Genomic DNA, 72089 nt, shown 5'->3' with positions numbered 1-72089 from the left:
CCAGAGTTCGCCTTAATAATCAGTCTCTTATTCTCTGCATACGTAGAATTTTAGAAAATATATGGTGGGTATCGCGTTTTATGCACACAAATGATTGGGTAACAGTTTCTATTACGTTGTTTATCCGTAAACTGTCTATCTTGTCTTGAATGTGCTATAAGAACGACTGCCAAGTCCTACTATATGATCAAATAGCCTAAGAGTTGGTGGTTAATGTTGTTAACTAGCTACTTTCCTTCTACTGTATCATTTGACAATTAAGGACGACTACGTTACATTAATTCTTGCGTTTCTTTGCGCGAAATTCAGGAACATACGTAAAAATGTATTTGTTACTTTTTGTTTAGTTTCCTTTAAATATAACCTTATATTGGCTGTCTCTAATATTTGTTGGACAGAGATAATACACAAAAAAAAAGAGTTAATATTTGCCTTGTTTCGGGTACACATGTATTCGAAAATCAATATTTTGGTTTTTTACAAGTTTCGTAACAGTAATGTACTTTCACTTGAAAACTCACAGTGAAATTGAAAGTTATATATTTAACTTAGGTGAACGCTAAAAAGGTACTTTCTTAAAATATGTAATAGAATACTATTTTTATCGTAGCTCAATACACCACCACGTGATTTGTTACGATAAAACTCCTGCAGAAGCCGTAAGGAGGATTCTCGGGTTATCATAAAAATAGTATAATATTTATTTTCGAAAAAAAACATTGAACTAGTTCCACGCACCAGTGGGAAACAGGGAGAATAAATTGGTGTGTATCATAGTGCTATCTTTAACAAAGCGTAACAAAAGAGAGAAAGATGACGTATCTAGTACATGATGTTTTGGTTTGTTTTTTTAATTTCGCGCAAAGCTACACGAGGGCTATCTACGCTAGTCGTCCCTAATTTAGCAGTGTAAGACTAGAGGGAAAGCAGCTAGTCATCACCACCCACTGCCAACCCTTAGCCTACTCTTTTGCCAGCAAATAGTGGGATTGACCGTAACACTATAACGCCCCCACGGCTGAAAGGGTGAGCATGTTTGGTGTGACAGGGATTTTAACCCACTACTATTATATTACGAGTCGAGCGCCCTAACTATCTGGCCGTGCCGGGGCCAGTACTAAGGCCTTAATATAATAACATTTATCCTGCAGTTCTACAAATCGAGGACACTTCAATATCAAATACTGAATAGCATTATTTAAAATTAAAATTATTAATGGTTAAAATGTTAAGTTTTATTTTTAAATGAATTACTTCACATTTCAAATAAATAAAATTCCCTCACTAAGTATTAATGTTCCAACAAATATCATACACAGTATTATACTTCTTAATTTGTTTATTAGTTTTGAATTTCGCGCAAAGCTACACTAGGGCCATTTGTGCTAGCCTTCTTAATTCGGTATTTTAAGACTAGAGGGAAGGCAGCTAGTCATCACCATCAACTTCCAACTCTTGGGCTACTCTTTTACCAATTAATAGTGGGATTGACCGTCCAATTATAACGCCCCCACGGCTGAAAGGGCGAGCATGTTGGGTGTGGCGGGAATTTAAACCCACAATCCATGGATTACGAGTGGAGTGCCTTAACCACCTGGCAATGCCGGGTCCATACAGTACAGTGATTGATAGAATTTCAGTAATTAGTGACGGAAAAATTTAGAAATCGAAAAGTTATACATCTTCGAAAGACAAAAACGTACATGTATCTACACACAAATATAGAAGAATGGGAATTTTATAAATGTATTAGTAACTCAATAAATTCAGAGAATACATTTCATAATCTATAGAGATGTCAGGATACACATCCACAATATCTGTTCGATTTTTATCTTGAGTTTTAAAATCTTTAGTTTATTATTGATTTGTTTGTGTGATCTGACAAATCTCTAATTAACACTAAACCTTTTACTTTTTAATAAACACTCAGAAGCGCTTGTTGAAGTGACAATCTATCTGACTCAGCACAAACTTCACTATTTTATTAATTTCAAGCCTTTCAGTGTGCAGCGTTCCTGATTAAAAAAATTCCAACACTTAAATTAGCTCATTATACGATGGGAAATCCGAGGTTTAACTGATTGGCAGGACATCGAATTTTGTGGAATGGTAAATATTGTCAAATTTTGCCTGAAAAATTTAACTTAAAAGATGAATGTTAAAGAAACAACATAAATACCAAAATTCTATAATTTAACAAAGCAAATACTTAGCTTCTAATATCTAACAGGTATACCTCTTAAACTTGACATTCGATACTCCACAACTGAACGAAAACACAAAGACACAACTACCTTGTTCGGGAATAATATTGAGAAAAATGATAATTAATATTCGCCAAAGTTCTTTCTACACTGTAGGTAAAAATTACATCCATACCTAGTCATCATGCTAAACTTTCATTTCGTTAAATGTACACAGAGTTGGTAATTTTAATCAAACTTGTAACCACCATGTAGCTATGAAACTATACATACTATAAAGTTTAATATAAAAAGTTTCACAACAATTTATAAGCTTGTAGAAACATTACAAATCATTGTACACATAAAGTCAGACTTTTTAATAAAGTATTTTTACTAAAGATTCGTTTCTGAAGTTTAAAAAAACCTTTACCGAATGAGTCCAAAAATAAGAGCTAGCTTTAGTGTACTCGGTAAATTTGACAGACCTTGTAACCACCATGTAAAATAAATATCAGAATAAATCTAAACTACAGATTTTTCTTTTTAGAATAGCTATATAGTATTTATTATACTGTATTATTTTACAGCCAAAGGTGATAGTTTTCCATATATGTTTATTTCATTCTACTTACGCTTACACCATGTAAAAGTAGGACATAGTTATTTATTACGTGGAACAGTTTTACGTAAACAAGAATACACGTTATCAGCACCACTCATGAAATTGCGTAACCATACTCGCGTCAAGTTAAGTAAATTTGAAATTAAGAAGTTAAACCTTATATAATATTAAAATTACAAGCTATGTTTTAAAGTCAAGCTCATTGTTACGGGTTAATAATGAAGTTCTCTAATTACATTTTAAGTGTAAATCTACTAACCCATGTTTGAACAGTTGATGTTTTGCCATAAGATCTAAGGCATAATTAAGGCCAGTACACTGAGGAAAGGCCAATATCAGATCCACAAGAAACTGTACTTGTCATCTGCACATCAAGAAATTTAGAGAACAACCTATCGTCTTCATGATATGCCATCACAACAGATGGTACGTTCTCCTACAATCAGTTTGATCAGAACTAGCAAACATTGGAAGGGTATGCTTGACAGTCTGTACCTTCCATTCAGCCAAACCATGAAATCGGAGATTTTACAAAACACTAAATACAACTCTGCAAAGATGTGGCTGTCGAAGTTAGTCCTTTAACATATCTCAATTTCTTCAGGTTTGTCAAAACATAATATCCAGAGCTCAGCCAACACATTTGTGATGGTCTACACTAACACGTCAGCCAATAGATAATATCAGACCCATACAGATTACCCCACCTAGTTTTGAGCAGAGGATTAGTTATATCCAGAAGGATAAGCAATTATCTCCATAAGGGGACCTGTCACTCTTTTATAGCTTTATATTGTGTGGACATTTTTTTTCCTCTAGCAAGCACGTGTGGTACAATGTTCACATCATTTTTCAATATCTTGATATAAATGCAGCAACAAAAAATGCTTTTACTCTTTTTAATCGTATGTGAGATTCTCCAGTTCTCTCCATTTCTTACATTATTGACAATCTTGAGTATTTGTTACTCTAAAGACTGCTAGCTACATCGTAGACTGGTTACCATGTCTCAGTGATTTATACCGACAATACAACAAGCCATCCTGTTCTCATAACTAACTACATAACTGCCACTTTTGAGCTCTTCAGTACGACAATTTCTAGACTGTGAAGGTTGCATATTACCTTGTTGCATGGTAAGTAAAATCCGTGGTGCCCCTTCAAACTCAGAATTGTTACAATTCTTGTGATTAATTGTTACATATGCTGCAATGGATCTAACTACACCACAGCAAACAAATATCGAATATTCAAAAATGAATATTGTCTTACAAGTTGGTAAAATAATCTGTTGGTATTTTTATGCTATAGATTTGCATAGTGTTGTACAGTTCAACATGCAATCATATCTTCCACATTTTTAAGCTCATTAGCTATTTCAGTGATGCGTTGTCCACTCAAATGGTGAATTCTCTACATACAGGTAGTGGTAATAATGTTTGACAAATACTAAAAGTGAATGTAGACCGTCGTGAATGCTGAAGGCATTCTTGGGTATACCTTTGTCATTCAGTTTCACCTACCAGTAACCAGAAGCCTGATTTATATCACCAAATGATCTTTCTTCCATATCAAGGCATTATTTTTTGTAAGGAAAGGTGCTAATATTTATGGTCACATCCGTCTATCTGAAATAACACATAACCTTTACATTTCCTTCTACTTTCTAACGCTTACCGCTGGAAATGTAAACATAGTTTCTAGTTGTTGTAAGATCTTGTCCCGCAACATTACTCAATTGTCGTGCTGGCAATATCCCTGGTACTCCCAGAAACCTTGTAAAGCAGTTTCTTATTAAACAACTTCACCTCTGATGATTTCTGAGTGTTGCCTGATCTAGTTAAACATCTTTTCCAACAATCATATCAGCAAACTTTTGAATAATTCACTGAGTCGATATCATTGTTGTGAGCTAAGGTTATTTGCATAGTCCTCAACTAGAGACATTAGACGATCTGAAAGTTCTGTATCAATTCTTTGATGCTATAGAGTAGCTATAACACTAGCTTTTAAGCTAGTTGATGTCTCTTCTGCCTCTATTACCAAACCAATGATAATTCCATCTTGAAGTTGTTTATATGGATCTCAATAGTTACAATACTGATACAATACCCATGCTCAGACAGATTTCTATTTGAGCAAGTGCAATCTGTTTTCCACACAGAAAATAGTATGAATTAGTTCTATCTCCACAGCAGATCATGACAATTGATTTCACTGAATCTATAAGACATCAAGTAAAACTGTTTATAAATTTGAGAAGACTACTATATTATTTTCATTGTACATGGATACAGTACATTGCTTATTGTCACAAAACCGCGGGTTACCTTACATACAAGTAAAGAATAGCTTATAATATCTACAGTTGTTCCTGTCTAACATGCCAATGTCTGAATTCATATCAGAGAAAACTACCTATACGCAGTGAATTATATTACCCAGAGTAACTAACATCCCTCTCCTCTGACGTCTAACTTCAAACAATTTGCCAGAATGAAGTTGGTACCAATAGGCTAAAGTGGTAGATTGAAACTGGGCTCCTGATACAGAGGAAGATTGAGCAAGGTTCAACTGCTCTAACGCCCAATAAAAACTCAACCACATGTCTATTATAAGAATTTACCGCATGATACCCAGTAAACAGTTTTTTTATGCTAGTCACTATGATGTTACGTGAAAACTGACTGCTGTTCTCACCTGATCTAACAACCAGATCCAAATCATAGTCTTCTAATTTAGACTAGCAGCTATAGTTTACCATCTAACAACCAGATCCAAATCATAGTCTTCTAATTTAGACTAGCAGCTATAGTTTACCATTGACCTTCCTGTTAAAGTACCATTCTAAATGTTTTTTCCTGGTGGTCCTGCCTAGTAACTATATAGCTACATTACTGAATCCAGTTACCAAGTTGAAGCATGAGCTTTTCCTCCATGTCATTGATACATGTAGTAGTCAGATTCTGGCAGCATTGGTGCTGGTAACTGGAACAAGAAAATCCTCCCAGTTTACTGAGGATCAGTGGCTGTAGCAAAATGAGTTTCAGCATCTGCTACATAGGAGTTAGTCGTCTTTACTTATGCAGTGCCTTTACTACAGCAGATGGTTTGATGTGTCCCTCTCAAATTCGTGTGGTGTCGCATGAGCTCACTCAACAGCCTCTGTATAAACTTGTCAATAAGTATGTACTCATAACATATGGAAAACATGCTAAGGAATGTCTTCACACGCAATATCCTTGTATAAGCACATAAGCTCCACGTTTTCATGGGGCTCTTGTCTCCAAGCTCTGAACTCAGTCTTATGAATTATTGTATTCTTAAAATCAGTTCTTCCATGTAAATTGTTGACAGCTGTATCCTAGTCATCAAGTATTTCCTCCTAAAAATGACCTAAGCCATTGAGTGTTAAATAGTTTTGACACTGCACCAGAAGATACGCTGTATATCCTGGAGTTCATCCATTCTAAGCAAGACTTTGCTTTAAATTATGAGTAAGTAGCCCAAACCCTCTTTTTACGTCTAACTAAACACGTATAGATTTTCCTGTTTGTGATTAACTGGCAACAAAATTCTGCAAGCTTCTATAGCACTGTGCGGCTTAGATATTATGTGAACTTGGAAACAGCTCTAGTCTTCTCCTAAAAATCAAGAGACATACATATACTTATTAACGCTACATTCTCAATTTATAGTGGGGAAACTTTACACTAAGAGATGAACTCTCATGGATCGGTGTATTATATAAGGAACACCATGTCATTACATCCTACTATACTTGATTTTGTAGTGTAACAAATAAGTAAATTCAGACAGTAAGATTTCTAATCCCACTGTATTACACAGCTGCCAAATGCTCTCCTAGTAGCGATAAAATGTTATGCACCACATTTTATCCATAGTATTCATCATGTCACTCTCCCAGGTTCTGTGATATTTGGGCTTGTTAACAAGATCACCTCCTTATAAATCACAGAATTTTATTACTGTTTGAAACCACCATGACTTTTTCTCTTACCTAATGCTTCACATCCACGGAAAGTAACCACCAGAATTTGCATCAAAGTGCTCAGGACTGCTCAGCTAAACATTTAATAACTTCACAGTCCTCAGGACAAAGCTAGAAGAGAAACGTTGTTTATACATTGCTTCCGAAGTCTTTGGTTAGAAAAGATCGCTTCACATAATCCTGGGCACATTCTTAGTTTGAGTTCACACTTTTACCACAGCGTCTTTCTCTCCACTATAAATTCTTCATTACTTCAGAAAGTATCTTTCAATTATACTGATTTAAAAATGATACAGTACCAAAGAAGTACGTTAAACACAATAGCAATAATAAATGTTACATTTTGAATAGTGTGTGGCATTCAGATACATTAACCTCAACTGTGTCAGGTTTGTTTGTTTTTTTTTGGAAGTAAGTTAGAAAAAATTAGTTTTCTTGTTTCGCCCTCTGATAGTCTATTGTAATAAAATAAATATCAACATGCAAATAACTTTGGGAAAATAATGCAAAATACTGTGAGAATGATTTGCTTGAATTAACTCGGGAAAATATTTTTGTAACATGGAGGACGCTCGAGTTGTCTCGGGCAAATCAAGGAATATATTAGTATCTAACAGGTAATAAAAGTTTCCGTGATACAACAGGTTTCATAAACAGAGAATAAATCGAACACAGACATCAAAGGTAAACCAAGTAAACAGAATTGTTCAAGTAAAATAAAATCTTTAGTCACTAAAAAGTACTTATGTATTTACCAAACTGATTCTTTTCTTAAATGTTTTGTGACTATACTTGCTGTCAGGGTGAAAAAAGCTAAAATAGTTACCATATCCACTCAGAACAAGAGCAAGAACAATTATATCATGTTCCACTTTCAAATTTGGCCAAGGTATTCAGGTACACTGTACCATATTACTTAGATTACACGTGCTTGCTGGTCCGCCAATATGTTTAAACCCGGGGTCACGTGAACAACAGTTACCTGTAGTTTCACTTCGATAACAAAAAGTCATAACTGACAATATACAAGGGTGGTCATCACTTTCGCCAACTAGGAAAAGTCATGTTTAAATAGCTGAATACATGTTTTTGTTGTTCGTTCACTAACTAATACACACGAATGACATTTATCAAATACCATATACCATGTATAACTTGATGGATTGAAAGTGAGTCTTCTTCTTAAAACAGTATTGGTTGCGCAGCTCACACTAGTCATGGAAGAATGAAACTAAAGGTTTTCTATCCATCCTATACTCTCCTTGACTCTGGGTGACACCTGGACTAGTTAAAAAGTATTTTGAATCCCATAGATATCAAAAGGGTAGGCTTAGAATCTTTAGACAAAGAAATGTGACGTTGTCCGCGTTAAATGCGCATAGTTGCTTTTAATTGAGCTGGGTGTGGCCCTGTGGCTAGCGTGCCCGGATTATGAATCCAAACATGCCATAAGAATGATGATCAAAGCTCACTATTCGATGACATAAGCGTAGCCTGAGAGCTGGTATTGTATGATATTGGTTAGCTGTCTTCTCCATCAATTCAGACTTAGCAACATCTATGCTCAAATTTAAATAGTTATTTGTGTAACTTTGCGCAAAATTTCTGAAATAAACGAACAAATTCTCTTGATTCATTTCAAAGTTCTGATTGTTAAGTTTGTTTCTTTGTGAACTGAAGTCCTACTTAACTGTTAGAATTACTTCTCTAAGTTGATGTAATGTTGTAGTTGTATTAAAGATTACATTGTAAGGTGCATTTATTTGTTCTCTAATCCCCCATTATTTGATGGAGCAAATTAAAATATTAATGCCATGGTGAAATTACTCACCAAAATAGATGTCACCTCTGAAAAAGTTGTGAAAACAAAACACGACATTGAGTAAATTTAACTCTTTTTGTCTTCAGTTAGCAGTTTTATAATCAAATCAGACGGTTTACAAAACACCATGAATTCCAAAACGACAGAGGAAAAAAAAAAAAGTCGATTCAACCGTTTGTTGTAATTAGGCTTATGAAAAACATAATTACTTTCTATAAATTTCTCTGTAAGATTTTAATATGTTTATTTGTACCACGTTTTCTTACTCAATATTTTGATCGACACAATTTAACTTTACAGGCAAAATAATTCTCATGTAATTAATTTAAATAAAAAAATGGTGAAATCAAAATGATAAGACCAAAATCTTGTTCTTTCTGTTACTTGAAGTAAACTAAAAAAAATGTCCCTTTTTCACACGGTGCAAATTAGGTTTATGTTTTATTTTGCCACATGTAGTCCAGTTGCAGTTTATTGTACTAGAATTCTTTACACTTTGCTATTCTTGTCTTAGTCTACTCCGTTGTGTATAACATTCACCCACTGTATATACAAGATTTGGTAGTATTGCATACTTTCTATATTCTCCAGTAACTTCGAGCACGGGCCCGGCACGGCCAAGCGTGTTAAGGCGTGCGACTCGTAATCTGAGAGTCGTGGGTTCGCGTCCCTGTCGCGTCAAACTTACTCGCCCTTTCAGCCGTGGGGGCGTTATAGTATGACGGTCAATCCCACTATTCGTTGGTAAAAGAGTAGCCCAAGAGTTGGCGGTGGGTGGTGATGACTACCTGCCTTTTCTCTAGACTTACACTGCTAAATTAGGGACGGCTAGCACAGATAGCCCTTGAGTAGCTTTATGCGAAATTCAAAACAAACTAACTTCGAGCACATCCTTTTTTTAAAATAAAGCTTTTGTTTATTCTAGGATGAAAAATTCCCACTATTGACACACGTTATTCTATAATTTCTGTATAATGGTTCTTTATGGATAAGATTTACCTTTTTATTTGAAACTGTTTAAAGCTTCAGAATGACCTGAATGTAATCCGATGAGGAATACCAGCTTTCACTATATTTCCACACATTCTACTAATCAGCCAGAAGTAATTTCCACTAAAAATTAAAAAAAGTTTTCGTTCACTCGTAGAATTTAATAATTCATTTCCTAGTAATACCTAAAATACCTAATTTATTGCAATTTTCAATGTGTAGCAAAATAACGATATTTTCCGTTTCTTAGCATTGCCTTTTTTTCCTGTGTTAGGGGTATTCGAAGTAAAATTTAAATCAGGCAATCATATTTACGTGGCCCGACATGGCCAGGTGGTTAAGGCACTCGACTCGTAATCTCAGAGTCGCGGGCTTGAATCCCCGTTGCACCAAACATGCACGCCCTTTCAGCCGTGGGGGCGTTATAATGTGACAGTCAGTCCCACTATTTGTTGGTAAAAGAGTAGCCCAAGAGTTGGCGGTGAGCGGTGATGACTAGCTTCCTTCCCTCTGGTCTTAAACTGCTAAATTAGGGACAACTAGTGCAAATAGTCCTCAAGTAACTTTGGCGAAATTCAAACCAAACCATAATTACATTTTGTTTTATCAATATTTTATTTTTATCGAGAAAAATATTATTCCCATTTGGCTATTAAACATTACATAAATGTTGTTGTATTTCACATTTAATTATAATCTTTCCTTGTTCTATAATTACTTCAGACAAATTCTCGTTTAAATTACTTTTAATCACATTATATGCGCCTCCTTTAATGTTTTGGTAATTTCATTGCCCAATTTTGTATTCACAATATTTTATCTCTCTTTGGTACTATTTGTGTATTTATTCCTTTTTACATCAATGTAAAAACACTATTAATAAGTCCCCTCAATCCGCAAAAATCAGGGGTTCTTGTCCCCTCGGTGGACACAGAAGATAGTCCGATGTGGCTTTGCTATAAGAAAACATAAAAATCACACTATTAGTAATGTAAATATTCATTTCGTAGTTTGTTTGTTTGTTTTGGAATTTCGCACAAAGCTACTCGAGGGCTATCTGTGCTAGCCGTCCCTAATTTAGCAGTGTAAGACTAGAGGGAAGGCAGCTAGTCATCACCACCCACCGCCAACTCTTGGGCTACTCTTTTACCAACGAAAAGTGGGATTGACCATCACATTATAACGCCCCCACGGCTGGGAGGGCTAGCATGTTTGGCTCGACTCGGGCGCGAACCCGCGACCCTCAGATTACGAAGCGCACGCCTTAACGCGCTAGGCCATGCCAGGCCCTCATTTCGTAGTCAGCTTCAACTTCTTCTCTGGAGTAGGAGATATAAATCAAATAACACGTTCCTGTTTTCCTTTCTTCTTTAGGTCATGGGTTGCCCCTGTTGCGGAACAGTGAATTTCGAAGATTGCTCATTTGTAGTTTAAGTACAAAGCTACACAATGGGCTATCTACGCTCTGCCCACCACGGGTATCGAAATCCGGTTTCTAGTTGTAAGTCTATAGACTTATCGCTGTGCCACTGGGGGTCAGTTTCGGAGATAAAGACCAGCTTTCGAATAAGTGTGATACTACAAAAAAGAAATGCCTCGCACTTTATAAGTGTGATAATACTGGCAGTGAAACCGTTAACATAGATGTTGGGTGGTAGAAAGCCGAAAGTAGCTCCCTACCTCTGGTCAGTAATTTAAAATTAGAGCTCGAGCATGTAGGCTCAGTAGCTTTACTATTATTCTTTCTTTGTTAGAATTCGGTGAGCAGTCCCAAAGCGTTCTTGTTCTATTTCAAATTATTTTAAAATTCTAAGTATTTTGTCTCTACAGTGTTTTCCTTAAGTTTAACCACCAAGTGGTTCATTATATTGCGCTAAGATGTTCGCTGTTATTGTTTTATTTTTGCTCTCTTATTATTAGCATTGTATCAAATTTGAATGCATTCACTGTAACATGTTTAAATTGAGTGAAATTCAAACTATAGTCTTACTATAATAGATTTTCCTTTGAAATTTTTCATTTACACGGAAGATGCTTACCAAACTTTGTTATTGTAATATTTTTTCACATAGTTTTCAAAATATCGTTGTTTAGAAAGCTTCAATCGCCACCAAATTCAATCGTTGTATTTCTGTTCCTTTCTTTATGATGCTCATATTCATCCTGGAATCAAAGTCGTCAAGTCATATCTTAAATACAGTCACTCTCGTAATTTGATTTTCACGTTTTATTTTTACATCTCCTTGACACTCTCAAAGTATCTTCGTAATCCGACGGTCGCAGGTTCGAGTCCCCGTCGCACCAAACATGCTCGCCCTTTCAGCCGTGGAGGCATTATTAAATAAAGGTCAACTTCATTATTCGTTGGTAAAAGAGTTGGCGATAGATGGTAATAACTAGTTGCCTTCCCTCTAGCCTTACACTACTAAATTTGGGGTCCCCCGCTAGTACAGCGGTATGTCTTCGGATTTACAACGCTAAAATCAGGGGTTCGATTCCCCTCGGTGGGCTGAGCAGATAGCCCTTTGTGGCTTTACTATAAGAAAAACACAAACGCACACACTAAATTTGGGATGGCTAGCGCGAAATTCAAAACAAACCAGTCAGAATCATACGTTATTTTAAATTACTGGTAGCCTTGAATAGTCTCTCCCTGTTTCGTTGAGACAAAAAAAATACGATTTACGAAATTCACGCGATACACAACATTAGACTAATTAATAAAAACCTGCAGCGTTCCCGCTGTATACTCTCAAACTCAAATACTAGCTCATATCGTCAGTCATGTTTTCTCCTATGGACTTTCTAAAACTCCCTTCAATGTCTGAAGATCTATGTAAGTGATATATTGTTAACAACGTTGAAGTTTAAGAAGTCTCTTTAGGGTTTAAAAGTATCTATCATCTCTGCAAGCTGCTTCATCCTCCAAAATTACAAACCCAGATTTTTGGGGCTCAATATAACTAAGTACTTTTATGTTTAAATCATTTGGGGCACTTCCTGATTACTATGCTTCGGCCGAGAATTCGAGCAGCTCTCCGATGAGATGCCTGCATACCGGCTTCACCGTTCTAAATCCGCAAAGCTCCAGTGGCTTCTCTGGCCAAGACCATTCATGCGACTGTGTATATAGATATATATACAAACGATGTACATGTAACGTACCTTAAAGCCTGCTGTGGGTATTTGTCAGTGGCTACAAGCCTCTTTGGATTATGAGATAAAGTATCTAATAACTATACTAAAGAAGTAGCGGATTAGACAGATTTGAAGAAACTTTAAATAAATCTTAATGTGTATGTATAACAGAGCATAACAAAATGTTTTATGAATGAAAGATAAGAAAATTATTTGTAAAGTTATATCAGTGGTAAGAGTGTGATATGGTAACCTGTCTCAACAGGTTTTGTTTTCGTGTTAAAGGATAGATAGCCTTTCTTGGCATCGTTTATCCATAAACGTGTCACAAGTGTTTTTATCAAACACGGGTAAACCCCGAGTTTTCCATTCCACAAAGTATCTACACATTACACACAAAGTGTGTTAGATTTTGTTTTCACAACATACAGAAAGAAACGAAAAGTTTTGTTTTTCCATCTAATATAACTTAGAATCACGTACTCAGCTTCAATAACAACACACACCACTATTGAATGTTACTTACAGGAAAATATCGTTCCATCAAATGATTCCCTCTACCAGCAAAAGTGATTCATCCAAATCCATGAAGACCTATTTGTAGAGAGAGAATATAGAGTAAAATTTCACATAAAACTCTCGTGATATTTTTCTATCATGACGCCAAAAAACAAATTTATTTGTGAAGGAAGGCTTGACAGCTCATGGTGTCAAGAGGCCCATAGTAGTTATTACTTCGTGTTTTTTGTTGGATTTTTTTCAATCTCAGGTATAAGTTAGAAATTAGGATACGAAAGCATTATATTTGGTAAAATATTATTTTGAGAAGTGACAATTTGGTTTAAAAATAAAAGAGTGCTTGTTGAGAAACTGCAGAACTACTTTTTTCTCATCGGACGATCACAGTCTTAATCCTCCATTGTATGTTCACACAGCGTTCAAAGAAACTGATCTACTGTAATGCGAATATTTTAAACATATGTTATAAGCACGTGAACAACGAGTTCCACAATGCTTTTATAGTTTCTGTGATCTCGTGTCTGATAAGCAATGGTTGAAACGAATTAGGATAATCAATGTTTTTTTGTTGTTTTTTTTCTGCTTTCGCTGGTTGACTTATAATGAATCTTTTATTTCGGAAAATAGCTGAAAACTTCTTACGTAGCCTAACGAGATGACCTTCTGCTTTCTTCTTGTAATATCAACTTTGACATGAACATACGTCAGCGACTATTCTTGATCCTAGGCTTAAGCTAATGTGACGTGAGTGATGGATACTGAGGTATCTCGTGCATCGGTCTGATCGGCACGAGGCTGTGTCGCGTGCTTGACTGCTGCCCATCTAACACAGCCGGCGGCCATACAAGAGCCATTTATAATGTGGCGCCCGTAATCGTGCGGGCGTTTTTTTCACACTCTCAAGAGTTTAATCTGGTTTGGACAATTTAGAAAAGCTTGAAGTTGATTCGATCTGTCACAATTTTTTTATTTGATAAAAAGTGATAGTATAGTCATAATCTTAAAATAAAAAAACGCACCCCGTTAGTACAGCGGTATGTCTCCGGATTTATAACGCTAAAATCAGGGGTTCGTGTCCCCTAGGTGGGCTCAGCAGATAGCCCGATGTGGCTTTGCTCTAAGAAAACACACAAACACACTTAAAGTAAAAAAATAAAATATTATAATAAACGTGCTATACAGATAGGAAGTAGACAATAACCCTCAAATCTCTTATGTAATAATTTAGGATACGAGCAATATATCAAAATAGCAGAACATAAACTAATTTGATGTGTTTTTTTTTTATTTGACTAGCACTTGCACTCAGATTTTAATGCACAGTTTAGTAGGCATCAATCATAAGCAATCTTTCGAATACCCTTTCACCTTAATTCTTTTAATTCCCAAATATCCAGATCATTTCAATAAGCTTCATAATATATTTTCATTAAACCGAAATTATTATTAATTTCGTCGCATAATAAGACGACAACACGCAAAACTTCTATAGGTTCTAGTGTTTATACGCACTTTTACACGGTATCATTACTTTAGTAACGTTATGTCAATTGGCGATCGTTCTCGTTACAATATCGGCGAAAAAAATTCAAATTTTTAAGTAAAAAAAATGTAATTTGCTTCTTTTATCTCGTATTATATTACTTAATGCACATTAAAAATCAACCTAGTAACTATATTAATGCTCAGAACAAATAACCAGTTCAGGAGTAGAGCTATAATTTATCTGTTTTGTCGCTGAAAAGCAAAACCACACAATGGGCTATCTATGTTCTACCAACTACAAATATCAAAACCCAGTTTTTAGTGCCTGTTTTATTGCTCAGCGCAAAGCTATACAATGGACTATCTGTGCTGTACCAACCACAGATATCGAAACCCGATTTCTAGTGCTATAAGTCTTCAGACTTTTGGCTGAGTCGCTGGGGGAGGGTTAAAGAGATGGTAGACTTTTGCTCTCAAGCAGGTGCAAACGTTCTATGCATGTTTTTAATCTTCTTATTGATAAGAAAGGTTCTACATGAAATGTTTGAGAAACTAGTAACAAGATTTCACAAACGGACGAACACCATGCGGTTATCATGCCCATCAATCTGTCACTTACTTTACTATCTATCTAGATATCTACTTGTATTTTTGTTTACCTATAAACATGATAAAAATACATTATTTTATCCATGTCTTATCTATATAAGTGTTAACTTATCTTTGTATACAGCTATTATAAAATATAACTGTAAATTCACTCAATACAGATTTGGACGTCGTTTTGAACTAGCAGTGGTTTAACATCAAATTCCTTGTAAAATAAAACATGAATTATGGAACAGGAGAAACAAACATATTAGCTTGAGGGCTGGATGTCTGAAGAACTACTTATCAATCTAAGAAACAGAAACTATTTTACTAAAACTTTTCTAAAACAGTTTCAGTTTCTCTAATGTATACTGGTCATACATGTTTTCATTCGGAGTATCGTTGAAAAAATTATAGTTGTTGTTGTTTTGAATTAAGCACAAAGCTACACAATGGCTATCTGTGCTCAGCTCCCACGGGTATCAAAACCTGGATTTTAGCGCTGTAAGTCCGCAGACATACCGCTGAGCCACTGGAGGGCCAAGAATTCTACTAAACCGTATATAATATACATTATTGTTATTCTTAACGAAGCTCCTGATGTATAATCGATGTTTGATAAACCTTATATTATTTCTATGAAATAATTATAATTTAGCTAATTTTTAGCTAATTAATCTCCGAAACCTGATAAGAAACAAATATTACTGGAAAAGCAAGTTTTCTTTTATATAACAATGCATATTTGTTTTGGTCATGTCTGCCACCTCTATTTTATTCTTGCGAGTGTGTGTGTGTGTGTGTGTGTGTTCTTATAGCAAAGCCACATTGGGCTATCTGCTGAGTCCATCGAGGACAATCGAACCCCTGAATTTAGCGTTGTGAATTTGTAGACTTACGGCTGTACCAACGGGGGACCTTTTGGTTCGGAGTTTATAACCTCTTAATTTTTACACATTTTCATTTGGTCCATTTAAGGAAAGTTCCAAGAAATGTCACGTAATTATTTTAGTCACAACCAAATAACATATGTACCTAGTTGATGGATCAAAAAATGTTTTGGTTTCAAGCTAAAATGTCTAAGAATCACAAGGTTGGGCTATCTTTTTTATTAGACAGTCGCTGAAGACTGCTATGCTTTAAAAGTAAGAATGTCTCATGTTAATATTTAGAAATGTTGGTACTTGTAACTTTTATTATATTTTTAATTATTTATTACAAAGTGTCATAGTTATTTAAAACCGATAAACTTCGATACTGCTTCAATTAAAGCAAGTAAAATTCATTCCATGAGAGAAAACGTGTTTGAGAAATTTTGTGGGTTTGTTTATTGCTGTTTTTTTCGTGCTAAAAATATTTTTATTGTTCTGGCGTACTATTTTGATGTATAAGAAAAATGTATTTGTTAAACTATTTTTAGCATTGATAAAACATCTTATGAGAAGTGTTTGAGAAATTTGTGTCTTAGTGAATTTATTTCATATCCTATAAGACATATAAGACTGTCAAGGATCCGCTGCGACACTTCTTCCGAGTGGTGCCTGTGGGTCAGCTCAAGAACAAGCTGACAGTTACAGGAATCAGTCTCTCCACTTGGAGCCATTCTCCTTCTTATCAGTGGAGTCCGTGCTAAATATGGACAGCTTTTAGTAAACAATGAGAACAACGCGTGTTTTCATGACGTTTGATGTTTTTGTTTTTTGTGTTTAGAAATTTTAAGTAAACTCGTAAAGTTTCGCGACACAAGACTATTGTAACCATTGGTTATGATGAATTCTCTTAGCAAATAAGCCTAACATACGTCCATCTCTATAGATTTACACATGTTTGCTTTTAAGCATCACTCTAAAACAAAGTTTATTACAAGTAATGGGGCCTACTTCGCGTGTAGTCTCTGTCAAATGATATGATGTTCTATCACATCAAGAGTTTTCTTAAAAAGTTAACATGTTGGAAGTGTTTTCACGATCTTCAGAAGTACAAAGAATGCTTTTACATAAAATATGGGGCACAACGTATATAATGGAAAGAGGCTAGATTTACACTTTATGGCTTGTATTTGAGCAGCCAACTTGCAAATACGACTTACTTCCATTCTCTATACACTTTGAATTACTAAATAGCTATAAACTTACACTTAAATCGTATATTTATATACATACAAGGAATCAAATACATTTTGCTCAATGACATGGTTACTAAAAATGAAACATTGTATAAATATTTTTAAAATCTTTATTATTGTTAATTTGAAACAAAAATTAAATCGCTCGTACATTAAAGCATAAATACCAGTTTCGCATTTTTCAGGGTACTTTTCAGTTTCTGAAATTATGCTCTCTCTAAAAGAAGGCTTAGTTGTAAAACTACCCTCGTTGTTTGACTTTAAAGCTTCATATATGAAAGCAGTTTTGTGCTTTCAAATATATTTCAAGGTAATTAAAGCTTTTGAATGTTTCACAGTAGCTAAGGTTAGAAAGGAAAACAATAATATTAAAGAAGAACAAATTATTCCTTTCATAATAACGTATTACGCTGCAATTAATGTTAATCATATCCGAAAAGAATTGAAAAGTTTCAGACAGAACTTTAAAAGCTAAGATTGAAAGCAAATAAATCATATTATAATGAAGACAACCCAAAAGTTTGTTTGTTTTTTTATAAATAACGTAAAGAAATATGGTAAAGGTAATTTTCCGCAGTAAATCAAACTGTTATATTTATAGGAAACGTTATATTACATACACTAAATATATTACAGGCCCTATTTGAGAGAATATAGTTTTCATAAAATCTAGATTTAATTGTAATTCACATGATGTTATTTATACATTATTTAGTGTTTGTTGTAAACAAATACATATTAAAGAAACAAAAGCCTTACGTTTAAGAACAAACTTACATTACTCTCAGATCGTAAATGCAAATAGTAGCTCATTAACTGTTAGTTAACACATTAATAAGTGTATTATGGGTAAATAACGTATTTCACAAGAAACTTTTTTCTAGATATTTATATTTTGGTATTTTTGTGAAAAGAATAAGAGATTGTTTTAAGAAAAGCATTTTATTAATGAATTTTTAACCACATTAAATGTTGCGTAGTTTAACACACGAGAAAAATTTAAAACATATATAAAACTTTAAGTTTTACGTGAAATTAGAAACTGGAGAGTATTCTAGGAAATAAACTGGCATTTATATGTGTGTGTGTCTTTATTTTTTTAAATAATAAATAGTAAAGAGTTTTTCTAAAATTACATTTAAGTATATTTTTATATCGATTCGGCGCATGATGAAGACTCCATCTAACGTATTTCTGATGTACATTTCTCGGTTGAGTTGGAAGTCCATTCTGGACTCTCCATTTAACGTCACCTTTCTTTAAGTAAACTACTCCATAGGTTTACTGTGTTTATCTTACCTAGGGAATGCATTTCCATTATTCATAAATTTAGAGTAAATTTCATATCGCCAAAGGTATATAATTACTGCTGGTGTCATTTATTAAGATATACTTAAATATAAAGTTACCCTAAGAAACGTCTACTCTACACCTCTATAGCTACATATATTGACTTGTAGGTTTGAAACTTCATTTATACACTAACCACACAATTAAAGTGACTCGATATCGCTCGGTTATTCGAGATTTAAAAACATAAAATATAATTGAAGTGTACGTATGATTACAGTTGGGAACACTTGATATTCAATCAACACCGAAATTGGTTTTTACAGTAGCCTTATACATTAGAGTTATATTTTGTTGTTGTTTTTTCGAAAAATGGTAGATTAAGTCATTTTTAAACAATGTGTTTAGTTTTACACATCTGGGGCCAGTTTCATTGAAGAATCTTAGAAAAGGAGTCGTTCCTGACACAAAACTTAGAAACTGTTTCTTTCCTAGGAATGTTTCGGGAAAGGTTTCGAACCTGAAGAACCTTCTTAAGTTCTTTTCTAGTTTTGCGATAGATATGTAGGTACCTTAAGATGGAAATAAAGATGGTTGCAAAAACCAGGGAATAAATTAACCGTTGTTAGGCAATACTGAGAGCTTCTGGAGCTGGAAAATGTATTCCACGATTTATATTTTGGATTATTACTGGTGTTGTTTGTTATTAAGCACAGAGCTACAGAAAGGGCGATATGTTCTCTGCCCACCACAAGTATCGAAATCCGGTTTCTAGTAGTATAAGCCCACAGACATACCAGAGTTTCACAGAGCGACTAGATCATTACTTTTTCGTCATTATTTGACAAAAAATGTTATTCAAATGGAACGGTTAAATTTTGGTTTGTTTTGAATTTCGCGCAAAGCTACACGAGAACTATCTGCGCTAACCATTCCTAATTTAGCATTGTAAGACTAGAGGGAAGGTAGCTAGTCATCACCACCCAACGCCAACTCTTGGGCTACTCTTTTCCTAACGAATAGTGGGATTGACTGAAACATTATAACACTACCACGGCTGAAAGGGCAAGCATGTTTGGTGTGACTGGAATTCGAACTCGCGACCCTCGGATTATAAGTCGAGTGCCTTAACCACTTGGCTATGCTGGGCCGTTAAATTTCGGAAAATGTGATTAGTAGAATATCGGGATATTTTGTGGAGATTATATCTAACATAATTTTATTTAAAAGATCCATATATGCCTGATATATTGTTCTTAACATACTTCTTAAGTGTTAAACCATTCATATAATAGTGTTGGGAAACATTCTAGGAAACATTTTAGGAAATTCTTAAATTTCGTTTTAAGTGTTGACTTATAAAATAAATTAAGAAGTTTTCATTGGATATGTGTAGGAGTTTTAGGGTACTTCCTCTCGTGGCATTTCTTCCTTATATAAAAGCTCTTTTCAGCCGTGGGGGCGTTATAATGTATGGTCAATCCCACTATTCCTTGGTTAAAGAGCAGCCCAAGAGTTGGCGGTGGGTGGTGATGACTAGCTGCCTTCCCTCTATTGTTACACTGCTAAATTAGTGACGGCTACCAAATATAATCCTCGTCATCACTGAAAGATAATCCTTTTGTAGCTTTGCGCGAAATTTAAAATAAACCAAACCATATATGAAAACAAGGTACTAGGTAATGTTTAGTAATTAAGGCATACAAGTGTGTGTGTTTTAGCTTGAATACCTATCATTACTATAGATGTACTTTTTTGGCAGTTCGTTGTTGAAATGTTATGGAATCAAAAATGACTACACTTGCAGGAAGTCCTCCACTAATTTTATGTACAAATAAATAAAAATATGTTTATTATTTTCTGTTAATTTTGTTGTGCTACAGTTATGGTACGTTTATATGCAGTACAAGATAAAATATAAAATGGTCGATGTTACTCACCTTGAATTGAAAGAGGAATCTGACTGTTTCTCGAATATCTCCTTCAACAGAGCCAATGCTAACAAAATACGCTTACAGACTAAACTTTTATAAGCCTCAAATCCTCAGAGGGATGAACTATTAATTAAACTAATCTATACGTCTGAATATTATCTGTTGAAAATTTAGCAATATGCCTAATTATTTAATATTGCATTTAACCTTTTTACTATGTGAAGTAGTATTTTTACTTATTATCAGTAGATAAATCTAATATTACTTCGTATATGCTTATAGACCTATTGATGTGTCCTGCAACATGGCGTTTAAACTTTTTTCTAGAAATAATACCATCACTTAGGTGAAAGGCTTCAATACACTAATAGCTCAATAAAACCTTCACCTAAGTAAGCCTAACTTCTTCTGTGTTATTAGTGATAGTCTACCTTTCAATCTGTAACATAACATCACGAGGGTAAAAAATACGAAAACCTCTATGTATGTATGTGTGCCTATTGTTTCTCCTTTGTCGTTTTGACCTTTAAAATCAAACTAACTAATCACTGGACTACACCTAACCTTCCATTAAATTATCTATTTTTATCAAGCAGTGTTTATTAAAGTTATTTTGTACACACGTGCGATGAACGAAAGCACAGCTTTGTTTGGTGCAACTGATGACAAGTTGTTAAAGCATGTTAGGCCTGCTATTTTCTTTTTCTTGCACTTTCATTGTTATTGGTTAAGGAACTGTCCAGCACATTTACAGAAGAGGAACGTATTGCTTTCTTTACAGGACCTCTCATCACTTCACCCAATCCAACTTCATTGTTATAAACGTTTACTTTTTTTTTTTTTAGAAAAGGTTTCGAAGAGAAGAGGGTATTCAAAATAACAAGTAAATCGTGCGTAGTTGCTGTTACTAGGAGGGCTTTGTGAGGATTTCTTTTAGTAATGTGTTGCTCCGTGAGACGTGTTCGATGGAAAGGCTAGGAAGATTATTACAACGAACAAGTCTTCATAAGACGGTGAGAATGCCAGGTGCGAATGTATGCACAACTTTATTGAGGAGCACACAAGTTTTTTTTTGTGCATTATTTTTCGTGCACGAAGCTCTCGGTGATTAGAGCCCATCTCGCAATGCAAACAACTGAATATAAGTGTTTTCTTTTTAGCTTGCCATTCGAAACACGAGCATTAGATGGCACACATACACATACAAGACAACTCTTTGCACGAGCACGGACGAGCCATCCACATAATGGCGGTAGGGCTTAAGGCGGGATTTAGAACAGAGGAGCTGCAGTAACGCGTTCACGCCCAAACCTTTTCCTCGTCCTGAACTTGAGAGTGTTATATCCATCACAATAACGTTGCTATTTAAACCTGAGTCAATTACTGTCCTCTCCTTTAGCATGTATATCTGTATAACGAAAAGGGCATCGAGACGAACTCGAAAGGAATCAGTATCTTATAATAACAGCTATTTTACAAAATCTGTATTGTTTACAAGGTACTGCTTAAGGGGACTATAATCCTTTAATCAAAAATTCTTCACTACAAAAACTTTCTACTAGATCATTATTAGTAACAAAAGCACGAGACGGATCTTAGCTGTAAACCCATACTAGAACTTTAATGAGTAAAACACGTGAGCTTAATGATTAGTTTCGCTTTTGTTTTCATCATCTAAATCGAGTCAATTTCATGGATTTGGATACAACGACAAGTATACATGAAATCGAGCTATATGTGTATGTATTTAGCTCTAATAAATACAAATTTATTTTCAATTATTATGTCAGTATTTACTTTCTACTGGTTTCGTTTAAAATTTATTTCGTCATATCTTGAGTTCATTTGAAACGTGAGGAGTAATTATGTACTTGTTAATGACAATTGTAATCCATTAATTCATTTCATACGTAGATAAATAGATGATTCGCTAGTATAAAAACAGCACATTTATTAACAGATTAGATAAGCCGACTACAATGCCCTATCTCTAGTTCATTGTTAGTAACATCTACAATCATTACATAGAAGTCTGCAAGTCATTCTCTACACGTTTATTTTTTATCGCGGAATTATACCACTGTGTTTTACTTGGGTAAAATGATTTAGTATATAAATATTAAAACCACTGCATCATAGCACTAAGTAATAACGTGTTATAATTTCAGAAACTATTTTGAGGCCAGATATGGCAGTGTGTGTGTGTATGTATTTAGGAACGTCAAGTGAGCATGTTGTGTTATCACGCGATTTTGAATCACGATGTCGTCATTTATATATACATCAATATATTATATCGTGCTAGACGACACTGCTTATGGCTTATAAACACAAATTGCACAGACAATGCAAACAAAACGGTCACTTTCACGAATTCTGCCTACCACACATTAACTTGTCATTCGGAGAGGAGTACCTTTTATTCTTAAATCACCTATTCAATCCGATTATTTACCTAATCTTTTTATTTTAATGCTAATGCCAGTCTTCCGAGAGACGCCGAGCCGGGTTTACCGGAGCCGTCGGCTCTCGTCAGTTTCTTTATTGTGGCATAACTCAAGCGTTCTCTTTCATGGCATAAACGCAACAGTTTTGATACCGAAACTTCAGCTGTCTACGAAACACATTTGGAGAACTGTTATTCAAGATGCCTTAATAAAATAACGTCATCATTGCAACACGACTTCCACAGCTGCCTAGATTCCTCCCCGTCGAACTGAGCTTAATCCTTCCTCGAGCACCGTGCTCCACCATCTTGGAGTGTGACCGTCATCAGGCCAATGATGTAACAGCGCTTATGAATGAGAGTAATATAGAAACCCTGCTTAAGGGATTATGATATATCGATAGGCAGATAGATAGACAGATAATAGATAGACAGATAGGCAAATAAAAGTTGTGTTAATATTTATACGTGTCAGAAATATAATATTTTCAAGTTGTTATAAGTTAAGCTATGCTAACTGTAGGTGTGAAATAACACTTAATCCGTTTTTGTTCGTTTGTTCTATTTCTATATTGAATACTATATATGGATTACCTACAGTAGCACCACTCGTACATTAGAAAACAGCTCTATAATAACATGTAGCAAAATGTACGACATTTTATGTTAAAAGCGAGAACAAATTACCATCTTTCTCTCTCTCTCTCTATTTTTTTTTTGGGGGGGGAGAGCTTCTATCACAATATTTAATTATCTGTGGGTTCTGCTTGTTGTTTTTTAAATGTGGAAAGGCATGTTTCTTTTGTTGTTGTTTTTTCCAAACTGTATAAATAAACTTTCACCATATGGAAAATTCTAATTGGACTTTGGGGGGGGGGGATCAACATCTGAGTAGCCCAAACTAGATAAAAAGTAAAAATCGGCCACTGGTCACTCCGTTCCACATGAAACTTTACTGTACCGTCACGGGGGAGTGGTGACTTGAAGTCGTCTTCAAGAAAAACCATTTCACAATTTGATGGTGTAGATACAAATTACGTGCCTTAAGGTTTCAAGTTTTTAGAGACAGCTTTAACACTTTTGTCAGGTCTTAGTAGTTCACTTATATCAGAATCACAAGTTATATATTCAGAAGAATAAAGTGACAATTTTTACAAATATTCTAATGTACATAACAGTTGATTATATGTACTAATGTTACGTTTTTACTTACAAATATTAGATTGCTTTGTTTCATCAATTAGGTATCTAACAGTAGTTTTGGCCATAATCCCAATAATATCTCAATAGGTTTGCCTAAAAGGTTTAGGGTAACCCTAAATATATATATTTTAAGTTATTAGTGCAAATCCGTCGTTATAATGAAAGTATAATGAAGAAAAATAAATCAAAACAGAAAGTATTGGCATTCGATATACTTACTAGTATAACAAATGCTTTGATAGAAATAACAATATGATATCCTTCACTTTGTAACACACAAGCACCAGCTGTCGTCTTAAACCAACTCCATAGAATTAAATATATTTTGAAGCTGCAACCTTGCTCTCCAAACACATATCTCAATTAAAGGAATGAGCAAGTTGGAGTTTTTTCCTTTTTTATCAATCTTTTTGAGGTATGAACTTTCATGTATACAAGCAAACAATGATCGAACTCATGATTGCAAACACATCATTCAACTTGTGTTATCTTTCCAAACAAATCCGAATGCTTATAATCTGATTCAGTTATTTCAACTGCTTTTTTTTTATCATGGTGACACAATTGTTTGTTAAAAAATAAGTAGTTTATTTTTTCAGATTTCCATATAATTTTGGTACAGATAAAAAAACCAGGAAAACTCTATACCTGAAAATAATAAAGCAAAATATCAACAAAGTTTGTTTTGTATACACATATAAAAGTATCATTTGACATTGTAAAGCTACTCCAACCCATGTGAAGAATATCAAAACTGGTTCCCATGCATGAAGTAAAATAAAAATGTACCATGAATAACTGCTTAAAATGTGTCAGGGCTTAACTGTTTCTAAAGCAAATTACACCAATAAATACGCCACGAAAAAGCCACTTAACGTTAATTACACAGATCAACTTATCTCAAATTAACTACTTAATATTATTTACTATACTTAATATATATCAAAGTCGCTACTTAACATTAGCTATACTAACAGAGAATAGAGAAACATAACCTATACAAATCAGCATATCTCAAAGTATCTACTTAATATTAATCATACTAATTAACATATCATGACATTTCTATTTAACATAAATTATGATTATTAAAATTTACAAAGTACCAGCGGCTAGTAGCAGATTAGCTTTTTCAGAGGAATAACAAAACGTGGGCTCATTAAAGATAAATTTATGGCTCTGAATAATATAGACTGTACATTCGTCTATTCTCATCTTAAGCATGGTTCGGTATGGCCAGGTGGTTAAGGCACTCGACTCGCAATCCGAGGATCACGGGTTCGCATCCCAGTCGCGCCGAACATGCTCGCCCTTTCAGCCGTGGGGGCGTTATAATGTGACGGTCAATCTCACTATTAGTTGGTAAAAGAGTAGCCCCAGAGTTGGCGGTGGGTGGTGATAACTAGCTGCCTTCCCTCTAGTCTTACACTACTAAATTAGGGGCGGCTAGCGCAGACACCCCTCGTGTAGCTTTGCGCAAAATTAAAAAACAAACAAATCTTAAGCATTCGGAATTTTAAAACATTTAAAAAGAAAACAAAAAGTGATACGCGGTTTCTCCAAGTATTTAACTTACTGTTATCACCTTGTAATGGTTACTAATAGATTTTTTTAAAAAATGTTATCTTTTATAAAATATTTTAGCACATTTCAAAATATTCTTTTAATGGATTTAAAACGTTTTTGGAATGCAAAGTAAACAATACACAAGGAATCAAAATACGCAATAATTACAATTCAAGTATACATTTGTTAATCTTGGTCAAATATGTTAAAAAATATATTCTTCTTAAAACTGAAAATTTAATCTACCTATGTAGCATTGAGTATGTGAAAACAATTTATTCACACGATAATGTGGTCCGGCATGGACGGGTAGCTGGGGCGTTCACTATTAATGTGAGGGTCGCGGGTTCGAATCCCCGTGACACCAAACATGCTCGCCCTTTCAGCCGTGGGAGTATTATAATGTGAAGAACAATCCCACTATTCGTTAGTAAAAGAGTAGCCCAAGAGTTGGTGGTGGGTGGTGATGACTAGCTGCCTTCCCTCTAGTCTTACACTGCTAAATTAGAGACAGTTAGCTTTGCGCGAAATTAAAAACAAAACAACAAAACGTACAGTTATAATAGTAATGTTAATATTAATGAAGACATCAAAAAACAGTCTAAGATTTTAAAGGCTACAAAATTTAGATATCGTAAAGCCTCGTATAATATATTGTTTATAATTATGTGATTAAGTGTTTGTTTATAATTATGTAATTAAATGGTTCAAGTATATGCAATGCATGTGGGCGTATCCTGAACCCAATTGAATTTAATACACCTGATAAAGCTTTCTTCCACTCTGGGCGACTTTCTGCTGTGTGATTTTGATAACTGTAACGACTTCATTCACTGATAACCTAAGCCTTTTAGGTTCTAAAAGGTTTAAGAAAATATCTTTTGACTTTCAGGGCAAATCACTGTAATCCTGTCATAAGCCTCAAGCATCTTGGTGCAAGTGATCTTGTGTAAGCCTGCTGAGACACGCCTAAGCTGGATTTAATCACACCAGTTCTACACTAGAGCCATATGGTAGTTAGTATGGATTGATAGAACATCCGCGGAAGATCTGCCCGTCATATTTCAGATCCACTGAGAGAGTTGCGACCAACATGCAAGATCTAGACAGTATTACACGTGGGCACTCGCGAAATTCTGTTGGCTATTTTAGACGAAGTGTAAAATATTAACGTCTATATTATATATATATATAAACCTTTTGTTTGAAAAAAATAAAATAGCACAAGTGAGACAGCCCCTAAGGGGCGTTATTTTAATATGAAAAGTTTGAGTTCAACTAGACACTAATAATTTCTGACTGAAATCAGTAGGATTTGTAATACAAGAGCATACGGTTCTCCTGTGAAATTTAAACGAAATTATTATTTTTTAAATAGTTAACTTTAATTAATTTACTTTTTTTACACTCTTATATTTATATACATACAATTGCCTTAAGCGTATAACGAACATATCTAAGTACAGGAATGTTAAACTGACTGTGTAGCTGTAGATAAACCTATAAAGTAAGTGTGAAACTTGCTCGACTGTATCATATTAGTCTTCGCAAACTCGTATGATTTCAACAAGAAATATACAGATTAAACATAAATAGTACATGAGAGTAAAGTTTTAGCTTTAGCAAGATGTATTTCCTCCAGAATCATCTTTGTATGTTGTCGTTTTGTCACTAAAGAGCTGAAATAGAGAATAGGTTTCAGGTAAAGTAATATGATTTGTTTAATTAGTTGAAGAGCTACAACTTTTGTTAAAATGTCGCAAGTGATATTTTATACCTGAAAACATATCATAATATACAGGCACAACAAGAGACCTATTGGTTCACTTAGGCTGGCGTATTCACTAAACTAAACTACTATAAACAAAACAGCTCTCAAAACCATCCCAAGTTATTCGTATGTTTATAAAGTCTTTTTTTAACTAAAATCACATAAATTTAACGCCTCCATCACATCCGAAGGCAACCCATCTCAAAGACCAACCACCCTGTTAGAAATTTGAAAAATAAAACTGTCATAGTTGAAGATGACTCCTACCCTGCCAGAATGTATATTTATGACCCTTAGTCCTTCCATTCTCGCCATTAAGTATGAAAAGAGGTGATGTATCAAAACTATCAGTTCCTTTATCAATCTTAAACACTTCAATCAGAGAAAATATTTTCAGAGATCTTAACCGTTCCTCGTACCTTTCAATCTAAGGTATCATCCTAGCAGCCCTCCTCAGAACCTTTTCCAAAAGATTAATGTTTTTTAAAGGTGAAGAGTCCAGGGCTGAAGAAAATGCCCCAAATGTAGACTAACCAGGGACCTATAGAATAAAGTTATAACTTCTTTAGACTTGTATTCAGTATTTCTGTAGGTACAACTTAAAATCATATTTTCCCTACCACTAGCTACAGCACACTACTTGGATGGATTTAGAGACTGTGCAACCATTACAGTAAGATATTTTTATTCCATAACACTGTTAAGACTAGTATACTTATTTACATAATGCTTTTAATTCAAATTCTGATAACTCATGTGTATTATCTGGTATTTATTATAATTAAAACCCACCTGCCATATATTTGCACAACTAAATAAATAATCCGATCCTTTTGTAAAGCAGCGTTATCCTTTTCACATCTAGCAAACCCAAGACATTAATATCATCAGAAAACTTAAGTCATTTATTAACCATTCCTTCGTACATTTCGTTGATGTAAATCAAAAAGAGAAAAAGTCCTAAGACAGAGTCCTGAGGTACCCTACTTGTGCGTTAATCCAGTCTGACTGAACTCCATTTACTTTCTTCCATCCAACCACTCTTCTATCGAATATTTGCTAACTTATCCCTCACATCTCGAGAGTTAATTTTTTCACAAGCTTATATGGCATCTTGTAAAATGCTTTCTGAAAATCCAGATACACTAAATCTACACTCTTACCCTCATCTACATTTCCAAGAGTATCAAAAGATTTGTAATACCTCATGTTCTCTTAGAGGAACCATGTTGACTGTTCAATAAAATTCTAAACTTTGTTAAATTACTTTAGAAAATATCTTTTAACATACTTTCGAATTTTTCCCACAGCTGATGTAAGACTACTTGGTCTATAATTACTGGGACAATTTTTATCACCTCCCTTGAAAGGAGGAGTTACATTAGTTAGCTTACAATCCTCTGGCACTTACCCACTATTCAAGGTCTTACAAAATTAAAAGCAAGTGGCTCACATATCTGGTCCTTAACCTCCTTCAACAAAGAGATTCTAAACTACAACGACTGTGAGAAACAGTTTGGTTCTTTGGAAATTTTACTTCAGTCGTAAGTAAATATTTAGAAAATAAAACGACTTGCAAAACACAAAAATGTCCGTTTAGAAAGTCTTTCTTAAACAATGTAAACATGTATTTCTTGCTTCCTTTCCATATTGACTCTCATACATTTCAACAACATATACTGCTCTTGGAATTCTCATGTAGATTTTAAAATCAAACAACTATCGCATAACAAACGAACTTTCAAGCACATACAAAATATTTTCCCGGAACCTCGAAGACGAGTGTTTGTGTTTAGTTTGTTTATGTTAACACAAATCCCAGGTTATTCCAACAGTATTTCTGGTGAAAGGGAATTGCGATCACGCAGTTCTACTACATGACTCTGGCAGACAATTTGGCGTTATGTAATTAAATTCACTTTACTTTATTAAAAACTAACAAAAAGGTGACTACTGACTCTCGTCAATTTTTCATAAGATAATCCCCCACTTAATGCATTATGTATTATCTCATTTTCCCAACAGTAGTCGTACGCTATTAAATCTGTTTAAACTTTTAGACTGAGTTAAAATTATTTTGTACTGGCACTAACATTGACAAGAAACGTAAATAGCCTTATCACGGAGTCACATGCTTCTAAAGTAGGCGGACCATTGGTGACTTATTTTACATTGTTTAAAGGTGATTGGTCAATAAGGAATGATGTCATAAAGAGTGGTTACACCTCATCGAATTAGTTTCTGACGTTGCTTTCGTCGACATAGGCGGAGTTGGGAATCCGAAAGAACCTGGAGAAGCGGAGTGGCCTATGTCCTGCGCACCAACTTTTGTGTGTCAGGAATGACCAACACAAGAAGGTGGTTTTAGCAAGGCGCGTGACTCTACGAGTAACATACAGTGAATAATCTTTTATCGCATTCGTGGCAAGCGCTTTATTGGACTTAGCAGTCAAGCGCTCAGAACAGTTAGTTCACCGTTACAGCTTAAGGACGAGTCCACAGGAGGGTGTTCCCGCTGATCTGTATAGTGGAACACGCACACCTCGCTCTCTTCACCTGAGATCACACAAATACAAAAACTCTTGATTGTCTGTGATTCAAATCCTCTTCCAATTCAACGTTGAGATTAGGTGCTACTGTCAGTCACAACTCTCGAGCTCAATCAGCTATCAATCTCGAAAACTCTCGTAACCCACAGTAATTGATAGATGGACTCATTAAACGAATCGTTGTGCCTGCAGGATCTGGTAGCCGGTGTTGGCTCCCCACACCACGTTGTACACGACACTGTTGTCATGCCGGTAGTTGCGACATCACATCCCCCCACCATAGGCCCGATTACTCCGCTAGTTCAGGTATCAGCTGTCCCGATGTCGATTCACGGACTACACACGGGCCCGCTACCCGTGACCGGAATCTCTGTACACCGGCACAATCTTTATGAAAACGCAAATACTCCGTGTTCCAGCAGTTCAAATACAGGACATGACCTAGGTGTTGAGCACAAGAAACGAGGTAAGGCTTATAAAAACAGTAAACCTTCAAAAACATCATTGATAATTTCAAATACATAGATAATGTCCATAATTGTCATGAATGAGGCACTGCGTCGTTGTAGTTTAGTTATTGGGAAGAAGTCTAATAAGTCTAAATGTGCTTCGCTTATACTGTTTTTAACATCAGTTTATTCTTAAGATCTACCAATTTTACAATCAGTACCTTCACATCCAAGCCTATAATTCACATTTTAATTTGTGTTTCTTTGAATTAAAGTCAACACTAACTCTGTGATCTATACATCCAAAAACACGGAATATAAGTACTAGAAGACAATTGCAACTGTATAGCATATAACCAACTCAGTTCATCAAATTAAAATATGAAATGAAAACAGAAAGAAAAGAAGGTAACAACGCGCGATTTCAGTGACACCTGACGGCTGGTAGAAAAGTGATTTTTGTTTTCTAATATGGTTTTCAACAAGGGTATTGCTAGAATTAAGGTAACATTAACTTCACCGACAAAATGACGTATCTACACACACTTACACATATATATATATATATTTATACATACAGATGTGCCACCACTTAAAGGTGTATATCGAACCTTGAGACCAATCACTTGATTACACATGTTGGTGTAAAACTTTTCATTCACATATCCGTTAAGCCTATTAGTCTCGGACCGTGCACCATCACTCACTAAAGTATGATAAACCTCTTTTATTGCTATCGAGATCAAATACAAAATTATACGCTTTCATTCCTAAGAATCAATAACATAAAATGTACACTTGCAACTCTAATCATGTTAACATGCGTAAAAGTGTGCAATATTAATATCATGTTTTGTATTACTCTCTTCTACGAAGTCTCTGAAACGTTTCTAATATATATGTTGTGTTATGCTCTCTGCAATATTCACACAATTATTTTAATTTCTAACATTATTCTTTTGTGTTGTTGTATTATTTGCAACTCTCCTAGAAATACTTGAATTTCTCTGTCTCTCTGTAATAGCCCAACATGGCCACGTAGTTAAGACAATCGACTCGTAATTTGAGGGTCGCGGGTTCGAATCCCCATCACACCAAACATGCTCGCCATTTTAGCCGTAGGGGCATTATATGTAACTGTCAATTCCATTATTCGTTAGTAAAAGAGTAGCCCAAGAGTTGGCGTTGGGTGGTGATTACTAGCTGCCTTCCCTCTAGTCTTACACTGCTAAATTAAAAATGGCTAGTGCAAATAGTCCTCATGTAGCTTTGCGCGAAATTCAAAACAAACCAAACGATATATTATTCTACGTTCTGTATTTTAACTTTCTCTCTGTATCTCATTACTATGTCGTGTTCTGCTCACTGCAGCATTGTTACTATGTTTTTTATCATTCGTTTCATCAAAGCTACTAAATTTTATGTTGGTCTCTGCCAACGTCATTTGCTGGAAATATATTATTGGCCATCTGTAAACCAATTGAAAATGTTCACGTATGTACATTTTAACTTACTTTTTGACACTGTAGGTTCATTGCATAATCAAGAAAACAACTTCTAGGGTACTAGGTTATATTTTGTCATTCGAGACAAATGTTTTTTTTGTTTTCTAAAGGAACAAGCTGATAAAAATGATTTTCCCTGAACATTTTTACATCTATGTTTTGTGTTAACCATTCCATCATAACTCCTATAATTTGTGTTTGTCTATACAACATTGTTGTCATGTTTTGTTATACGTAGCATGACTGAAACACTACTTCAATATTTTATTTTCTGTTCAATATTCTTACAGTTTTATTATACTCTCAACAAATTACTACAAGGTTTTGGCACCTGATATGGCCTGGTGGCTAAGACACTTGACTACCAATCTGCAGGACGTAGACTCGAATCTGTCTTTTAACATGTTTCCCCTTTCAACAGTGGGAAGATTTAATGTTACGTTCAATCTCACTATTCTTTGATAAAAAAGATACCCCAAGGGTTTGCGGCGGGTGATATTCACTAGCTGCCTTAATTCTGTCTTATCATGTCACAATTAGGAACAGTTAGCACAGGATGTCCTTGCGTAATTTGTTGGAAATTAAAAAACAAAGTTGCAGTATTCTTTATGCAACATTACTATAGGGGTCTGTTACACTTTATTTATCGAGATTATTAGGTTTATATTTATAAAGTCGCTAAATACCGCAAGTTTTATCGTGTTCTTTATTTTTTTTATTGTTGAAATTTTTTTTTAATTAACAGTTTTAGAAATTCTTATATATATATATATATATATATATATAGGCACGTTTAATGTTCTACACAATATTTTAGACAATGGTTATTCGGTTTGTATGAAACACATCGTTCTAGCTTTGTAGTTTTTCACTAAAAGCTAAACAAAACGCTACTGTGCATAACTGTCCCTTATTTTGAATTGATATACCAGAGGGAAAACATTTAAAAGCAGCAGACACCGTCAACTTTTGACTTATCGAAAAGTGGGATTTGACAAACTTGCGTGTACAGAGGTTGAATACGTTGTGTTTCAACGATTTCTGATCCTCCTCACACTTGGTCAGGCTTTGTCTGTCAGTTACAAGGCACACCATTTCTCACTGCATTCCATCTGTAATCCGTCTAGTATATGAGAATACAAATCCAATCATCCAATTAAACAGTCCAATTGTTCAGGTTTTCCAGTGGGATAATGGTGATTTTACAGACTTTACAACGCTGAAATCCTGGGTTCGATTTCCCGTGTTAGATACAACAAGTAGTTTAAAGTGGCAAACAAACAAACCAGTCGCTCAAAATTCCAAAAACGATGCATCTGACGACGTGACCAGTATGTCTTCGCACAGGAGCATGAATTCATGTTTCATTCTCCTGTTGCTTGAGGTATGCGACGGTTGAATGGATAACTCGTGAAGCAAATATAGCACACGTGATTTGTGTTCCTTTTTCAGACGGAGATCCCCCTTGATTATATTGCGTGCTGTTGCCTGTATTACATGCAACTTTTTACCACTGCTATTTGTGTTTGCCTATTTGTATTCTTACCTATTATCAAACGCCGCAATTTACTTACCACAGCTGGGATATGACTTGTTACAGGTCCATTTTTAGGCAGTCCTGATGATCCATTTCCCTTTATTTTCCAATGCCATTAAGTAAAAAAGATGTCCCTATCATGGAAATTCTAAATTCCCGATAAGAACAAAAATTTATGAACAGTGTTACGTATTACATTTTCAAAAAGCCTAAAACTCATTTAAATTCACATTCAGATTTAAAAATTAAACAAATGTCGATATGTGTCCAATTTACGATGCTTGCTAACAAGGTTGACACACAGTTTCTTTTTTAATACCAATATATATTAATATACAAACAATAACACAATTTACAATAATGGTTATTACAAATGATGATCTATGTACAAACGTTTAACAAACTTACAAACAATGTTGAGTCTTCTTTCTGGTCTTAGACTTCCTTGATGGCTTACTGAGAGTCCACTGTGAGTGAGTTACTCTCGTGTTGATGTAGGTACAGGGAGATAGCTGGCTCTGCGTTCTTCGTTTTTCATTTATCATACGCCGAGTTTTTTGCCACTGAAGTTATATAGTGTCTGATGTGAATCCGTTGAAGTTAAATGATTTGTAATATTCAAAATCTAATTAACTATCTGAAGTTTCTCGATTAATAAACGTTAATCAGAGTTATAGCTTCCGAAGTTTAGTATACCGACTATACAAACCAGTAATATATACTATCTCTTGCTGCGTCGCTTTGGTTACTTTTATAGGCGTGAGGAAAGTTTCTAGAAATTTTACTCTACACAACAAAATAGACAATTAACTAGTGTTTACGTACACATATATTGTTGATTCTCATACTCGACACATTTCTATAACTTCAGTGAAGAGCCAGACTTTTTGCAGTACAGGTTTAACAGTATAAGTCATGTACATTTCTAAATATAAATTTGACTTAAACAAACATTGATATTAAAATAGATATGTGTTAGTAAATCCCTAACACCTTTATTTTTAATGAATTAAAAAATTGGCTTTAGACAGTTTTAAACTAAGATATATAGATACATTGACAACAACACGATAAACATAATACGCTGTCAAAACGACAACTTCAATAATCATGGCAGTATATAACACAATCAATACAAATAACCTTATAACCTTGTAATCATGACATTACGTAGTAACTAAAAGTGTATCAGCACAACCAGTCACTTTTGTTGGGCTCTATGATACAATTTTCTACTATATAATATATATACTATATATACTTATTTTATTGGCCTTCATTGTATTCACATAACAGAAATGTTGTTTCACTGGAGAAGCGTCACCTATATCTACATCATGAACAGCGATGTTATTCTGATTACGAACATCCGGAAATATACTTTCGTATTTAATCAATAAACTTGCACTACGATTTTGCTCTTCAGGAGGCAAGTGATTGAGTTTTGAATCAAGATTGACCAAGATGTTGGAATTACTCAGTTTGATGTTGGATTCGTCTCCAATATTTTCAAATTTATGGGTGTCTGAGTCAAAGACTCTGTCATCAATATCAAGAGAACACTCGACACATAAAATATTTTCAGATGCATGTGGGATGTGGTAAGGTTTCAACATATTGAAATGACACAGCTGGGTAGCCTTTTGATGATCAGATATTTTTACAATATAATCTCTACATTTAACTTTCCCAACAGCTTCATATTAACCATAGTACCTACCTTTGTGTAGATGTCCCATCATGGGTAACAATACTAAGACCATGTCACCAGGATGGAACATACGCTCTTCAGCTTTGTGATCATAAATGTTGTTGTTGTTTTTCATTCGAGCTTGGGATGACTTCAAATTTTCTCGAGCCAATTCACAATAACAGAAGAGTCTGGACCGAAACTTGGAAACGTAATCCACTATATACATATCTTTCGAGTCATCTTCCAATCATTGTTCCTTCAGCAGCTTCAAAGAACTGCATACTGAATGACCAAACACCAACCCAAATGGCTTAAGCCCCAACAACTTCTGAACTGGCTTCCGAATAGTAAATAATAATAAATTAACTCCTTCATCCCAATCCTTTTGTTATTGAGAGATTAGGTCCATATCATATTTTTCAATGTAGAATGGAATCTCTCAAGATCGCCTTTCATTTCTGAATGATATGCACTATATTTGATCTGTTTAAAGTCGAGCTGATAAAAAGGTGCTAAAACAACCCCGATATCAAATTTGATCCCTGATCAGACTAAATTTCTTTGGACAAGACAACAAAAGTAAAGAAATTAATCAGAGTTTTAGAATTTGGGGGGACTAAAATGTTTCTCAAAGGAATAGCTTCAGGAAATTGAGTAGATGCACACATAATAGTGAATAAATAATGGTTCTCTGATCGAGTTTTTGATACAGATCCAACACAATCAACAATCACACGATTGAATGGTTCTTCAAAAGCTGAGATAGAGTTAAAACAAGCAACAGGAATTTTCTGGTTAGATTTTTCGACCAATTAACATTTATGACAAGTTTTACAAAACTTAAAAAATATATATATTGCATAATCTTTGGCCAAAAGAAATGTTTCATGATTTTTTTTTGCATGCCTTATTGACACCTAAGTGACTCCCAATGGGAAATTCATGAGCAACTTCAGAACAATATGCTTTGGTAACAATGATTTGATAAGCCACAGCCCAGTCCTTTGAATCTGGTACATCAGATGGTTTCTATTTCCTCATAAGTACACCATGTTTGAAAATATAACCTATGAATTTCCTCATAAGTACACCATGTTTGAAAATATAACCTATGAATTTCCTCATAAGTACACCATGTTTGAAAATATAACCTATGAATTTCCTCATAAGTACACCATGTTTGAAAATATAACCTCATGTAACCATGTTTGAAAATATAACCTATGAATTTCCTCATAAGTACACCATGTTTGAAAATATAACCTATGAATTTCCTCATAAGTACACCATGTTTGAAAATATAACCTATGAAGTTTCTTCAGTTCTTCTTTTAGTAGTGCATATTTAAATAGTGAAGACACCTCGGGATCCTCTTCTTGGTTAGGATCAGTTTAGTTTTATAAAATGGAACTTCACCAGATGAACCAAATCCCTCACATTCATTATTGTTACTCAACAAAGAATTTTCAGTTGGACAGTTATTCACAAGGTTCCCATGGATCCGAAAAATGTCTGAGATAAATCTATAATATCGTTTTACGAATTCGTATCTACCAGTTGTTTTTGGATTAATTTCTTGACCTGAATTCGTGTTATAGTACAAAAAGGAAGTACATCTGGATTCTTTTCGACAACAACATCATCCTTAGATAGAACAGTAACTAGTTAATCAACAGTTTTGGGTTTGGCAACAACTTTTACCCCAGCCAAAAAATCTTTTTCTGACAATAATGAAACACCCTTAATTGGTAGAGTAGATCTCCAACCACAACAGTTCACGAAACAAGATTTGCTAAATAAATATCTTTGAGAAGAATATTAACAAAGCCATTCTCAATACCCTGAGCAATAACAGACTCACCAATAACGGAACTCGAATCCAAACGAATTATAGTAATATAACTTCTAAGAACAATGGCTGAGCGCTCAAGTATAATGTATAATACATATACGTATTAGTAGCATTATTTGTCAATGACACAAAACCAACGGACTCATAAGGTTTAAATTCTTCCTTAACTACACCTATCTTTATATCAGTGGTCAAACAAACAACATCGAGTGATCTCGATGAAACTATGGATGAAACTACATCCATATGTTGACACGAATTCATTAGGTGTTACCTTCTTTTATTTTTTCTTTTACAAACTCTAACAATTGGACATAACGTTGTAAACAGGCGGTGATGGTTTTGATGAAGCTCTATCCTGACTGTCAGAAGCTCCTGAATTAGAGTTGGTTTTTAGAAGAATCCTTATATTTAGTGGATTGAACAGGTACAAGTTTTTGCTGAGGTAGCAGGAATTTCTTTCCATGAAAAGTGGTTTTATATGTTTGAGAGTAATCATTAAAAATAACAGCTTTTTCCTATAATATATCAACACTATTTTCATCCAAATAACTTCTGAGGTCTTCCCATGCACAACTTTTAAATTCCTCAATTAGGCATAATTGTTCTAGTCTGTCCAACTATTGCTAATATGAATAGAATTACACCATTGATTAAACTAACTTCTTTTTTTGTGAGCGAATTTCACATATGTTTGATTATCTTGCTCTTGATAACTTCCAAACTTTTGACGAAACACCTCAGGTACTAACTCATACGCTTTGTGATTAGTTATCGCTTTGCCTTGATCAATCGGAGTTGAGTCTAATTTCCATTTGCGACTTCAATGCGAACTTTTCCAAGCTCGATTTTAAGTTTTACTTGGATCTCTAACTCATCTTCATCACTCAATCCCAATTTTCCAGTAGGAACATCAAAGTATCCCCTAATGCTTCCACAGACAATAAATCATTTCAGTGATACGTTCCTTTGGGTCTTTTTTCTTATTAATTTCTTAACGTCTAGTTCTAAAACTTTGGCAGTTTCGAGAAATTCACTTTTATTATATTTTTCTAGTTTCGAGGGAGAAAATCTTGATAATCAAACATGATTAGATTTTTTGAGCGTTAATAAATATAATTTGAATTCTGATTTGAATTTTGTTTCACATTCAAATCTCGGACACGAGCCCCCAATTTATTATTTTACATATTACAATTTCAAAAAGCCTAAAACTGATCTAAATTGTAATTTAGATAGCAAACCTGTCACAAATGAGTGAATAAAAAAAATTATGTCAGATAGAATTGTTACATACATACCCTTCCCAATAACAGTCACTTTTCAGTGACGTCACATTACCAAAATAATGCCAAACAATGTCAAAACTTCCTTCTGATACATTCCGTTCCACTTCCACTTTATATCATTTTTGGATGGCATGGACTTTCTGATTTTCATATTCAAAACCATTTTCATACAATGCACGTAACACTCTGTAGTGCCACAGCGATATGTCTGCGGACTTATATTGCTAGAAACCAAATTTCGATACTCGTGGTGGGCAGCACACAAATTGCCCTTCGCCTAGCTTTGTGCTTAATAACAAACAGCAACTTTGTAATGTTCCGATGTCTTCAAAATTTCAGATCACGTTCGGCAAACAACTGATATTTAAATCTTACAAAAAGTCGAATTAATAAGCAGTGAAAAACAATTTTAGAAGTCAATTTCTAAGTGTTTTTAGTATCATTATTGTTTTTTGCATTCAGCTGTTCTTCTACACTTTTATATTCCTTATTCTTCCTTATGCTTTAACCTTAATTGACAAACAACTCTAAACCGGTGCATTTTTTCTTGCTATAAATAAGTTCTAAGTTAGCTAGAGATCTGTTTGAGACGTTACAGTATATATTTTGCTCTAATGTTTGATAGTGTAGATTCAGCAATATAGCTGAGAAAATTTTGCTCACGTAATTGGGAGAAGCTGATGTTCTTTGTAATTTGAGAAAATTGTTTAAAAAAGTAGAGAGGAAAACTACAAAAATTATCCTCCTTAAAATTTCAGGAATGAACTTACAGTCTGATCATCTGGTAGAAAGCGATATGTTTACAGATTTACAATACTAAAATCTGTGGTTCTATTGCTTGCAGTGGACGCAGGACATGAACTAATGTGGCTTGTGTGTTTGTTTGTTTTTTAATTTCGCGCAAAGCTACTCAAGGTCCATCTGCGCTAGCCATCTCTAATTTAGCAGTGCAAGACTAGAGGGAAGGCAGCTAATCATCACTATCCACCGCCAACTCTTGGGCTACTCTTTTACCAACGAATAGTGGGATTGACCGAACACTATAACGCCCCTACGGCTGAAAGGATGAGCATGTTAGGCGCGACGAGGATGCGAGCCCGCGACCCTCAAATTACGAGTCGCACGCCTTAACCCACCTGGCCATGCCAGACCACCAATGTGGCTTTACTCTGAAACAAACAACCTAAAATCTGGTATTCCATTCAAGCTACGTTTGAGGTTAGTTGCGTTGTTGCTCACCGTATTTCTAAGCGCATTTGTTGTATCGCACAATGATTGTTTTAATTATTATCTCTCATTTGATAACTAAAGGTAATTGCTGGTGAATGTTTTCCTTTGAATTGACTTTTGTATTATCAGTAATATTTAAATTCTGTGGTATGGTAAGAGTACAAAATTAATGTTTTATTTTATTTTTGTTCATTGGAAAATTTTTCGGTATCTCTATGTCAGCTAAATAGAATTTTACGAAAATTCATATTTCAAGTTTATTTTCACAAATAATCATTATTTCTGTTACGCTTCAATGAACTTAAAGTTTTCATGTCTTGTGTTATTCGTTGTTTCGTAATTTGGATGCGTTGTACGTTTTAACCACAAGTTCTCAGTTCACTTCTAAACATCAAAGTCACAAGTAATACTTATCTCATCCAACATACTTTGTGATCTGCTTTCTAACACATCTTATTGACATTGACTTATTTTTCTTGTTCTTTGAACTTATTTTATTACTTTACCAAACAGTGCTTATCACGTGCTGAGATGTCGTTACCCCACCTGTCAGATAAAATTTGGCACTAGTTCAAATATTTTTACAAATAATTTAGATACGCATGTGTGTGTGTATATATATATATTAACAATTCGCTTTCATATTTGTTCTGTGTAACCCTGTGTTTTACAGATTATTTAAACAGCGTTACCTACCTCCATTTTAGTGTATTATTCCTGGTGGCAGGGATTTATCGTCTATTTTTTTATCCATTCACTTAATGGAAATAACTATTAAGTTACAGCTTTATTTAACTGATGTTAACTCGTGTTATCAATCTGTGTTCAGGTACAAATACTGACAGAGTAACAGCTCATGCTGTACACGTAACCTTCGAGTATTTCTTAAGATTACATAATAACAAACGTAATATAATTGAAAAACTGTGCGAGCGACACAACAACCAAACCATCACAGAATGAAATTTACTAGACCGAGTTGTTAAACTAATTAGCTGCTGTTTTCCTTACTAGCACAAGAGTTTTTAATAAACGTATTTATTTATTCTAACTACTGCTGTATGTAATTCTAACTTCTTAGTGCAAACTTCTGACACCGATGATCTCAGCAATTAATACGAAAAACAAACCTACTAAACTCTCAAAATTTCAACTGTTTTATAATCGGTGCTCGGAAGATTTTAAGATTATTTAGAACTTAGTGTAATACACGAAATGTTGAATAACCACAGCTAAACAAACTTTTTATCAGATGCTGGTATTTGTTAGAAGCTTTGGGTAACTGAAAAAAAATGAAGTAACACATATAAAAACCTCAACTTGTGTTTAGTTCAACAAAATTTGTTAACCATCAAAAATTAAAATATTTTACTTAAACCGTTTCCTTGGTTGTTCTAGGCCTAGCACTCATTTTATTCGCGCAGTGTTATTTTAAACATGAATTACCTTCTCGACTTGAAAAAACTTTGGAGAATTAATTATACATTCATGGCCTGGTTTAGGAATGAGAAGGAATAAGTAACTAGCCTAATAATATGTGATCAATCGTTTAGGAACAATGGAGGACGTAGTCACTAGAATGTCGATCAAGTGTATAGGTACAAGAGGGGATTTAGTCACTAGCCTGGTGACCAAGTGCGTATGAATAAAAGGGGATTTATTCTAAAGGCGGCTAGTATGGATATTAACACTTTAATTAAAATAAAATACAGAGCAATGTTTTGTTAGCCTGAAGATCACTTGAGAAGGTCGAAACGTTGTTCTACACTTTATTTTAATTAAAGTTTTAATACCCAAACCAGTTGTCTTTAGAAAACATTTTTACTTCAATTGGGTTTCTCGTAATCATGAAGAGGGGATTTAGTCGCTTGCCTGGAGACCACGTGCGTAAGAACAAGAGGGAATTTAGTCACTAGTCCGGGGATGACATGCGTACGAACAAAGGAACAACTAAATATTAACCCAGTAAAAGCGTATTTAGGAATGGATGAGGACCATCACTATCCTGGCAACTATGTGAGAAACGCTAGCAGCTTAAAAGTAGCACATTTTAAATAGCTGTGGTTAGGATTGTATAGAACAACACGTGTTTAGAACAAAACCTTTCCTTGTTGTTGTTGTTTCTGTAAATGACATTATGCTTCTGATGTTTACAGTTGACAAGTATAACGATATCAAAGAAGCAGTGAAAGACCAGACCAAGCCGAAAATCAGTCTTAGAAATAAGTGACAGTTGTTCAGAGGGGTTTGGGGAACAGTGGCCGCACTGTCTCCGACAAAGTCCACCGTAACAGGACACTTGTCGTTTTATTGGCTAAGCTCAACGGTTGCGGTCAGTTTGGTGTCTTTGAGCTGTTTTTCCAGATGGAGGAGGAGAATATTTGTCAACACTAAAAGCAGACATTGGATCGAAGTTTCTTGTCACTTAATTAACCAAGACAAGCTTCCTAGTTGTAGGGTTGTTGTTGTTTTTTTCTCGTCGACTACTGATGACTGTCACAAAAGTTACGAAGTTTGATGATGAGTTAGTTTGCAAACATAAGGAAGTTATCAGCACAGGAAACTTTTCCTTACAAAAAAAAAATAAAGACAGCTATAGTAGCATTCAACTAGTCAAATGAACTGGAAATGTACAGAGGCCTATTAAAAAAGTCAGTTAAAAATAAGCATGGCTATACTAGCATTCAACAAGTTAAATAAACTAGAAATTTACAGAGGTATATTACGTTAAAAATACATAAAAAGATTTTTTCATAGATATGTTTAGCAGGGTGGAACGAATGTCAGGACGAATAAAAGTAAAGTATTTCATATTGAGACAAAGAAAATGTTCATAGAACACGAGTTTTGAATAAACATATTACACTTTTAAAACATAAAGGTTTTGTTTATATTATATAAAAGAAGGTTTAGTCATTAAGTTGCTTACGTATAACTCAAAAGTTTCAATAGTTATTTTGAATATCATAGCTTATAAAACACTAGGCATCTTTTAGTTGAGCTAAGCCTAAAAGGTAGTCTTTATGCAGAGGAAATTATTTATATTATTCACATAAAAAACCTAACTTAATGTTCCTATTTCCCCAGTAATTTGCTTGGAGTAAAATAACTTATTCAAGGCTGAATTTCTTTTAAGTTTTTTTTTCTGCAGACTTTTAGCTTCGGCCAGGAATAATGGCTCTGTGAGTTGCAGGATTTTTATGGTTAGTTCTTGACACAACCAGTTGGGGACAGTATTTTTATGAAAAAAGTTTATATGGATCTGTCCTTCGTCAAAGTTCAAGAAAGGTTTTCTAACTAATTTTATGTTTCAAGCTAACTAGTAAAATAGCCTTCATGGAATTTCTTGTAATGGAAATTTATTTAGATTTTAACTCTTGTTTGGAGTTAAACGAACCTACATATTTTAACGTTGAAGTATTTCTATCATTGAGAGTATACAAAAGTTATACAATCATACAGTTTTAGGAATCTAAAGTTTGATTATCATTGAGAGTTGTCTATACCTACAATTAAGGCGTGCGCTTCGTAATCTGAGGGTCGCGGGTTCGCGCCCGAGTCGCGCCAAAACATGCTTGCCCTCCCAGCCGTGGGGGCGTTATAATGTGACGGTCAATCCCACTATTCGTTGGTAAAAGAGTAGCCCAAGAGTTGGCGATGGGTGGTGATGACTAGCTGCCTTCCATCTAGTCTTACACTGCTAAATTAGGGACGGCTAGCACAGATAGCCCTCGAGTTGCTTTGTGCGAAATTCCAAAACAAACAAACAAGCCTACAATTTTAAAGTGAGACTGGCTGAGAGATATATGAACATATTGGTTCTAATATTAAAGTAAGACTATGATTGATAAGTATAGGAACCTTACGTTCTAAACTGTAGTTCTAATGTTGGAATGTAACTACTGCTTAGAGTTATTCGTAACTTTGTATAATCGTCAATGATAGTCAAATTTCAACGTTAAAACCACAAGATTCTATAAATGTCAACAATAGTCATACTTCAATGTTAAATCACTGGTTCGCAAAACTCGCAACGATAGTCACACATCAACATTAAAACTCGTAGATGTATATAACTTTTAACGATAGTCACACATCAACATTAAAACTCGTAGATGTATATAACTTTTAACGATAGTCACACATCAACATTAAAACTCGTAGATGTATATAACAATATTAAAACCAGCAGATGTCACACATCAACATTAAAACTCGTATAACAACGATAGTCAACGATAGTCACACATCAACATTGAAACGCTAAAACCGTGTATAACATAGTCACACATCAACATTAAAACTCGTGTGTATAAACTTTAACTTGATATTGACATACACCTGCCACTTAGTCTAATCTTTGTCATTTGATTGAAACTTGCTAACGAATATATGTTTTGTTTTATCATAGACTCAGGTGCCATTAACGAAAAGTCTTCTCAAGGAACTGTGGACAGTCACGATATTTCGAGTGACGACGACCCGAAAAAGAAGAAACGACAGCGACGACAGAGAACTCACTTCACCAGTCAACAACTCCAGGAACTTGAGGCGGCTTTCTCTCGAAACAGATATCCCGACATGTCCACCCGAGAAGAAATAGCTATGTGGACTAACTTAACTGAAGCCCGAGTTAGGGTAAGTTTTCTATTCGTAGGCTAGAGCTTTATTGCCTTGAAAGGACGTCTTCGAATGAATTTGATTATCTGTTAAGTTTAATGAAGGAAGAAATGAGACCTCATACTTAAATACACTTCTTTCTCCCTTGTCAACGGTCTTTCTGCTGTAACGTTTTTTTTTTACAGCTTACACTTTTAGAAAAACTATAAGATAAGATTTCTCATTAAATATAATGTATTAATACTCGGGTTCGACTCATTACGTTTTTACAGGTAATAATAACGTTATGATAAATAATTCTGGTTGCTTTGAAATTAACTGTGACTATCACAGTATTTGTAAAACAGCTTAATATGATGAAGAGTTAATCTTTCATACGAAGTGCCACACATTCTTGGACACTTAATGAGCACACTTTCTTGGACACTTAGTGAGAAGGATATGAACGTTGTTACTTTTTACAAACGAATTTCCATAAAACACAGATTCCTTTTTTATGATTAAATAAAGATTTACCTCTTTCCTACCCTGAAATTTCTCTGGCATCTGTTTTAACTTCTACCCACAAATATCTCTGTACGATCTTTGACATTTACTGGAACAATCTGCTCCTGTATGAAGTTGTTTTGTTCCATAAGTCATCATGAACTCTGGAACAATCTGCTCCTGTATGAAGTTGTTTTGTTCCATAAGTCATCATGAACTCTGGAACAATCTGCTCCTGTATGAAGTTGTTTTGTTCCATGAGTCATCATGAACTAAAAACTATTGATATGTTTTTTTTTCAGGGAATCAGAACAAAATCCTAACCCATGAGAGTCATTGAGGAGATTTAGGAAAAAATATATTGTTTTATTTCCGAAATAAATAGACTGGAATTTTTATTTTCGCCACTGTTAGTCAGGGTGAGTTTATTCCGTAGGGAACGGAAGTAAGGTGGTTCACCATGTACACGAGTTAACAATGCCGTTGGATTCATCTAATAACTGGTCTGCCACCATCCATTGTATCTCATCAAGTGAGTAAAAAATATACTTAGTGAGGTTTTTTTGGCTCCTCTCACAGTATGAAATTTTATGGAATAATAAACGCGCGAAACGAATGGATCCTCATAACTTCCACAGTTCGATTAAAGAAGGGGGAAACTGTAGCATGAACCCATAAACAATGAACCCACAAATAATATATATGTAGAACCAAACTTTACTGCCGATCATTATAAATTTATAGGAGCAATATTGCTCTCATAGTCTAAAGCATATATTCACGTTTCTGCTTTTCAGAGCGGGTGCAAAACGACAATACTCGCGTTATCTTACCATTCAGTCGTGGCGGGTGGGAGCTACGCCGTCATCGCCATTTGATAGTCGTGAGCTGACACTCTCGTTCCCAAAGGAAGCTTCGAACGTCACGTTTAACTCGGGGCATTCAGTAGTTACTACTGTCAGTTTGGTTATACAAAATGGCGATCCCATATCATTCTATGGAACAAATCACACATCTGTCAATGAATAAGCCCTGTGTACATTCTACGTGTGTGACAATAATTAGTACAAATGTCTTATTTTTATCAGCGAGTCTTTACCTTACGTCATTAGAGAGAAATTTCCGATTACGTTTACTTGTTGTTGTTCCTCCCAGACATTTTTTACAACTGAATATAGAAACTTTAAGGAAAGATGTTTGATTTTTTTTTAAAAGTGGTTTTCTCACAGAGCACCGCAGGTAGGTTTTTATATATTTCTTTGAGGTTGCAAAAAACTATACAAAGGAAAAAGAGTTGAAATCAATATAAAGTGTTTATGAGCCTCACCTGGAGGGAGAAAGATGTGATACAATTAAGTAGAATAAAATATAACTAAATACAAATCAAGAAACGAAAAGAGACGTAGGGTAAAGAGGATTTGATGATATGATGGAAAATCTGCCCAAGATATATTCACTGGTAGAATAATAACTAAAAAACACTGTTTCACCAAAAAGGTTCCCTGTGATAACGTTTTGGAGCAAGCTACCTTTTCTCAGTTCTTGAGAGAATACTTTTGAAATTTACCTAAAAACAGGCAGATTTACTGCGCAGTAGAAAATTACACTGAAATGATTGTTTATTTGTTTTCGAATTCCGCGCAAAGCTACACGAGGACTATATCTAGCCGTTTCTAATTTAGCAGGGTAAGACTAGGGGGAAGTCATCACCACCCACCGCCCACTCTTGGGCTACTCTTTTACCAAGGAATAGTGGGATTTACTGCTTGAGCTATTCTTTTACCACGCAGTAGGTGGGGTTAACCGTAACATTATGATGAGCACACCGCTGAAAGAGCGAGCATGTTCGGTGTGATGAGGACTCGAACCTGCGAACCTCAGATTACGAGTCGAGCGCCGTAACTTCCTGGCCAGGCCGTTCTATTTTTTTTCTGAGCAAATAGATATGCATAATAAACTATTTCCTATGAGAAACTAGGAATATAATACATGATATGAAAATAGAACTACAAATCTTACGACGAAACAAAACTGTAGTAACCCTATAACGAGCTAAACCTGTAGTTACATTATGACGCAACAAAATATTATGACAAAACATAACTCTAAATCTTTACGATGGATTCGAAGAGCTAGTTTATCATTAACTATTACACTTCTTTGTCATCATAAATTTGCCATTTTATTTCGTCAATGTTTTTGTAGTTCTACTTTCTACTAAGTAACTAGAACTATTTTACTACAAAAAATCTTGTACAAAACCGTATTATTTTAATACATAACCATAGCCTGTGTATTATCTGTTGTTTTTCTCTTACTGATATCAAATAATAATTTGTTGCAAGATAAACTTCTGCAGGGTCACCGAAAAGAGTTGTGTTCCAAAAGTAACAAATATTTTTATTTCTTGCTTTTGAAGTTCATACGTTGTGTTGTATAGTGGCCTACAGAGTATAAAATTTTTCTCGTGGTTCATGGTATGCGCATGTTTTACTGACGTCACGACAGTACAAATTACATCGTTAAACGTCCCTTAAATTACATTATTTTAGTGTCTACTGACTAACAGACAACACAATACCGTATGGCGGTGTTGGACCCACTTTTAGAGAAAAAAAATCATAATTGATTACTTGCTCTAGAAAAGGTATTACTGAAACTTTTGACCTTTTAAGTTCGTTTCTCGACTGCTAAACTTTGATCTGACCGTATCATAAGTTACGCAATTGTAGCGTAAAAGCGAATTTTTATATGTAAAAAGTGGTGCACATTATTTGACAGAATGGACTTCGATAATAATAAAATAAGCCAGTTATGCGACTTATTTAACCTAAGCTCAGGCGTGGCCTGGTGTCTAGCGTGTCGAAATTCTAATCGAAATGTCCGAGGCTCGAAACGTGGTACTACTGAACACACTGTGCACTGTCAGCTGTAAGCACGTTATAAAACTGACAAATAAAACGAAATATAATTATTTCAAGCATGTCATTAAATATCGTTTGAAACTCTCTAACGTGTAGTTATGTCTTTGGGAATGTTACCACCTATTCCAAAAAGTTTCTTCTTTTGTGCTAAATCTTTATCATCAGTCGTTGCAAATATATTTTATTTTTTTTATCGTTTCGAAACAGTGCTCTATCTGTTCGAGGGTTTCTAAGGATACATTTTCTAAATTTACTAGATATAACCTAGGTTTATGGTCCACATGAAGCTGGCTTTCTTTGACGTATTGTACAAAATAAGCAGTTTTACTCAGAAAAAGCTATTAGTTCTCACTTTGGGGAACGATAATCGAAAAATAAAAGGTAAATACATTTGTCGATTCATAAGCGTAAACAAAAAAGATTAAATTACCAATTTTCAAGGGATAACTGCAGATTCTGTTCAGTTCGTGCAGCATAACTGCTTTTTTAATAGCAATTAAAAACGAACTGGCTGAAATAAAAATAGCATGTAATAATACAAATACATGAATTATTTAACGTTAAAGCCTAGTTTCAGCTATATTTGTCAATGTCCAGTCATACAAAATTATTTCGCCTTTTTCGTCAGCCTTTGCGATACTTAGATAATTGTATAGAATCATCATCTTGAAGAAGTGACCATCGCATATTCATCCAATACGATGTTTATATTACCAAGAAAGAAATTAATTAAACGTAGTTATTCACCATCTTAACCAATCAGCTAACTGCCTTATTATACGTAATTTTTGCCGCTCGCGCTAACCGCTTCTCCGTCGTTTCAATCAGATTTAGTGCAGAACGTGCTACTGAATACAAAAAAAGGTCTATATATTATAAATGCAATATATTATGTTAATGTTTTGAATAATAGTTTCAGTTTATCCCAGTATTTAACCCTGTTAGGTGTTATAGGATTACGGCTGAAAAAAATGGTTAACAGGAATGGGATTCAGTTAACTTTTCTTTCTTTTTTTTTGTAATCTGGTTATCAAACGTTTTTACTGGCATACAGACATTAATAATTTATTGTTCAAAAATATTTGTTTTTCTATATCAGCTTTCACACAAGTGTGTATCTTTATATGTTCGGTTTGGTTTTGTTTTGAATTTCGCACAAAACTAAACGAGAGCTATCTCCGCTAGCCGTCCATAATTTAGTCATCACCATTCACCGCTAACTGTTGGGCTACTCCTTTACTAACAAATAGTGGGATTGACCGTCACATTATAACGCCCCCACGGCTTAAATGGCGAGCATGTTTGGTGTGACGGAGATTCAAACCCGTGACCCTCGGATTACGAATCGAGCGCCTTAACCACCTGGCCATGCAGGGCCACATCGGAGACAAGAAATAACGTTAAACAGTTTGTCACTGAATGTAATTCAAGTACACATCAGTCCATTACTGCTAAAGAAGGAACTGTAAAAAAGATAATTTACATACATTGTGGTCTTCAAACGAAACACGAGAGCCATGTTCACAAGGTTCTTCAAAAGTTCGTATCCGAAAGGAAGACGAACTACCGAAAGCTGTACGAGCGACATCTGACGTGTGACAAATTGTACTATGCTATCTATTTAGATGAAGCACGTGTCTGCTTAAGTGCTTGCGAAATTTCAGATGATTTATTTTCGTTTTGCATGATACAGATTGAGAAAGTTACTTCAAAGAATATAAGGTGGTTTCAGGTTACAGCAAAAATGATACGTTAAGCCTACTGAAAGTAGAGAGCAAAGCGAATTAGTGCTAGCACTACAATACCACGAGAAAATTACATCTTTGTATAAACTGTATCCCAAGACAAAGTATCCAGTCAACCTTGTAGCGACTGATCAAGATACAACTATACAAAAGGGATTCATGTTAAATCTTTTTACGGTCATCCTTAATAGATTTCTGTTGCAGAGTGGCTCAAACGGAAAATGACGGACTTCCAAAAGCATGTAACAGGAAGGTCAACCTTAGCCAAAGCTTCCTGTAGTGAAAGTTACGTTATGGACCATCACATAGAACATCATGAGAGTGAAAGAAAAGGACTGTGGTAATACCGTTACTATAGAACGCGAACATTCCTCTAGACATAGGCGTATTTGTGCTTCTGTACGTGTACATTTCAATGTTGGAATGTGCTAGTGACATAGTATCTACCTCTACCATAATTTAACTGCAAAACCGTATAGATACCGTATAGATCATGGGTATCATCTCTCGAACCTAAGACCCTCCAGCCCCCAACCCGACACGCTGACCACTGACCTTTCTCAGCCTTTACAAAAAAAAAAAAAAAAATGAAAGGTGGAGAAATGATTAAGTTACATTAAAACTGGTCACCGTTTATCAACCCATGGGTTGAAGTCCCAACATTAGGTCATCCAAATGTACGAAAAGGTTAGGAACCGACTTTGTCCTACGGTGGCACAACGGTAAGTCTACTGATTTCTAGCGCTAAAATCAGGGGTTCGATTCTACGTGATGAACACAACAGACTGTCCAATATCACTTTGTTATAAAACAAATCAAAATACGTAGACTCTAAATATAGTTGATAATTTTTTAGTAAATACTTAATAAGCTAACCGTTTTCATTGTGTTTATTTTTGAGCATACACTGAGTCACAATTGTCCATCAATATTTATAAATAAGTCCTGGGCCATAAACTACTGACGTCCACTGCAGTAGACATAAAACAAGGGATCGAAATATATTCATATACAGAACCATATTCCCGGTTTGAATACAGGTTCACGTCGTGATAAAGCAATGGTTTTATTGCTATATTTATCCCACCTACTGAGTCAGACTTTTTAATAAATATCCAACCGAGCAGACGTTCAGCAGACAACGTTGTCCATAAGTAGCTCCAGCACCCAGCATGTATCAACATTAGAAACTACGAAACAAAATGATTTTATGCTTCGTTGGTGCTAATACCTCTCTACTAGTCGCCCTCGACCGACCCGAGAACTGCACGTTCCCCGCGGACTCCCTGCTTGGCAAGGGACGACCCTCGCCGACTTACGAGTGACAAATACAATAACAAAAGCGTTAAAAGCAACATTTATCAACTATGGACGTCAGTTCCAATCAAAGATTCGTATCTTCTCTTCAGGTACGACGGGGAGTTAGTTTGGTGTTCATCTCTATCCGGAACGTCCGCATGGAAACCACCCTAGATTCCCCTGGGTGTGAGCTTACACTGTTCCTGTAATAAACATTTGATAAATGGAAGAACTCAGTCCGTAGTCATTGCATACTATTCTAGATATTTACGGAAGTACTGATATGTATGGTGTAAATTAATAAATGTTTTGTTTTCTAATATGGAATGTTATTTAACTAATAATGCATGCTTAGTTAGAAAAGCGTAATTCCAAGAGTAATTACATTTCCACGTGCGACTTACATTCGTGAACACCTAAAACGTTGTTGTCTTATACAAGTTAGCTACCTGAAATTTGGTTTATGTTTTGTTAGATGTTTCATTCCGTGTGCATTCGGTCCAGTGAATGTTCGTAATTAATATCATTAACCAATCAACTGACGACAACTGGCGATCGAGGAACAGAACGTAAGTCTTGACCAGTATTAACTAAATAGTGTTAATGTCACTATAAAAGAACTTGACTGAGATGAATCTGTCTTAACTACTGTAATTCTTATAAGACTATAAATTAACGTAACTTACATAAATAGGAAAACGCACGGGAAAGAACCTATATTGACTTGCATGATGTTAATAACGCTATAAATAAGCTCGACTAATATAAATAAGAAATCTTATGTGATGGAACCTGTGTTAACTTCGGCAACGTTAATAACACTATAAATGAACTTGACCAGCACAAGTTGATAACTTTAAGTAATCGCCCTGTATATAAGTAATGTCCAAGAAAACATGCCATTTTTTGATGTCAATAACGTTGTGACAGTGTGTGTGTGTGTGTTTCTTTTAGCAAAACCACATCGAGCTATCTGCTGTATCCATCTATAGGAATATTGTAATAGAAAGAGTATTATTTCTGTTGTTGTTGTTTTGAATTAAGCACAAAGCTACACAATGGGCTATCTGTGCTCCGCCCACTACAAGTATCGAAACCCGGATTTTAGCGTTGTAAGTCCGCAGATATACCGCTGAGCCACTGGGGCTATTCCTTCTGAGATGGAAAAAATGAAAATTCCCTTTTTCTGGAGGGGGAGATCCTTTATCTACACTCCTTAGATTATCCTCTATCATGCAGGGTTGTTGTTCTGTAATAAAAAAAATGAGACTATGGACTAGTTTCAGTTGTCGAATACGTTACCTGAACGATCCCAGAAAATGTTTAAATCAAACCAAATAATAGATTAAGTAATATAATTACAGTTACATTAAAAGACAAATAATACTTTAATCAATAACAAATTTGACTGAAACTGATATTTTTGTCAATATTTACTAATATTACACAAGCTGAATACATTATATTAAATCGATTTTGGAGCCTAGCCACGTTGTTACAGAACACGTTTCAACGTCGAGTCACGCTCTAAATAACGACTATGTGTCTGGAAAATAACTCTGCAGTGTAGTTTCCGTTGTAAAGGCTATGCTGTAAGGCTGTCATGTTCAAAGAAAATCATTCCATCCAGTGTGTTTTCCATAATCAGCCTATAGTGCACGAGGATGACGGTTTCCCAGCGTCTCTTTCAACATTTTCATCATCCATATGCGCTGCTTCTGACGACTTAATCGGTATGTGTTCGTGTAGCTTTGGTATTCGTTTCGTTCTCCATCTTCTAGAGTTATGTGATGGCTGAATGGATATTTTGTGAAAGCAGCTTGTGTACATCTGACTTGTGTCGCTTTTACAGACTGAGAACCTTTTAATTATGTTACGTACTGTTGCCTCGGTCGTGTGAATATCTTTCGCCATTGTTATTTGTGTCCATAGTTTCTGTCTCATCTTTTACAAGACGCTGCATTTTTTTAACAAGGTTGAAAAATGACATGATGCAAGAATATTTCTTGATGGTCCCTGGGACCCTGATTGATGCGTTTTAATCTGTTTCTCAATGTCAGTACATACGAGAGATATCACCGTCACAAAAGTTTTAAATGTCTTCCAAAGATAACTTTATAATCTAAGTGTATGAATATATTGCGTCGGAACTTGCCGTTACATATAGCTCCCAACAACGGAAACATCTGGATCTCGTCTCACTACCTAGGAATGTCTAACAGTATCTAAAATGCTGTTCTGATACGTTCCGTTTCACCGCGACCTAGGCCCGGCATGGCCAAGCGTGTTGAGGCGTGCGACTCCTAATCTGATGGTCGTGGGTTCGCATCCTCGTCGCGCCAAATATGCTAGCTGTCCCAGCCGTAGGGGCGTTATAATGTGACGGTCAATCCTACTATTCGTTGGTAAAAGAGTAGCCCAAGAGTTGGCGGTGGGTGGTGATGACTAGCTGCCTTCCCTCTAGTCTTACACTGCTAAATTAGCGACACAGATAGCCCTCGAGTAGCTTTGTACGAAATTTAAAAAAACAAACAAACAAACATCACCGCGACCTTAAATTATTCAGATTACTACATAAACGGCTTCTGGACTTATCCTTTAATAAAACGTTTGAGAACAAGATAGCAAACATTTAATCGCGATGAAAATGTAGCTTGAAACTATAATTTTGTGATAAAACGGTAGTATATGCAAACGCTTAACTCTGCAGCTATAAGTAATAGTATAATTAGTTGTCATATTATCAAAATTAAACACACGACAAAAAATTGTCTGTGCTGATAAGATGATATATTTACTTGATAGAAAATTATCAGTCGTTTCTTATGAATATTTCTTTAAAAATTAGAGGCCGTATCACAAAAGCTAGAGAAAATACGAATTTTGGCTTTCATTTTGCAGTGCTGTAGAAATAAGTCATAACGAGCTATTTTTGGTGGTTTTTTATTACTGTTGCATGCTATACTTAGGAATTTCAGGACTCAAGATGTTTGTAAACATATACGTAATGGTTTGTTTTCTTTGCTTGTTTGTTTTTTGAATTTCGCGCAAAGCTACACGAGGATTATCAGCGATAGCCGTCCCTAATTTAGCAGTGTAAGACTAGACGGAAGACAGCCAGTTATCAACACCCATCGCCAACTCTTGGGCTACTCTTTTACCAATGAATAGTGGGATTGACCGTGACATTATAACGCCCCCACGGCTGAAAGGGCGAGCATGTTTGGCGCGACCGGGATTCGAACCCGCGACCCTCAGATTACGAGTCGAATGCCATGCCGGGCCATACGCAATGGAAAGGTCATTAACAACTCACAGATATACATGCTTTAACAAGTTTATATACTTTTACTTAGAACAGCATATTAAATTAGCTCTAGTAACTACTGGGTTAGTTTTAGTTCTGATAGGTAGGGTGCTTCGGTGGTAAATTAATTATAATTAATTTTTTCTCACATTTGTCTTTCTATTTTTATTTGTATCTTTATCAGTTTCACTCTTCTTTTTACATTTGTCTATCTTTCTTTCTTTACAATCTGCTCCTATTAATTTTCTTCATACTTTTGTATAATCTTTCTCTTTTGTTATTAATTTCTTGTATCTTCGCGTTATTCTCGTACAAAATATACCATTGACCATTAATATTCGTCCCAAACATCTCAGTAAGAGCACAAGATAGACAGCTGTTCTCCACGGAACGCCTCGTCGGAAATCCTGAAGAGATCACGTGGTTCAAGAACCTAAGTGGTCATCTCTACAGATGTAACAACGTTAAACAACAGAAGTATGGATCTCCTCTTGTCATCTTCCATGAATTATGTTTGGGATTAAGGCTTGAGTAAACTTACGGAGTAGCCATACCTTTTTGTCAGTGCTGGCAGCTGGAATTAACGAGTATTGACTGGTCAAACTGATTGACCTGGAAGAATAATGAGAAAGAAGCGTGTTCAGAAAGGGTTTTTGAATTAGACGACAGCGGTGACACTCGATTAGTCAACAGGCACGATAAACTGCTCGGGAAAGACTTACTTGCTTTCATGAGTTTTCGACGGTTGCGGTTATGGTGTATGCATGCTTGGATATGCAAGCCACGCACTGAATAATAAAAGTGGCACCTTTAAATCGTGCGTACGTTGGCAGTGACGATAAAATAATTAAACAGCCCCCTACCGGGTACATATTTAACATGTTAAACAGACACTATAGTGTGGCTTAATATTATATAGAACACTTGAATAAATAATTCTGTTAAGCTATATCATGCTTATTTGGAATTAACACTGTGAGTCTTTCACTCCTACATTTTCTGCTACAAAAACATTATTTTTTAAGACTGGAAGTTTACGCTAAACGCTTAAGCTAATCTTTTAAAACATGTTTATCGATGTCGTTTCGCTAAAACATATAAATAAATCATGGTTTTTGATATTACATTGCATACAACGCAACTTAACTATTTAAATAGGCCTAGTTGTTTTTTGTTTTTTTTAGAATTTCTAATTAAGGTATACTCGTAAGACTTGAAAAATACAAATAAGTTCATAAATAATAAGACAAGAAACTCAACAAAACGAGCATTTATTTCTAAATTATGGATAGAATACAAATATTGTATAGTTATTCATGTTAAATTTTTTTTCATGTTTCGTTCGTTCTAATCACCAAATTTGATGAATGTGGTTTTTATGATCTCATGATTACAAATTCTTGAATAAAAGTAAGATTTACTGCACGGTTTGGACAGTTTCTTTCGGAACGAAACTTTTAGCAGTCTGAACGAAAGCCACACCCAACAGGTATAAATATATATATTCACTGAAATAGTTACTTTATTGATCTATCTCTAGTGAAGAATTTTGACCCAGCGGTTCTAAGACGTTCATAATATGTGATCTAAGGTGATCACATTCTGCGTTTTAAGAAGATCATGGTATGGGTAATTTTTTATAATGTTACGGTTTTTGCTAATTAGCTGTATAGCCACTATAAACAGTTTGTTTATAATGAAATGGAGAAAGCAGTTTCCGTGACTTTTTTTAGTTCTACTGTCCTCAGTCTCTTACTTTGTACACCTTAATATACATACACGTAGCACACACTTTACTTGCTTCAGTATTTAAACTTATTTGGGATAAATCTTGGGGGCTTGTCCAATATTTATTGCTTTAATATTTCTGGAATGTTTGGGAAAGTAACCTCTCATATACGTGTAAGCATAGATGATCTTTCTTTCCCTTTTTAAATTTTCGTTGTTAAACAGCAATATAAGGCTGCAAGGATAAAACCGCAAATATAAAGAAGGTCGCGCGATTCTATCCTAAAGCTTGTATCACAGCATGCTGTTTCGCTGAAGAAATGCCACAAAGCATACACACAAACGAATATAATGCTATAGGACACTGTACAGATCTTATAATATAGTGCAGATAGAGCTAATAGAATTGCTTGACTATAGGAACTTCAAGGATGGCACGTCTATGATATTAGCGCTTTGTTTATATTTTCCTGAAGAAGTAGAAACCAGCACTGTTGGTGGAGTTCAAAAGTCTGATCAGATTCCGCCCTTATGAAATAACAATTGAATCTTCGTTGTATTCTAAGCCTGTCTCTTTATGGATACGTTTAAAGTATATGTCTGGAAAGCATGTTTCAAATATACGTATATAGATATATATAGTATGTATACTATATACACTAGATCTCTTGCCATGAATGCTGTTATAACCCACATACTCGTAATAAGGTTCATTACTTTAAATATTTATAAGATTATGTTGTCATATCAGGATTTGGTGATCATATCTTAACTAGGAGACAGCTAACAGTAGAAACATTCAGGGGGTATCGAAACCTGTTGACCAAACTTGTCGATTAAAAGCACGTTGGTTTGTAACTACATGTAACGAACACACTTTTTGCATTTTGAAACAATTATTATATTCCCATAAGAATGTGATGTTTGAACTTTTAACAACATTTTATCTTGAAGTAATTTTCCATTAAACTCAAAATGTGGTGTGTATCTTCAGGATCGATATGGGTGCATGAAGGAAATATCTAACTGTGCATGTTTTTAAATTAAAACAAATTCTAGTCTTTAATGTTATGATTTACATCTCAAGCAAGTGTAGAAGCTTAAATATTTCACATTAAAACTACAGTTATATTTTGATGCTGAGATTGGCATGCCAAAGAAGTATTTCGTTATATATACTTTACATAAAAATAATTGTTGCTGGTATCTGTTTAGATTTGTGTGCTAAAGAAGTATTTGTTTGTTTTTTGAATTTCGCGCAAAGCTACACGAGGGCTATCTGCACTAGCCGTCCCTAATTTAGCAGCGTAAGACTGAAAAGAAGGCAGCTAGTCATTACCACCCACCGCCAACTCTTGGGCTATTCTTTTACCAACAAATAGTGGGATTGACAGTCGTATTATAACGCCATCACGGTTGATATGGCGAGCATGTTTGGTGCGACACGAATTCGAACCCGCGACCCTCAGATTATGAGTCGAGTGCCTTAACTAGCTGAGCGTGCAGGGCCATCCAAAGAAGTGTCTCACTATATAGATTTGACATTAACACAAATTATGTTTTGTGTTTAGACTTGAGCACCAAGGAAGTGTCACGTTATATAGGTTTTACATTACAGTAAATGTTGTCGTTTTGTGTTAAGGAAATGTTTTATAAATGTTGATTGTCACTCTCCAGAACCAATTACGTCATACAATAAAGATATGGCCACAAGAAATAGTCGACGTAACAAGTATTCATTAAAAGATAGTATTTGTTGTTGTATATGTATTTATCAAGACAACTGAGTCGACTTTACAAATACAATGAAAACAATCATTAGCTTGGACTAAGTTTAACTGAACCACTAAATAAGATTTAGTAATTGCTGATTTCTCAATCGATATCCATACGATGCATGTTAATTTAGCAGAACTAAAGGTTTTTTTTCGGGTAAATATTGCTTAACCTCTTGTAAACTACTTCGCAGAAAGTGTGAAAATGTGCGACAATGTTGAGCTTAATGGGTATTTAACCCTTTTTCTAGCTGCCATTTTTCTCTAACAGAAAAATAAACAACAAGAGAAACTAAAAGAAGACATTGGCTCTAGCCATTGGCGATGAAGGAAATCTAATGTGATCGTTTCTGTCTCTAATTATCCATTCGCTCATATACGGTAATTATTCTATATCGTATAACAAGCTAGAATGGGAAACATAACAAATTTAATGAAACTTTAACACCAGTTTCAGTCAGACTAATAAAATGACAATTCACTTTGATGAGCTTCGACATCAAGTTTATTCAGGCCAAGATAGTTCACTTTGTGTGTTGTCAAGATAGTTCACTTTGTGTGTTGTCAAGATAGTTCACTTTGTGTGTTGTCAAGATAGTTCACTTTGTGTGTTGTCAAGATAGTTCACTTTGTGTGTTGTCAAGATAGTTCACTTTGTGTGTTGTCAAGATAGTTCACTTTGTGTGTTGTCAAGATAGTTCACTTTGTGTGTTGTCAAGATAGTTCACTTTGTGTGTTGTCAAGATAGTTCACTTTGTGTGTTGTCAAGATAGTTCACTTTGTGTGTTGTCAAGATAGTTCACTTTGTGTGTTGTCAAGATAGTTCACTTTGTGTGTTGTCAAGATAGTTCACTTTGTGTGTTGTCAAGATAGTTCACTTTGTGTGTTGTCAAGATAGTTCACTTTGTGTGTTGTCAAGATAGTTCACTTTGTGTGTTGTCAAGATAGTTCACTTTGTGTGTTGTCAAGATAGTTCACTTTGTGTGTTGTCAAGATAGTTCACTTTGTGTGTTGTCAAGATAGTTCACTTTGTGTGTTGTCAAGATAGTTCACTTTGTGTGTTGTCAAGATAGTTCACTTTGTGTGTTGTCAAGATAGTTCACTTTGTGTGTTGTCAAGATAGTTCACTTTGTGTGTCGTCAAGATAGTTCACTTTGTGTGTCGTCAAGATAGTTCACTTTGTGTGTCGTCAGTTTTATTCAGGCTAAGTAAGGATTATTAACTTTGTAAAATCTTAACATAGACTTCGATTCAAACTAAAAAACGATATTAGGTTGCTTCCCGAAACGTTAGATTAAGGCATGGTTGTTATATAGCTAATAATCTATGTTTGTCACTTTATGCAGTGTAACTAACTTTATACCCTCTTTGCTTCACAAAAACATGTCATAACAGTTAGCTGTTCCAAGTCCATTTTACACTAAACTAATAATAAAAACGTCCTCTCGGTAATGACACATAAACTATACTGCATAAGATGATTTAAATACCGTGGTTCTCTCTCCAGTACTAACGTTATTTTACGAGAAGAACATATCCAATAACTTAAGGGAATAATATCTTGTATATGTGAGATCATAATTTTCACGACTGTCTGTACCTCAGTGTACGCTAGTGAGAAAACAACAAATGCATGATCAGGTAGTTAAGACACTCGACTCATAATCTGGGTGTCACGGATTTAAATCCCTGTCGCACCAAACATGCTCGCCCACTCAGCCGTGGGAGCGTTATATGTAACAGTCAATCCCACTATTCGTTAGTAAAAGAATAGCCCAAGAGTTGGCGGTGGGTCCTAATGACTAGCTGCCTTTCCTCTAGTCTTACACTCCTAGATTAGGAAGAGCAAGCGCAGATAGCTCTCGAGTAGTGGTTGGTTGGTTTGGTTTGGTGTTTTATGGCGCAAAGTAACTGGGCTATCTGCTGCTCCTCGTGTAGTTTTGAGCAAAATTCAAAACAAACAATGAATATTATGAATGATTTACAATTTCGTTAACCTTATATAAACTTGTAATTTAAAGCCAAGAACTTAAACAGGTTGACTGGTTCTTTCATTCAACACATTCTTTAGGGATAAACACGTTTCGTTGACATTCCCAGTAACCTTAGGTATACCTGAAGCAAAAACCCGTTTCTAGCATATGTTATCATACGTATTCCAGGGTTCGCAAGTTTTTCATTTGTAAAGTGAAATCTCAAAGTTTAACTTCCTTTGAAAGTATTTTTTAATTTGTTTTCTGTAATTCGAAGCTTGATATCCACAGCAGATACAGAATGGGTAGCTCAATGTGTAGCTTTGTGCAAGAAGAAAAACTAAACTTTTTAAAATGATTCTGTTCCCTAAAATGTAAAGGTGTATCACAGTACTCGGACGCCATATACAACAATATGTGGTACGGAAATACACCTTACGTCAATTCACGTGATATTGACAGTGTTACAGATAAACATTTCAGAGGTGACGTAAGAAAAAAAATTCAAGGTCACCTTTACCGTCATCTATTTGTTTTATTCAGTTTTATATATCTGTTTAAACTATCTACAGCTCTTCTTGTTGTTGTTTTTTATCTAGCATTATACTGTTATTTTATACAGGGATAAAGACATGGTAATGTAATATTTATGAGCTATTTTTCAGAGATTATACAGACAGACAGAGACTGCTTGTTGTTAATAGTTATATTCATGAGAATTTAGCTCCTTTTACTGATAACTATTTTTAAAGCCTTCTAGACAATTCAGAATATTCTTAATGATGCGGCATACAACTGACAGAGAAAGAGACTTAAAAACTCATCATCTGTAATACCTAAAAAAATAGTGCCGAACTGTAGTGTTTTGAAGAAGTGTCCCTCTATTTGAAATATGATTTAGTGATCACGCCACTTAGCGGAAGTTACAGACAACAAAACGTGATATATTGAAATCCGTTTTATTTTACATTAATGACTATTTGAGCTCCTAGAAAGATTTTTGGAAAGCAACTGAGTCTGATAATTAAAGAACATTGGAATAATTTCTACAGGGCTGTTTATTGTTTTTTTGTTCTTCCAATAATAATAATATTAACTCCAATTTACTAAGAGATGTCATTCCATAATAACTCCACCTTATCAACAGATGTCATTCAACTACGAGCATTAGGGCTTAATAAGAAAGGGAGATGGTATATAGATTTAATCAACTATAACAGGTATTTTGAGCTGGTTTGTAATGTGTCGAATAGTTATCACAAAAACTTAAATTGAATAAGTCAAACACCTGTAGTAAATTTAAAAATAAACCTTTAAATCTCACATTTTCATTAGATATGGAAAATTTAAAACTAAAGACAGAAAAGAAGTTCTCAGATCAACAGGCGCCAGAACACAGAATATGGAATCTTTAAGCTTCCTAGTAAAACTTTCTCAGTCCTCAAAACAGCTTTAAAGCTGTTGTTTCTGGTAAATACCGGGTATGAAAATATATTAAGAATCAATATTTTTAACTACATGAGTTAAAAACTTTATTCTGAGACCTTTAACCTAAAGGTCACGCCATCTTCATACTTTCTGACCTGCCAACTCTTCATCTTATTTAATATGTAATAATTGGGTTTAATTATTTTTTCAGATTCTCTCATATTTCAAACACCATATCATTCGGTTGAGCCAAAATAACAGTTTTTTTTGTACTAAATAATATGGCTGATATAACTTACATGTTTGACCAATACAGAATTTTCAATTTAATTACTTTTAACATTTCTATTATGTTCAATTATTTTAAATATATTTCAGTTTGACCAATGTAAATACCAGCTTTTTCCATAATATTCAATACATTTTTAAGTATGTTTAATATTTGGCTAACTGTATTAAAAGATTTATAAATTGGAAGATAATATTAATTTTGCTTTTTTGCTTCTGAAAGATTTGACATGGTAAACTTGTGACTTATAACAATTCATTTTTACTTATTTTATCAAATGTTAATTTAGTTGTTTTTTTTGTAGTTATTTGTAAGTTTATTGGACTATCTAACGGCTCTATCACAAACATGAATACCAATTCATTTTTAAATCTTCTTATTTAAAATAACTTTAAAATATTAGACCATAAGAACAGAAAGCTGACATTCTTCAATGCGCGTGGCAAGATACATGAAAAAAAAAATTAAAGCAATTATATCTTCGATAAGAATGAAGGGTTGACAAGTCAGAAAGGTATAGACGGCGCTATCTTTGTTTAGGTTTTGTTGCATATAAATAGTATTTGTTTGTTTGTAATTAAGCACAAAACTATACAATTGGCTATCTGTGCTCTACTCACCAAGAGTATCGAAACACGAATTCTAGCGTTGTAAGTCAGCAGTCATATCTTTGTGCCACTGGAAGACTATAAATAGTAATATAAGTCACTTGACTAACTATTTTACCATAAATGATTGAAAATGTTTTGATTGTTCCCTCTTGTTGTTGATATAAGTAATGTCGAAACATATAGAGTATCTGTCCTGAGACGGTTGATGATCTCAAAATAAAGATTTTTAAACTGTGTGCTTAAAACTAATTCAATTAGTTCTTTACAAAATTAGCTTGAATTTTTAACCTTAAACACTGGATGTTTCAAACTATCAAGCATGGTATAACACTAAAGTGACCGATATTAAATGTAGTCAAATTACATTAATGTCTTATACCACAAACTGACTAATCATTAAGGAAAATATCCAAGTTTCAAGATGTTATTCCAAAGTACGTATAGATAAATAAGTTGATAAACCGAACACCTGAGTTGCTCAGACTGTTAGGTAAGTTTCTGGAGAACTTATTTATTTAGGATTTCGTAGTCAGTACCTATTTAAAGTTGCCAATGATTATTCTTATAGCATGCTCCCTCCGCCAGTGGCACAGCGGCATGTCAGCGGACTCACACCGCAAGAAACCGGGTTTTGTTACCCATGGTGGGCAGAGCACAGATAGCCCATTGTGTAGTTCTGTGCTTAATTCCAAACAAGCAAACAAGATTGTTTTTAACTAAGCCCTTGTTGTTCGTTTAACTGTATGTGAATTCTCAAGTGTCATAGTTCTTCTAGCTATTAAAAGTTTGCTTTAAATTTGAGAGGGCTTAATTTTTGTTGGCTGGTTTTCTCTTCTATATGTTTTTGTAAAGTTATCGTCCCATGTCGACAGATCATTGTTTATTTTAAATAATTCCCTTCCCTACAGGTTCCTAAACCCCTACACAACTTATCTTTATGTTAATATATATTCCAGAAACTCTAATACTGGGAAATAAAATACCTTTGTGGTTGCTTTTATGATCTCGAATAAAAATAAATAACAATTAAAATAACATAACCAGTCCATGTAATCATGCACGGTAGAACACGTTGAATTGTGAAAGGGTTCTATGAAACTCCAGAGGAACAAAGAGAGGGGAATCTTGAATGTTTAATGATATTTCCTCATAAATAACATAGCCGTATGAATACAAACATCATAAACGTGTTATTAAAACCTAAAGGTGGGGCTTATGACAAACTCTTAAATAAATTATCTATACAAACCCGTCAAGAGATTGTTAGATATTGGATAGTTTAAATATATTAATAATAAATATACATCTTCTGAAATTAGAAATTATAACGATTACATGCAAACAGACACCGAAATATCTATATAAAATTACATAGATGCTGAGAAATCATGAGAAACTACTACCAATTTAACTCAGCGTGCATCCTTAAACTTAAGGGATTATCTAGTCGACTAGTTATCTCTGTTCCTGATAGAATGCTGACTTCATACTCTCGTGTGTATTCGTTTATTTGTTTTCTCAAACAAACAAGACTTAATGCAGAAAGTTATTCCATACTTAACGAATTATTATTATTCTTTTATATATATAAATGTTATTATTATGTGACAGAAATAATTTTTAATGTTAAGGTTATTTATATTTATGTGGTTTAAGGATATAAATTCCTCAAAAAAATTTGCAAAGTTAAACCTGTACTAGAAAATAGGAAAATCATACATCTTTTATTTTCGTGTTAACTAACTAATATTTGAAAGTTTTAAAAGTGACAACTGCTCTGTACTCAGAGTTTCGGACTCGAACAGTGTCTGCTCATAGGTTTCCTTGTCAGGTACTTGGTTTTAAATTTAAACTGCTCATTATAACTTAGTTATAAGATTCATGACCTTTTTATGATGGTAGTTCTGTTATTATATAGAAACTCTAGTTTTATGTAAGACATAAAAACCGCAAGACTAGTCAGATTTGACCTGTATCAAAAATTATTAATATGCTAAATCATAACTCTTTATTTAGTCGATAGATATCCGTTGATATATATGTGTGTGCGGGCGTGTTAAAGATTTCTTTGTCACAAGAAGAAAAATTTAAAAGAGAATCTATGACGTATATGCAGCCCATTACATTCTTTGATTGGTCATACTCTTTGCTATGAACTGCAGTTTTACCTAATGGTTTAGCAAACCACAGAAATACCATTAAGCTTCTTATAATGATGAGGTGTATTATCTATGGCGTTTTAAGCCCGTTTTACTTTACTTTATAGTAGCCCAAGTCAATTCAGATTACTACATGTTGAAATAAAACGGACTCGAAAATCTCATAGAATAGACGTTCATTCTTTAAATGATTTAGTTCTACTATCTTTCCGTTTCATCTATTTTCTCTAATTGTTGTGAGTTAAAGTTATTGGTTTTCTTTCCTCATTTCTGATAGGTCTGGTTCAAGAACCGTAGAGCGAAATGGCGGAAACGTGAGCGGAATGCAGGAGCTGAATTGAAGAATGGATTCAGCACCCAATTTAACGGATTGATGCAACCTTTTGATGATGGCCTGTACTCTGGGTATTCTTCGTACAACAACTGGGCATCCAAGGTCCCGAGCTCCCTGAGTGCAAAGAGTTTTCCTTGGCCAGGGCTTAATTCGGTAAACGTCAATCCACTCAGCTCTGTGGTCCCTAACCAGGGCATGGGATGTTTTAACACAGCCCCTACAGGGATCACCTCGTCCAGTATCATGCCCAACGTCAACATGCCAGTTAACAGCCTCAATAACCCAATGGCCCCTTGCCCTTACGCTGCCGCTACGCCCCCTTATGTTTATCGTGATCAGTGCCCTTCCATGTCTTCTAGTATAGCATCCCTCCGGCTTAAAGCTAAACAGCATACTGTCACAGGGTTTGGCACATACACACCCATGTCACCACGACAAACACCTACCTTGTCTCCATGTCAGTATGCTACAGTTGACAGGCCAGGAGTCTAAATCACGTGACTTCAGTTGACCGTATCCATTCCGCTGTCCTCACTGTGATTTATGTAAAGCAGAGAGCATTTGATTTCCTCATTAATTCACCTATTACAAAACTATCTTATCAGTCGGAACTTCCACAAACTGTGTATTTTAATGTATGTGACATTACTGTGAGATACATAAACATTATAATTTATAATAAAATGGTCTGTACTTTAAGCAGCAGAGTTGATTAACTTGAAGTTCAAAATGTCGAATCAAGCTACATTGTTTTAAGTCACAGTCCCAGACCATTTATGTTTCCCATGGCAACAATGAAATACAAAGTTTCTTTTGAAAAATATGACCTCAGATTACGTATTTGTAATTGATAAAATCATTTTAAAAAAGAGCGTTATCCTAAGTCAGTGAGTTACTTTTTTTTTTCTGGCTGGAGTTGTTTTATTAATAACCTTTTTATTTCTAGGTACTTATAATGTTGTTGTCTTGGCGCATGTGAAGAAATGTTATTAAACGAAACCTCATTTGAACAAATATATTTTGATAACTCCTTTCATTTTTCTCCTGTTTGTAAGTTCTTGTTTTTTATTTATTATCAGGTGATTTTTGTAAATTCTGTGAATATTTGTTGAAGAATATTGAAAATGTTCAAAAGATAAACAACTCATTTCTTAATTTCCTTTACCTATTTTTGTCTTATTTTAATAACAAACATTAGAATTTTATCTAATTTAATATTGGGAAGAAGTAAAAAGTAAAAGTATACAACAATATTATAGTGAACCAGTAAAACTATAAGTTGTAAAATAATAGAATATTGCTTTCACTACACAGGTATTTATCTCATGGAAAGCTTTTTACTTTACAAGACATTATGAAAATATTACATTAATTGAAAAATATTTTGTATTTCCTGGTTTTGTCCGTTGTATTCTAATTTATTGTTGTGTTTAGTGAAATGTGATTTTTTGTAAAAATCAAAATTATACTAATTTTTAACTTTATTTAGCAGTTGATTTCAAACTCAATATCACGTAATGAAAAACATCATTAAACTTTAACTATCCCACCAGGTGTCAACATCTTTCCACAATCACTACTGCTTTGCATTGTATATATATATCTCGCTACCAACTAGTCATAAACTAAATAATTTCAACCAGTTTGCCTTTTGTTCTGTATCATGTTGTACCTATTTAATTTGAAATAATTTCTAAAATAAAATTCGCAATCTTAATCACGCGATTTCATAGCCCTTAAAATATTTATCTCTCTCGACCATTGTTAAAATCACAAATTCTAAATCAGACTTGGTTATGTAGCGAGTAATGTTCAAAGTATTATTTGCTGTAAATTTCTTATTTGTATAGAATTATATTTCTGAAAAATCGCAGCTTTAACATTAATAAAATAAAATGTTTCATTCAAGGAACTTTAATTTTCAAGATTTGTACCCGCGTGGCACAGCGGTATATCTGTGGATTCACACGTTAGAAGTTTCAATACCCTTGATGGGCAGAGTACAGATAGCCCATTGTGTAGCTTTATGCTTAATTCTCAAGTAATAACTGTAAATCCTTTGAAAATAATGGGTTCAACCCACAAATGTGAATTCTAAAATAGAAATAAGAATTTAAATAAACGTTTTTTTGTCTATTGTTTATTTTGTAAATCAATCTTTGAATTTTCATTTTTTTCCTCTCCGAATCAGAAAGTTTTATTTTCAGCCTAATACGTTGTTGTTGTTTTTTGCAGTACGTTCTTGAAACTATTAAAAATTCTAGTCAGTTTTATTTTTATTTTTTGTAAATACATCTTGTGACAGTATTTTTAAAATAATATTTTATTCGAAGTTTAAAGTAGCTTTAAGTGCAAGAACGGTAGAGATAAGAAGACAATAGCGGTTACTACACAGATGCATTAAAGAAATAGAGTTAACATTTAATAATGCACAATGAAGTTATAGAGACAGTCCCTAATATCAAAATATGATAAAATTGCTTTACTCAATAATTTTATTATATAAAGATAAAACTGATAAGTAAACGATTTTTTATTGTATTTTGAGATTGGGAAGACAGTTTCATTTTATATTCATTGAGTATTATTAAACAGTGCCTTTATTTCTATCATACGTCTGTGTGAAACCTTGCAAAAGTATCTTTCTAACCATATTATCTGTTATTGTAATTTTTATCAATGTTTGTCCATAGTAATAAGATATTTGTGTTTCATACCAACGGATTATATAAAGTTAGAACTGCTCAGTTTTAATTGTATTTGTTATAAATAGACAAAGGCAATTATTTACCTAGAAACAAATGTTCCTTTGATCTTGAAGATAATTAACCACTTACAACCTAAACAAACAATCTGTATTAGTAGTGTAGACCTTTTATTCTAATGTAGTAGTTTAATGTGGTCGGACAAGAGAAAGTAACTTAGTAAGTGTTCCATGAAAAAGTTTCATTGTTTTATAAATTCAAACAATACTGCAAATATCCAAAGCATTTGTTCTCTACTCCGATTTAATAAACGACAATTCACATCCTTCGCCACTGTAAAGTTCTATATATATGTAAAGATACGAGTCCGGATGTGTGACGTTTCTTAAGATATATAATAGTGGTCGACACATGATGTTACAGGCTTCCTACGACAACACCATGTCATTGTTCTATATAAGTATCCTGTTTACTATTACGTCTTGATGATGATGTATATTTGGTATACTATGTTAATTAAAACCTTTCTTTTACAACGTCGGTTACTGGTTGGTGTTACTAATTTTTGTTCCACAAATGAAACTTTAACAACAAAACTGAAACAACTTGCGAGCAAACTTTTCGTTTTACGAATGAGACAAATATCAAATAGTTTCATTGTAAATATGAAAACATTAACTGAGTATAGAAATTAAGCCCTCAATGACCTTATTGTAATTGTGCCAGCACGACTCACGAAATGTAGTGATATTTTTACCCCTAGTAACCAAAAAGTTAATCAAAAATATTGTAAAAACAAGATACAATGGCGTAGAGGCAGAGTGTGGTGCCCCATACATTTCACTTTGTCCAAGAAAAAATGCATAAAAATTGTGAAAATTAATAGCAGAAAAAGCAGAAGACGCAATAGAATTGAATCCAAAATCCAATAGCTTCCAGGGCTTCAAACGCGAGCCCTACATTCAGGTTGTTGTGAGTGCACCGATGGCGCACTTTCCTTTGTTTTACTCTCCCAACCTGACTTCTTTTCAAATTTGCCTACTATACCTCTGGGGCAACAAAAACAGCTTGACAAATTCGGGTAAATCCTGAGGCAGAAATTCTTTTGAAAACAACAAACACAACTTGGCTAAATTAGATGAGCCCTGAAACAAGACAATAAGTATAATTTGACGAAGTTGGGTGAATCCTAGAAACAACTGAAATTGAAAAAACAAAACAAAAATATAGTATGATACAATGAATCTGGTCCAGGTCTAGAATTAATAAAGTGCTGAACAAATGTTTTTTAACATTGAGTAGTTTAAGCCTAGATGGCGTATATGGTATGGAAATGATTATGTGGACATATAAGTTCTAACCATGTCCTTACCATCCTGAAGATGATGTCATCGGGTACTGAAAAATATGTAGAATAGTTTTTTTAAGATAAGTCCCTATTTTTAATAACTATTTATTATCTAACGATTTTAACGTTCAATTGATTTTAAGTGTAAGTAAATGTGTTACACAAGTGTCGTTTTTAAATAATTTAGACCATACTACTTTATACGGGTGGTACCAAGACAAAACAGTACACATGCTGAATGATTTCTTCTGATCGAGCTACCAAGACAAGACTAGGGCACCTGCCGACTGATTTATACTGATCGGACTACCAAGAAAAGACTTGAGCACGTGCCAAATATTTTCTACTGATCGGGCTACTAAGAAAAGACTAGGACACATTCCAAATGTTTCCTACTAATCGGGCTATCAAGACAAGACGAGAGCACGTGCCGAATGATTACACTGAATAACTAACAGAATATGAATAAAGTATTTAAGACGGTAAGTTAAGATTACGACAAAATATAGTGAATACAACGTGCACTTACAACAATGACTTACAACTCTGTTTTTCAATATAGCAATAATACGACTAATCGATTTTAAACTCTGCTTCGGGTTTTCACATTTGGATCTCAAATCTTGGTTAACCAGATTTCACTCGAAGGACGAGCAACGAACTCAACGATTCTCCCCCGACACTATCGGCTGGCAACACTCCACTCGTAAAAGACGAAGTACAACGCGTCACGCCGATATGAGCTTTCGCCAACGAAACAAACTTTCAAATATCTAGAGACAAAGTTAACCTTCGTAATACTAACAAAGTCAGTCGAGTAGTACAATGTCAAGCCTTTAGTTCGCTGAGGTGTTCGCCTCAGTGAACACTTTTGTTTCGATTGGCTGGCAGTGACAAAGGTCTGACACGTTAGTTATCGGGCCGATGACCTACCCGCGGATCAAATCCAACCGTCCGTTCAGAGAGTGGCCTAATGCCAACTCGTATTAGGCCTATAGTCCACACACTTCAGTACCCTTGGATGGTAATGCACACGATCTAAGTTGGAGCAATAGAAGATACGATTATTCTTTCGTTTGAGCTAACCCATCTGTGTTGGAAAAGGCTTCCCTTTTATACTCACATACACATTGTGTCTCTTGACTCATGTGTCACGTTCTTTATTACCACAGTACACGATAATGTAAATGGGCGTCTGGTTAAATAACTTGGCTCAATCAAATAAATCATAATGTGAAAATCAAAACATTTCTTAAAAACATAACCGTATACCAAAACGACAGTTATAAAAGAAGAATTAATTGATAAAACATGATTATTATTAAAACAAGAATTACTTATTAATATATTTTTATAACTATTATAAACTCAAAGTTACTTTAAAACTCTAATGAACTATTATACAGCATCTTAGCCTAATTTTTATTACGTAATACTATAAAATACTCGGAATGGATTTGACATCCATTCCGTAATACATCATATTGTAAAATACACATTACAAATTTAAAGTTGCGTTTCTTTTGTGACAAACAGTAATAAACACACTATTTAACATTACGTGTATGTTTGTTTAAAAACAAAGCCACATTGGGTATATGTTGTGTCCACAATGGGGAATCGAGTAGTGAATTTTAATGTTGTAAGTCCGTAGACTTGCCTTTTTCCCACCGGGAACGTTTAACATTAAGCTTCTGTTGTTTCAAACCACAAAACACACCTTACATAAACATTGAGTCTATATTGGTACAAGACTGATATACAGGGTTCCTGATTAATAAGCGTAAATCACAATTATAACTTCCGAGGTTTATATAATATCGACTATTGCAAACGGATCACAGATTTTCTTTCTTACTGTATCGCGTTGCTTACATTTATAGGCGTGAGAAGAGCTCCTAGAAATTTCAGCCTGCACAACAATACTGACAAAACACTAGTGTTTAAGTACACATATATTGTTGAATTTGGCAGACTGAGACGTAAGCATTTGCGATTTATCCGATTTTAATGAAACTCATAAAGAATGTAAAATGAGATATGAAAATTATAAGTCGGACAAAAATTGATCAAGTTACGACTGAACACAGCATTAGCAGAAAACCCATGGTAAATTATAACACTTTTAATATGCAACAGACAGATCGGCTATGTGAGCCTTCTTCTTCAACCTGGACCTGGCATGGCCAAACGTGTTAAGGCGTTCGACTCGTAATCCGAGGGTCGCGGGTTCGAATCCCGGTCGCACCAAACATGCTCGCCCGTTCAGCCGTTGGGGCGATATAATGTGTCGGTTAATCCCACTATTCGTTGGTAAAAGAGTAGCCCAAGAGTTGGCGGTGGGTGGTGATGACTAGCTGCCTTCCCTCTAGTCTTGCATTGCTAAATTAGGGACGGCTAGCGCAGATAGCCCTCGAGTGGCTTTGCGCGAAATTCAAAAAGCAAAAAAAAAACAAAAATCATCTTCAACCATTGTTGCATTTGTTTTTCACACCAGATCTTCAGCAGCTAGCTCCAAACCCTGCTCACCGTGACTGGAACTTTGCTACTCTTCGGTACATCACCATCAATTACCATTATTCCCTCGATCTGCAAGATTCCCAGATATTTCACTTGGAACCTGTACAAATGCGTGGATGTTATCATGACGTACTTTTTTACAGCCCTTGTTGAGTCAAGTCCATCTATCGAGCCCAAAGATGTAGCGGTAATCAAAAAATAGGTTTGGTACTGACAAATGCAGTACCGATTGTACTGGAAGTCTTTCGCCAGACCAGAAGGTCAAGAACAACTTCTCCAACCTCAAATATACAACAAATCAAAATCAGGTAATCAGTTCGTGTGTGATCGTTGCTGGTAAGGTGGTGCGGCCACTACGAAACTCTATGCCACTTTGACTGCTCATAAGTCCGGAACCTGCTACATCTAAATATGCAATCCATATGATTCAACCATAGAAGAGATCCTGTATTAATAGAGCTGTAATCAAGTAGAGAAAATTTAATAACATGTTTTTGTGAGTCTATCTTTTTATTGAAACACTAAACATACTGTAAATCAAACTAAGTCTACTGAAAAACCTTGAAGCAATATTGTCTTCATCAGTGTGAGCTGTGGTATACAAGAAATCTACAGGAACAACACTGTAGCATACAGGAAAGTTACAGGAACAACACTGTAGCATACAGGAAAGTTACAGGAACAACACTGTGGCATACAGGAAAGTTACAGGAACAACACTGTGGTATACAGGAAAGTTACAGGAACAACACTGTGGTATACAGGAAAGCTACAGGAACAACACTGTGGTATACAGGAAAGTTACAGGAACAACACTGTGGTATACAGGAAAGTTACAGGAACAACACTGTGGTATACAGAAAAGTTACAGTAACAACACTGTGGTATACAGAAAAGTTACAGTAACAACACTGTGGTATACAGGAAAGCTACAGGAATAACACTGTGGTATACATGAAAGCTACAGCAACAACACTTGACCCACCATCGCCACCACCATATACAGTCTTCACAGAAATCCAAAATATATT

At 34.7% G+C, this 72089-nt stretch overlaps 1 protein-coding gene across 1 annotated transcript; it reads left to right on the top strand.

Annotated features, from left to right (window-relative positions):
- Window positions 1–29973: 29973 nt before the first annotated feature.
- Window positions 29974–67724, top strand: LOC143229525 (pituitary homeobox x-like). Its single transcript, XM_076461987.1, has 3 exons — window positions 29974–30718; window positions 44219–44445; window positions 64429–67724. Exons 1-3 carry the CDS (start codon window positions 30412–30414, stop codon window positions 64975–64977), a joined length of 1083 nt encoding a protein of 360 aa, XP_076318102.1. The 5' UTR covers window positions 29974–30411; the 3' UTR covers window positions 64978–67724.
- Window positions 67725–72089: the final 4365 nt, after the last annotated feature.

Source organism: Tachypleus tridentatus, chromosome 10 (assembly GCF_004210375.1).
Source record: "Tachypleus tridentatus isolate NWPU-2018 chromosome 10, ASM421037v1, whole genome shotgun sequence".
NCBI classification, from domain to species: domain Eukaryota; kingdom Metazoa; phylum Arthropoda; class Merostomata; order Xiphosura; family Limulidae; genus Tachypleus; species Tachypleus tridentatus.
Note: the sequence above shows the minus strand (reverse complement) of the source record. Positions and strands in the feature narration are given on the sequence as shown.

Coding starts and splice junctions, on each gene's coding strand:
- LOC143229525 (XM_076461987.1), top strand. CDS start 30,412: ATGGACTCATTAAACGAATCGTTGTGCCTGCAGGATCTGGTAGCCGGT. Junction 30,719..44,218: donor TGTTGAGCACAAGAAACGAG/GTAAGGCTTATA, acceptor GTTTTATCATAG/ACTCAGGTGCCATTAACGAA. Junction 44,446..64,428: donor TAACTGAAGCCCGAGTTAGG/GTAAGTTTTCTA, acceptor CATTTCTGATAG/GTCTGGTTCAAGAACCGTAG.